The 70,805-nt window shown below is 51.3% G+C and overlaps 3 protein-coding genes across 3 annotated transcripts; all 3 read left to right on the top strand.

Annotated features, from left to right (window-relative positions):
* Positions 1-27,240: 27,240 nt before the first annotated feature.
* Positions 27,241-27,999, top strand: LOC309796997 (olfactory receptor 3A1-like; the record flags this gene model as incomplete). The annotated part of the gene is made up of 1 exon (XM_082610371.1): positions 27,241-27,999. A coding segment is annotated over one exon (759 nt), but the record flags the coding sequence as incomplete, so codon positions are not given.
* Positions 28,000-37,493: 9,494 nt separating this feature from the next.
* On the top strand, positions 37,494-39,222 carry LOC309796863 (sodium- and chloride-dependent creatine transporter 1-like). The gene is made up of 4 exons (XM_082610272.1): positions 37,494-37,675; positions 38,593-38,727; positions 38,819-38,922; positions 39,011-39,222. Exons 1-4 carry the CDS (start codon positions 37,523-37,525, stop codon positions 39,198-39,200), a joined length of 582 nt encoding a protein of 193 aa, XP_082466398.1. The 5' UTR covers positions 37,494-37,522; the 3' UTR covers positions 39,201-39,222.
* Positions 39,223-44,428: 5,206 nt separating this feature from the next.
* On the top strand, positions 44,429-45,916 carry LOC309796996 (sodium- and chloride-dependent GABA transporter 3-like; the record flags this gene model as incomplete). The annotated part of the gene is made up of 2 exons (XM_082610370.1): positions 44,429-44,857; positions 45,773-45,916. 2 exons carry the CDS (start codon positions 44,429-44,431, stop codon positions 45,914-45,916), a joined length of 573 nt encoding a protein of 190 aa, XP_082466496.1.
* Positions 45,917-70,805: the final 24,889 nt, after the last annotated feature.

Genomic DNA, 70,805 nt, shown 5'->3' with positions numbered 1-70,805 from the left:
TTTCTCTGGGTTCTGGCTCTGAGTCAGTTTTTTGACCTTGTCGGTCTGTCTTCCTCACCTGCCTGTCTGCCCTGGGGCACCCAGCAGGGAGCCTGCACACATCCCTCCCTCAGGGGCTCCCTGTCAGGTTGCGGGGACAACTGTGTGAACAGACACAATAAGACAGCGTGCCGACGGTTGCGGGACACGCGGGACACAGCCAGGTCTCTGGAGGGCGGGAGCATTCCAGCAGGGTCCGCAGAGCAGCCGCTTGGCGCTGCTTGGGTGGGAGGCAGAGGCCTTTGCTGTGGTCTTGATCTTGCCTCTGTCTCTGGCTAGCTGAGTTCTAATCCCCGGCACCGAGGACCCCCGCCTCTCTGCAGACGAGGACCTGGAGTCGGCACGGGAGGCGTGGGACCTGCCTGCGGGCTGCGGCCTCGCTCCCTGCCTCTCCCTCCCTCTGCAGCTGACCTGTACTTCTTGCCGTGGGGCTGCTGGTGCCCCAGCCAAACACCCAGCTTCCTTTGGGAGGAGCCGTGGCTCTGATGAGTAGAAGGGGGTGCCGCTGGGTGGCCTCCCTCCTCAGCACTGAGCACACCGGCCAGCTGTGGGGGGGGGGTGCGGACGGGGACCGTGGCCTTCCTGGCAGCCCTGCGCAGGCTGAGGGCGCCTAAGGGGGAGGTGGGTGCCGCAGGACCCCTCTGAGGGGCCCCGCCCCCCAGGTCGTGTATTTCACCGCTACATTCCCCTACGTGGTCCTGGTTGTGCTGCTCGTGCGGGGAGTGCTGCTGCCTGGAGCCCTGGACGGCATCGTCTACTATCTCAAGCCCGACTGGTCGAAGCTGGCGTCCCCTCAGGTGAGGTAGAGGTCGGGTGGGGGGACACGGTGCGGGAGCAGGCCGGCCTAGCAGGGCTCCTCACACCTGCTCTCCCCTCGCTCACCTCCAGGTATGGATAGATGCCGGGACCCAGATTTTCTTTCCTTACGCCATTGGCCTGGGGGCCCTCACGGCCCTGGGCAGCTACAATCGCTTCAACAGCAACTGCTACAAGTAGGCACTACGGCCCTGCCACCCCTGCCCTGCCTGCCCATGGGCAGCAGGCAGTCTCACCAGCCCACATGGTCCCCTCTGCCCCCAGGGATGCCATCATCCTCGCACTTATCAACAGCGGGACCAGCTTCTTTGCTGGCTTCGTGGTCTTCTCCATCCTGGGCTTCATGGCCAACGTGCGGGCTTTCTCTAGTTGTGGCAAGTGGGGGCTACTTTTCGTTGTGGTGTGCAGTCTTCTCATTTCTGTGGCTTCTCTTGTTGCAGAGCGTGGGCTCTAGGTGTGAGAGCTGCAGTAGTTATGGCACGTGGGCTCAGTAGATGGGGCTCGTGGTCTCCAGAGCTCAGACTCAGTAGTTGTGGCGCACGGGCTTAGCTGCTCCGCGGCATGTGGAATCTTCCCGGACCAGGGATCGAACCCGTGTCCCCTGCCTTTGCAGGCGGATCCTTAACCACGGCGCCACCAGGGAAGTCCCTTGCCTTCTACCTTTGGTTGGGCACTACTCTAGGTGTGTTGGCTGCCTCATCTCATTAGCAACTCTGAAGTAACCAGATGGCATTCTGCCCTTTTTACAAATGGGAAAACTACAGCTCAGAGAGATTAAATAAGCGGCAGAGCTGTGAGTTGTCCATGTGACCCCAGGGTCTGTGTTCCTGCCTGTACATGGCCAACATGATCTACCCATTCGTGTTCCAGAGAAATATCGATAAAAAATACAGATGCTTATAAGAGGCCCTCCCCAAGTTAAGTCACATGCTCCCTAAAAGAGGTTTTCTGTGTGATCATCTCTAGCACATTAATACCCATTTCTGTCAAGTACCATTTATCGGGATGGGGTGATGTCTGCAAAAATATGGACAGAGGGATCCTGATGGGGCTTCAAGGCAAGCTCACGCCTTTTATAAGTAATGCACTTGAGGAGAAAGTGGGATGCAATTTCAAATAGGGTGGCCAGCAAAGCCTGGCTGAGCGGGTGACATTTCAGTAACCCCGGTGAACTCTGGATGAAGAGTTCTAGACAAGAAAAGGCCAGTGCAAAGGCCCTGAGGCAGGAATGAATGGGCCTCGTTTTTCCTAAAGGGCAAAGAGCCCTGTGGGGCTGGATTCAAATAGGCAAGGGGAAAGGGGAAGGGGAAGGGGAAGGGATGAAGCCAGAGAGGATACAGGCTGGATCACGTAGGACTTTTCAGGCCACTGTAAGGCTTTGTTTTCAACTCTGACAGGGAGCCCCTTGGAGAGTTTGGAACTGAGTAGAACAAAAACAATCAAAAATATCCACATTGGCTTAAGCCAAAGGGAGAATTTCTGGGTCTGTGTAACTGAAATGTACAGAGGTAGTTCCTGTCTTCAGGCTTGGCTGGATCCAGGACTCGGTCCTCTGAGATCTGTCTTCTTGCTCTAGCTTCCCCTCTGTCCATTGCCAGCCTGCCTCCCCTGCAGCCCCAAAAGTGTCACTGGTTGGATGGGATCACCACGGCCGCAGGAAAGCAGTGCTCCGATTGGCCAGGCCTGAGCCACATGCCCACCCCCGGAATCAGAGGTGACGTCAACTCGATCAGAACCATAATGGCCGAGAGAAAAGGAAAGGGGAGATTTTCTAGGGTGACGTGACGATACCAGTACCAAGAGAAGGGAAACGGATGCTGGGTGACAAAACCCATAGATGTCCTCTACAGTGGTGCAGACTTTTCATCAAATTCAAAATCCATTTCTAATGGTTTTTTTTTTAAAAAAAAAAGCAAGACTAGGAAAGATTCTTCTCGTAATAGAGCATGTGCCCTGCTACTGGCCCTCCCATCAGTTTCCATCCCCTGACTCTGGGGTTCCACATCCACTTCAGGGGGTGTCCTCTTCCTAATCCTCCCACACTGACCTTTGCTGAATTAAAGTTTGTTAAGTCAGTGGTTGTAAAGGGGAAAAATGGAGCAGACTATTATTTTCCAAAGGAAAAACATTTCAAAGCTAATAATTCCTTATGAAAATACTTAAACAACATGGAAATCTAAAATCTAAATAGTGAAAGGTTTCTTCCCCAATGCCCAGGGATGACATTGACAGCAGGGGTGGCTCATTCCAGGTGGTGACTCTGCCTTTCCCCACATGCTCATATGGTCCGAATGTATCGAAAAACAGGAATATGCCGTGCCCAGAATTCTGCAATTTGCTTTAATCTCCTTCCATATTAGTTCCCAGCTATCTACTTTGCTCTGACTGCCATATGGTACTCCACCAGGACGGACTTGCCGTGACTTACTGAACCTTTCCCCTGTCGATGTACATTCTACCTGTTTTTCACAATGACAAACAATGCTGTAATTAACGCTGTGGTCAATTCTGCCTTGTTCACATACACAAGAGTTTTCCTGTGTTAGATTCCCAAAGGTGGGTCAAAGGATAAGTATATCTTAATATTTAAGAGGAAATGCCAATCAAATGTCCAGACAGATTTTACCACCACTCTGATAGTGTATAAGAGTCCTTGTTTCTAACTATAGCTTTCTTGAACACTGAAGATTCCAGTTAATTAAATTAATCCTACACTGAGATTTGCTCTGGTCCCACAAAGCAAATTTTAAAAAGTACGACTCAAGAGGTTCAAACTGTTTCCAAGTAACTTAATAGGATCCCAGAACAAAGCTCAAGAATAAGTTTAGGAATAGAAAAACATCCAGCACCCAAGGGAAATCTTATAATGCCTGGCATCCAATCTAAAATTACCGGGCATGCAAAGAAGCAGGAAAATCCAAACCATTATGAAAGAAATCAGTTAAAATGCATCGATTGGAGAGGAAGAAGTAAATGTGCCTTTATTTACAGACAAAATGATTGTATATGTAGAAAGGCCCATGGGATTTATAAAAAGAGCTATTACTATCAACCAGTGAGTTTAGCAACGTTGCAGAATACAAGCTGTTTTAGAGGGAGCTAATCACCTCACCCCAAACACTTAACCAACTGCCCCAGCACTTTTCTTTGCAGATCTGAAACAAGGTCGGTAAGCCACAAATTCCTACTTAGTATTCTGGCATTATGTGTTAATATAAAAATGTAACTATAAAACTAAGAAAATATTCCAAGATTAACACTGAATGGCAGGACACAATTTTCTTTTTGTCCCATTGTCTTCAATTACGTGTACTACTTGAATAGCTGAATCCCAGACCTCCCCTCCAACCTGAGGACAAATGCAAGAATATTAGGAGGTGCAGAAGCTAAAACTAAACTCAGGCACAGAACAGCAGCTCAGTTGTATTTTCTGCAGTTAACATTTAATCACCAAACAAAATACGTGGACCCTGAGTGCCCAAGGGCCAGTACAGGCAAACGATGAAACGGCAACAACAAAGTGGTGACCACTGAAGAAAGCAGTGCCCTAGGGAAGGACGCCAAGGACAGGACACATAAGTTAGGGTTAGGCCCCTGTGGACTGCTGACGCTGAACTTAAAAGAGGTGCACAGAGTGCTGCAAGATGTGAACCGCACAGGAAATCTTGTTCACACAGAGCATGATGGAAGCTCGGAGTTGGCCAAAGTCTTCACCACTCAATCGGCTAAAAGGGAGGGAAAAATAAAATTCAGGTTCGTGTGGAGGAGCACGTCCCTCCCTGTCCCCCCACGCCGACAATCCCAGAGCAGCACACTTCTTCTTTAGGCTTAACCCTCCCTTGCAGCTCCACCGGGCCTGAGCTTGGCTCTGGCCACTTGCCACCACCCCCTCCCCAGCCCCCTCTAGAACTGACACGACCAGGACGCGGCCCTCCACGTTGAGCTCCTTCTGAATGGACCCTGGGACTTGAAAGTATACAGTCAGCAACTCGTAGGCGATCTCTGCGTCCATGTGCGTTGAGAAAACCACAGTAAGGGTGCTGGTGGAGATATGGTTAAGGCACCATCCACACTACTGACTTCGCCTGTGCGTCAGGCTTCCTCCTCACTGAGACCAGCCTTCACACCCCACCCCCAGGCTTCTCCCCGAGACCACCCCTTAGGCCGTCCACACCTCCCACCCTATACACTGAGGCCACCCTGGACATCACCACCCCTACCCTCTGGTTTCCCTCAGGTTGGTTTTCCCCACCACCATCCCGTCAGCCCAGACCACCCTTGGCCCATACCCTGCAGCTGCCCAGACTTCCCTCCTTCTACACTTCAGGCCCCACCGCCTGCAGCCCCTCCCCCCAAACCACCTCCAGCCCAGCCCCTGTCCGCCCAGAACCCTGGGGCTCCTGAAAACGGATACCACTGTAGCGCCTGCTGACCCGCATCTCCACCCCCGCCTGCTGCGTCTGTACGTGGCCCTGCTGCGAGGGGTGCCCGCTGGACCTGCACAAGGCCACCGGCTGCGCCACCTGCCTCTCCTGCGACGCCAGGATTGTTAGCGTCTCCAGGGTCGCCAGGATTGACTGGGTCACCAGGGTCACCCTGGTCGCCACGTGCTGCTCCCTCTGCAACGGCCGCGGCGCCTTCGCCTTCGTCTGCTGCCCTCATGGCTCCTCCACCATCTGCCTCAGACTCCATGTAGAACCGCTTCCACCCTCCCTACGAGCTGGGGAAGAACAAAACGCTCCCTTACGAAACTCAACCGTCTGGCGCCCCGAGCTACTCGGGATTCCCAGAGCGCCTGCGCAAACAGACCCCTGGTAACGCCTCCTGACTCGTGATTGGTTCCCACCGACAGAGCCTGCAGGCTCTCCAGCCAACGGGCGCCCCTGTATGAAGCTCCACACCTCAGAGCGCTGTGTAACCCCAATGGGCCTGCACAAACAGACACCCACACGGTCTGGTCCCTCTAACCGGTCTACCTCAGGCCCAGACACCCGGGAAGCGGCTTAGCCATGAGGCCTCCAGATGACGCTCCTCCCCTTAGTGTGGCTGGGGCTCCCCAGTGCGCATGTCCAAACAGACCCGTGCCCCTCCTCCTAAGGCCTTTGTGTATGTAACTTTCCCTGCCAAGCCTGCAAACCCCAGGCGAGCCCCGTGCACTTCGAAGTCTGTATCAATGCCAGCCTGGCCAACTTCACATGTGACCAGCCTGCTGAGCGCAGGTCCCTGTCATCGAGTTCTGGAAGGGAGTAGGGCACTTCTGGGCCAGGCCCGGCCAGCCCTCTGGTCTCCCACAGGTAGCTCAAGTCGGCACGTGCACGCGCGCGTGTGTCGGGGCCGGCCCTGGGGGCATGAGGCCAGGGATGCAGAGCGGCGGTGCCTGCCCGCCTGGGGAGGGAAGCGGGGAACTGCTGCTGGGCCCACTGAGGTGGCGTGGGGCCGGGCCGCCAGCGGCTCCAAGGCTCCCGGGACACAGACTGCAGCGACTCCAGGCTGCAGGCTTGGCCCGGGCCGGCCAGGTGCACGGGGGAGACCGGCTGGACTCAAGGGTTGTGGCAGGAGGGGCGGGGGGCGCAACCCCAGGGCCACCCCGAGTCTCCTGGCCCTTTGCTGGCACAGCCCTCATGGCCTTTCCCTCCCCCAGGAACAAAGTCCTGTGGCTCTCCGGGGTGCTGGAGGTTCCAGGGGCCCTCAACTGGGAGGTGACCCTGTGTCTGCTGTCCTGCTGGTTGCTGGTCTACTTCTGTGTCTGGAAGGGATTCAAGTCAACCGGAAAGGTACAGCCTGGGTGACGGCAGGCCTGGGAGCAGCACTGCCTGGGATGGGGGGGGGGTGTGGGTGTCTGCCAGTGACCACTGCTGCCACGGAAGGAGACTGCACCAGGGCCAGAGCCCGAGGAGGGGCAGGGACTTCAGTCCGGGCCACTTGATCCCCACCCCCTGGCTGGAGAGTCCTCTCCACTCTGCGCCTCCAGGCCCGAGTGGAGGGGCAGAGGCGCCGGCAGCGGGTGCCTCTTCCCTGGGTTGAGGGGCATCCCTGGCTTGCCTTCCCTCCCTTCCAGTTTCTCTCCATTGTGGCTCTGAGTCAGTTTTTGAACGTCTCGGTACACCTGGTCTACGCCTGTCTCTCTCACCTGCCTGTCTGCCCTCAGGGACCCAGCGGGGAGCCTGGACACATGGCTCCCTCACGGGCTCCCTGTCAGGTTGGGGAGACATATGTAAGAACAGTTGTGCCGTAGAACAGGGCTCACCGGATGAAGGTTGGAGTAGATGGCGAGGGGCCAAGCCACAGAACTCAGCAAGGTCCACCCTCTGGCTACTGGACTCCGTAGTAATAGCTGGCACTTCCTATGTTCCATACGCTGTTTCAAGTGCTTTCCATGTATTAGCCCATCATGTAGGTTTTCAGACAATATTGCCAACGTCAGTCTCCTGTCTCCCATTTTGCAACTCTCCTCCAAACAGATAAAACACACCCACTCTCTCCCCAACACTAGCGAGTCAAAGTCTTACCCTTCTCCGGGGGTTGTCCCTTCCATCTCTAATTCGAGCAGATACATGCACCCCAGTGTTCATAGCAGCACTATTTACAATAGCCAAGACATGGAAGCAACCCAAACGTCCATCAACAGTTAATGGATAGGGCTTCCCTGGTGGTGCAGTGGTTGAGAGTCCGCCTGCTGATGCAGGGGACGAGGGTTTGTGCCCCGGTCCAGCAGGATCCCACATGCCGTGGAGCGGCTGGGCCCGTGGGCCATGGCTGCTGAGCCTGCACGTCTGGACCTGTGCTGCGCAACGGGAAATGCCACAACGGTGAGAGGCCCGCATACCACAAAAAAAAAAAACCACAACAGTTAATGGATAAAGAAGATATGGTATATATATACAATGGAATATTACTCAGCCATAAAAAAGGATGAAACACTGCCATTTGTAGCAACATGGATGGACCTAGATATTGTCATACTAAGTGTAGTAAGTCAGACACAGAAAGACAAATATCATGATATCACTTATTTGTGGATTCTTAAAAAAATGGTACAAATGAACTCATGTACAAAACAGAAATAGAGTCACAGATGTAGAAAACAAACTTATGGTTACCAGGGGGGCAAGCGGGAGCGGGGGGAAGGGATAAACTTGGAGATTGGGATTGACAGATACACACTACTCTGTATAAAATAGATAACTAGTAAGGACATACTGTATAGCACAGGCAACTCTACTCAATACTCTGTAATGACCTATATGGGAAAAGAATCAAAAATGAGTCGATATATGTATATGTATAACCAATTCTCTTTGCTGTACACCTGAAACTAACACAACATTGTAAATCAACTCCAATAAAAATTTTTTGAAAAAACCATCATCGGACATATCATTTGCAAATATTTTCTTCCATTCAGTAGGTGGCCTTTTTGTTTTGATAGTTTTCTTTGCTGTGGAAAATCTTTTAAGTTTGAGTAGGTCCCATTTGTTTATTTTTGCTTTTATTTCAATTTCCTGAGGTGTCTCAGGGCACCTGTCCTGTTCAGGATGCCTTGTGTTATTGAGTGCCTGGTTGTTTTTGAACTGTGTACTGCTCTCTGTCCTTAAGAAGATTTTTGTGGGGATTCTTTGGAACCTAGGATGGCATTCTCCAGAAAAGAACTGATTGCTTTTGCTTGGCATCTAATGGTACTATTATGGGTTGAATTATGCCATAGACTGAATGTTTGTGTCCCCTCAAAATTCATGTGTTGAAATCCTAACCTGCAAAGTGGGGCCTTTGGGAGATGATCTGGGTCATGAGGGTGGAGCCCTCATGAATGGGATTAGTGCCCTTACCAAAGAGACCCCAAAGAGCTCAGTCGCCCCTTCTGCCATGTGAGGACACAGTGAGAAGATGGCTGTCTACAAAGCACAAGTGGGCCCTCACCAGACACCAAATCTGCCGGTACCTTGATCTTGGACTTCCAACCTGTCTGTTGGCAGCAGACGTTCATCCACGTGGTTCTGAGAAATCAGTCCCCACCTCGCCCCCAGACCCACAATGCTCAGGACCAATGGAACCAGTGGAATTCACAGAACGGTTCCATCCCTGGGTCTCCCTGCTTCCAGACCCGCCAGGACCTACCACACTTGCCCTGCACTCTGCTCCACCGAGGATGTGGTAGCGTCAGCTGCTGCCTGCCCACCCCCGACATGCACACCCCTCTCTGTGGGGGGTTCACCTCTGAATGACTCTAGAGAAAGCAGCCTCTAGGGAAAGGACAGAGTGGGGTCACCTGCATCATGAGACCAAGGCAGACAGTCCCCTGTTCTCTTCCGCCCTGTGGTTAGTGCACGTGGCACCACCTGTCCAGTGGTCATCTGTCAAACAGAGCTTTGGGAAAGGTGTAAATGTTTTGCTGTATCTTCGTTTGCATTTTCATAGGAAGCTGCACAGGGCTCTTGGACAACAATTTTTATAAGGCTTTATTGAGATAAACTCACACACCATACAATCCAGCCGTCTAAAGTGCACAGTCCAGCGGGTTTTAGTATATTCATAGATTTTTGCAACCATCACCACAACCAACTTCACAATCTTCTTATCATCCCTGTACCCACTAGCAGTCACTTCCCAATTCCCCCAGCTCCTGCAGCCTAGCAGCCACCAGGTGACTTTCCTTAAAATTTTAACTTACATTCACAATAGTTATAATCTAAAGGAAAATCCAGTTTTGGGGCATGGCCTGAAATGGAATTGCTTTCACGGTTTTCCCTTCCACCTTTGGTTTTTTTCTTCTTGTTTTGTCTTGCTTGGTTTTTTTGGCTGTGTTGGGTCTTCGTTGCTACACGCGGGCTTTCTCTAGTTGCGGTGGTGAGCGGGGGTTATTCTTCATTGCGGTGCCCGGGCTTCTCATTGTGGTGGCTTCTCTTGTTGCGGAGCACGGTCTCTAGGCGCGAGGGCTTCAGTAGTTGTGGCTCGTGGGCTCAGTAGATGGGGCTTGCGGGCTCTAGAGCACAGGCTCAGTCGTTGTGGCTCACGGGCTTCGTTGCTCTGCATCATGTGGGATCCTTAGAGACCAGGGCTCGAACCCGTGTCCCCTGCCTTGGCAGGCGGATCCTCAACCACTGCGCCACCAGGGAAGTCCCTTGCCTTCTACCTTTGGTTGGGCACTACTCTAGGTGTGTTGGCTGCCTCACCTCATTAGCAACTCTGAAGTAACCAGATGGCATTCTGCCCTTTTTACAAATGGGAAAACTACAGCTCAGAGAGATTAAATAAGGGGCAGAGCTGTGACTTGTCCAGGTGACCCCATGGCTGGATGGTGATGCCATGGGTGTGTGTTGCACACGTTATCACTGTTTGTATTGTATAAAGTATCTTTAAATGCATTTGGGATGTCTTTACTAAAGCTTTCATAAGTGTGATTGACCTTTTCAGGATTTAAAGTCTCTAAGGTATCATGGGCCTGTCAGATCCCTAAAATGATTTCTTCTTGGGGCAGATTTTGGCCGACTGCTTCAATGGTGAATGAAGGCATAGCCTCATGTGCAGGCCAAATGGGCTGTATTGTATTTCAAAGCCAGCTCTCCTTCCGAGGTGCAGGCTGAGCTGCACAGGACTCATCGGGCCGCTGTTGTCCAACGGCAGCTGCTCCTCCCCTGGCCAGCCCGGCCAGAAGTTGGTAACCCGCATCCTGTGACGTTGGTTTTTAGGAGGAGCACGGAGAAGCCAACTTGCTGAGCAGTGGAGCTCTGACGTGGACGAGGAAATTCAGCCTGGACTATTTAGCCCTGGACTTCAACTCAGCGTCACCAGCCCCTGTGCAGCAGGTAGGAAGTACCCTTGAGTCTGAGACTTGCCAGGAGATTCCATTTCGGTTTGGATTTTGTTTGGATGATTCCACCATGGATGTTCTCCTTGCAAAGTCTTAAACCTACAGACACGTACAGTGAAGAATCTTAAAATCAGCCCTAATTCTGCCTCCCAGAAGTCCTGGTGTATTTCCCTCGGGGGTGGGTTCTTTGCACGTCTATGTGTAAATGTATGTAGTATTCGTGCTCTTCAAATCTTGGACCGTAAGGTTTGCTGAGAAATTGCTCTGGCAGAGATGAGGGTGGGGTAGAGTGTAGTCCAGCCATAGGAAGGGCCTGCTGAGGAAAGAAGTAACAGTCCCGCTTGGCTAGACTCTGGGGAGTGGTGACGGAGCTCTCAGCTGGCTTTGAAACAGCTCCGTAAAGGGCCTCAAGTGCCAGGTTGGGCAGTTTTGACTCCTTTGAGCGGCATTCTTGTCTGTGGAGTGCTCAGCAGAAATAACGCCTACGTTGAAGCCTGTCGTGAGGATTAAGTGAGTTAATACATGTCAGGGACCTTAGCCATTGACCGGTGTCACTCACTGCCCAGGGGAAGCCATGGAATGAATGGCTGGTAAGCAGTGGACGACAGCTAAGTAGTTTTTAGCACGGGATGGTCATAGTCTAGACTGCGCTAACAATGTATTGTTTGATGAGAAAAATCACCTGCTGAACAGCATATACAGTATAATTTCACTTTGTGCGTGTGGAGAAAGAAAGAGTCTGGGGGGCTTCCCTTCCCTTTGGCTGAATGACCTCCCACTTCTCCTTTACCTTTCATTTCATTCCAGACACCTAAAATGATACTCCAGCAAAGCTGGTCAGCAGGATAGACAGATAAGCCCAGACGGTGCATTAGTCAGCTCTGGTCAGCTGTGCAGTGAAGACAAGCCCCGAATCTCTGCGGCTTTCGACCGCAAAGGCTTCTCAGTTGTGGCCTGTGGGACAGTCCATCACGGTCCCCACGTGAGGCATGCCGGCGTCGTGGCAGGGGAAAACGGGAGAGTGCAGGATCACAGGACGCCTGTCTTCTCTTTAGGAGGGGCACCCGTCACCCCACGCACATTATATTGGCCAAGGCGAGTCAGCTGGCTAGAGCCAAGTTGAAGGGAGCAGAGGTGAGGAGAGATTTACACACGTTCACACGCAGCATGACGTTTCTGCAAGTGACGACCCAGGGGGGAGGGCCAGCCAATACTTGACACTGTAATCCACCAGAGACTGACTGACGTTGTGCCGAATTTTTAAATTTGATGGAATGAAACCTTTTTCTTCTCCCCCTTCAGAAACTTCTCTTTTCAGAGGAGCAAAGAGTAGACTATGTCCAAGTGGATGAGCAGAAGACGCAGGCTCTCCAGAGCACAAAGCAGGAGTGGACGGACGAGAGGCAATCCAAAGTGTGACGGGGCTGGGCTGCGGGAAGGGGGCTCTGAGGGAGGCCAGCCCTTGTCACCGGCCACACTTGCCCCTGCCGAGCCTCAGGCCGGTGGACTGGGATGTAGAAGACTCCATTCGGGCAGGGTGGGAACAATCAAAGCAAAAGTGGCATTAGAAATCTTCTCCAGTGGAGCCCTTGACGTGCAGATTGGAGCCAACAGGATGACATCTTTTGACTCCAACGCCTGAAGTTTCGATCTCTCTCCTGTGCTTCCACTGGAATCATAAATGACCCTAGGAGAGATGCGCCTGGACACCATCTTGTCCCCACCCCTGAAGACACAGTGCAAGACACCAAGCCTAGTGATGGTGGCAGAAAGACAATGCGAGTGACAGGAGCCTTGAGTCCCGAGGTCCGTGATGGGCCTATCAGATGACACTGGTGGCTCTAAGGACAGCGTGCTTGAGCAGCCACCTGTGGCTGGGCGTCCCACTGCTGTTGGCCTTTTCCTGGCATGCTTTCACACGCATCGTCTCATCTCTTCCCCTCAAAGACCTCGGAAGCTAGGCTTGGCGGAGATCACCGCTCCCACTTTGAGGAAAACAATACCAAGCACCAGAGAGGGGAACGCTTGACCCAAGATGACTCATGGAGTGAGACAGCAAGTCAGGCTCCTTCCGCCGTCTAAGGCTGCGTCCGTCGCTTAGGGTAACTTCGGAGACGCGTGGGAAACACGTGCAGACACGGGATGACTCATCATCTCCTGTCCCTTTCATAGGATCTCGAGCAGGTGCTTGTATACTTGAAAGGTATGCCTGTCGAGCCAGGGTTTCTTTGTATGGTCTTCAAACAGGGCACTCTAACATAATCAGCAGTCACCATTAGAGACACCTCCCGACAGTCAGTGTGAAATCCGTTCTTGGTTCACATGGTCCCCTTGCCGTGTGTGTCCCGTGAGCTGGCTAATGCTGGCAGAAGAATCTTTGCCACCTCGGGGAAAGCTATCCCTGGCCATCCTGTGCTGCACTCAAGCTTCTGAGTGATAGTTATGATCCAAAACAAAGCCAAAAAACAGACCAAACGCCGGTGACTTCAAGTCTCAGGTTTCCTGGCTAATTTTCCCTTCTGCTTTAGTGGTGACGAGCCCGAGACTGCACACGTTCCCCGCAGGCAATGAAGGCATCTTGTCACTCCTTCCTTTATGGGGCGCTGGGGTTCAGGGGACGCAGACAACAGGCTCGACTGGGCTTGGAGTTTTGCTTAATGCCCATTCCCAATCCTTCTGAGCACTTGCAGCCAGAAGACAAACCTCGCCAACTGGGTAGTAAGCAGGTTCTGGCCCACTGTTCTGCCACGGTGGCTTATATACGAGGATGCATCAAATAGGCGGGCAGGTCTGCGGCAGCCAGGGTTAGGCAGGGCACCTGTAGGCTTTGCTGCAGGGTTTCAGGGTTTCAAACTGCTCCGAAGGTAAGTGCCAAAGTCTTGGTTTTCCAGACCATAAAAGAAGTAATTTTGATGTTCAAAGCAGCACGGTCTGGTGACATCATTTTCTTCCCAGAGCAAGATGGGGGCCAATTGCCAAGGGATTTAACTGAGTTAAGAGTCCTTAGTGAGTTTGGATGGAGCCACGAGAGGGCTCCCTGAGCCTACGGCCTGCTCCACGGCCAGAGCCTGTAAAGAGCTGCCTTCTTCCTTCTGTGACTTGCAAGGAGTCACAGAGCCTCAGGCAAGAATCCAGGGCTACAGACGGCCAGTTCCCGTAGATGGTGGCTTCCTTATGTGTGGGCCACCTGTGTTTAGCTCACTGATTGCCTGACAAAGGCCAGTGCAGAAAAATTGTACGTCCAAGTGTCAAGAACCTCACCAGATTGAAGAGAGATTGGAATAGTAAATGCAGCTGAAATTTTGTCGGCAGTGAAATGTCATCCAGTTGACCAAAACACAAAAATCTGTTTCTACAAAACATTTCCAGGGACATACTTACTGCACGAAACAATAGACACTTGAGCAGTGTGACTTGTTTGGAAGTGATTAGGGATTTAAAAAAAAATATGACTTCACCCTCATTTCCAGGGTGGATGGGATGATGTCTTGCTTTGCTAAAAACTGCTAATGGATGGCTACACGAAGGCATAATGATTCAGGGACACAAAATACAGGTAGTTTTGGAGCTGACGGCAGCATATGCTCCTGAGAAAGGCACCGTAAATCACAGCGATGCCGGCCAAATCTTGTTTTCCGGCAGAGATAATCCACGTGTAATAGAGGGCTATGATTCTGATGGGGTCTGAGGGATTTTTGTGGGTTTTTTTTTAACAGAAATGATCCCAGATACCACTCCAACTCAAGTACACATGGCATGTCTGTACACTGGGCAGAGTACACCTTTCTAGAAGATTTGGGAATCAACATAACAGGACAGTGCAGCAATTAATCTCGCAGTATTTTCTGTAGCTCCTTTTTGGCTTCGTTTCCTTCCGTCTCCTTTCATCAGGAAATACTTCCAGATCAGGCGTTTTGCCATGCAGAAAGGGGGACCGAAGGGACTCAAGCCTAAATCCACAGGCCCAGGAACGTTGGGAGTTAAGCTTTCCTTGGGGAGGGAGGAGCCCTGAGGCCCAGCACACAGCCTGGCTACAAGGGCATGGTGTGACCCTGGGGACTGTGTCCAGGCCACTTCACCACGCAGCAAGCAGCAGCTGAATCGTGGCCGTTGGGCCCGGGTCGAGACTGATGGCTCCCCTTAGGCCTGGCTTCCCCCTCTCAAGGCCTCCTCCTCGGTCCCCGTTCAAACCACCTTTGTATCCACAACCGTGCAGATTTTTAACAATTCACTATGTTTTTACTGTTTCGTGTCTGGCATTAATAAAAGTCTTACAAGGAGAGGAATCGTGACCTAAGTGCCCTCTTATTTAAGTGATGACATCTGAAAGACTACGGGACACGTTTTGAAACCTGAATAGGTGGAAATAGACTTCATTGCCATTTTCAAATACAACTGACTTAACCTGACTCACATGGAATGACCTACATCCGTGTCACTTTGCTGCAAACAGTGGAGCAGGTGGCTGTAAGAAGTACTGCTTCTGCTCAGCCAAACCACATCTTGACATCTGGGTCAGCAGCTAGCTTCGATAATTGGCAGTAAACTTACCGGCTCTGCCAGATACCACGTATAACACAACCGTTGTCATTACTGACATTAAAAAGCAACAGCGCCCAGCTTGCTTCTCCCCAGAGGGGGTCTCTTGTGCCACCACCTCCCTTTTCCCTGTGGCTGAGAGTCCCAGTTGCCCTGGCTGCCAGGCCAGCAGCATCTCTAGGCCACGATGTGAGGCAGAGACAACCAGAATAGCAGGGGCTCAGGTCTGGGGAAAACGGGCCCAAAGCAGAAACCCTACAGCCAACGGGAGTCCTGGTGCTGAGAGAGAGGAGGAGAAGCCACGTGAAATTCCTCACCCTGGTCAAGGACGAGGCTGATTACCATGAACGCTTTTTCCTGACACACACTCCAGGCCGAGCCCTTGGCCTAAAGGAGAGCAGGTCGGCCCACAAGGCTAACCTGGAAGCAGGGGCCGGGAAACCTGACCTAAAGGTCTCTGAGCCCCAGGCCCCTCGTGCTCTGGCCCCTTTACTTCACCAGACAGTTCCCTAAGTTTCCAGCTTTCTACTTCTTTATTTTCCTTGATCTTAAATTGCATTTATTGTTATCATTTCCTTATTTTAATTGTCATTTGTTTTTATAAATTTAGTTTTTATTTTCTGCAACTGAGAGAGAGTGGCAGTGGTGCTGGCCGCAGCAGGGGGCCCGATGGGAGACAGCAGAGCTGAGACGCAGGCTCCGCGCCACGGGCACTTCACCGATGGCAGAGGGGGGCTGGAGAGCCTCGGGGACAATCAAGGCTGCCAGGTCACTGGAGCCCCACGAGGATGATGACGAACCTGACCCCACTCTGCCGCCGCCGCCTACAGACATCGGTTCCTGGGGGAGCTCCATGGGGAAGGCAGAACAATCCATGGGACGCGTCCCCTCTGCCTTATCACAGCCATTTGGCTTCCATCCAGCACTGTTGTTTTGGTCTCTGTTTCATGGTCAAAACCTCCATTTCAATGAGTTTTATCTTTTGTTTACCTTTGTATAAACAAATGCATCCTAACTGTTTTATATCCGTCTTGAAATTTTAAATCATTTCCATTTTTTTGTTCTTCAACATGAGACTTTTAATTCACTTTCATACTCTATGGTGGTAGAAGTCAGAATAGTGGTTATCTCTATTGGGAAGAGGCAGGAAATAAAAAGTCAATTTGTAAATTATACTGTGTTGTAGAAGGTGATGAGTCGTATGGAAAAGAACAGCAGGAAGAGGATGGGCTGTTGGTGGCCTCAGGAAGAAGTAGGCCGAGAAGACGAGATCTGGGCAGACTCGAAGGAGATGAGAGCACATTCCAGGCAGGGAGAACAGACTGTGCAAAAGCCCTAAGTCAGTAGAAAACCGGGAACGTTGAGGGCACAGGCAAGAGGCCAGCGTGGCTGGCATGGAGTGAGCAAGAGAGCAGAGGAGGTAAGAGAGGCGATGGGGGATTCACAGGTTAGAATGTGGGGGCTTGCTGGCCATTACAAGGACCTCTGGCTTATATTCTGGGTGAGAATGGAGCCGTGAAGGGAATTAGGCAGGGGAGACGTGATCTGACTTCTATTTTGAAAGGCAGGATCAGCGTAGCCACCAGAGCTGCTGCGTGCTGGCAGGGGAGATGCTCCATCATCACCGTCGTCGCCATGCCCACCGCCACCATCCCCAGCACCAGCATCGCCCTCCCTCCAGCCCACGCTGTCAGAGCTCTCTGGGCTCTGTGCCGGCGGACTCCGTTCACGCACATGCAGGAACAGGGACCGGATCTCCCCCGCACTGGCTTGAAAGAATCCCCTAAACGCAGCCAAAACTTATGAAACACAGGCTGTGAAGAAACTGGGCCTCGGGTGAGGGAGGACCGTCAGTGACCTCTGGGAGCTGAGACCCCGAAGAGGTGAGCCGTGCAGCTGCCCCAGCTTGCTGTCTACACGGACCGTCCGGACCGAGTCCAGCCGCCTCCCCGGGTCTCGGGGGTGGATCGCAGAGCGCACACAGCCGGAGTTGGCGGGTGGAGGACTGGAGAGGACACAGCGGCACAGGGACAGAACCGTGCCCAAGGGCGGAGGGTCCACTAGCGGAAACTCGGAATTCGGGTGACATCATATACAGTACTCAGACGGATCTTGTCTCAATCGTGTGGAAAACTAAAAGCTGCTCTGCCCCCACCCAGAAAGTCTCAAGGCAAGACTCAAAAGGACCAAACTGTTTCCCAGGAAGTTAACAATATTAGATTTTTTGAAGTTCTGGACTATACCTAGGAAGAAAAGTACCCAGCACCTGAGGAAAAGGGTATGCTAAGATTCAGAAAAATCCAACCCATTAGGAGGAGACAGATCAATTGATAAAAGACATCCCAATTGGAAAGGAAGAAGTAAAACTTTATCTGCAGACAACATGATTGTCTATGTAGAAAACCGAATGCAATCTACACGAGTGAGTTTAGCAAGATCACAGGATAAAAGATATCAGAGGAGCTAACTCCGCCTGCCCAAACGCTCAACTAATTGTTCTTGTCCCAGCACTTTTCTGCACTGATCTGAAACAAGTCCAGTCAGCCACAACATTGTTCTTTTACTGTGCCTAGGGTTTTTCTCTTCTTGTGCAAACTAAGTTTTTAATTTTAGTAGGAAACCAAGCCAATTGTGACAAGGATGTTGGGAAACCAGAAATCTGGTAGTAGGTGTATTTTCTGAAGAGAAATTGTGAGTCTTTCTTTCTTGAAAGACAGTCTGTTTCCTCTCTCTCTCTCTCCCGCTCTTTTTTTTTTTTTCCATGCCGCGTGGCTTACAGGATCTTAGTTCCCCAACCAGGGATGGAACCCGTGCCCCTTGCAGTGGAAGCACAGAGTCCTAAGCACTGGACTGTCAGGGAATTCCCTGTGATCAAGAGTCTCAAAAAAGAAATAGAAAAGTAAACATTTAGATCAGTATTTCCAACTTTTGGAATATACTTTCAGGAAATAATCATTCATGGAAAGAATTACATACATGAATTCCACTGAATCGTTAACCATAGTAATGAAAAAATTGAAAACAACTTAAATGTTCAATGATTACATTATGGTGCATCTTATATACCTCCACTCAATAACATATTTTTGAAGAGTTTTTAGAATGTGGAAAAGCTAGTATGTTAAATGAAAAAAAGTCAGGAAAAAATTTAATGCTAACCTTAATGACTTCTACATTGCATACCGTTATACATTTACTGTGCAAGTGCAACTAAAAAAATCGTTCTAGAACGTTGACAGTATTTAGTGCTGGACATCGGGCTTTTCATTTTCCTAAACTGTCTTCAATTACCTTGTACTACTGGAATATCTGAATTCCAGAACCTTCCCTCCAACACGAGGACAAAGATAAAAAATCCAGAAATGCATTAGCTGAGAAGAAACTGTGACACAAAACAGTGGCCTAGTTTTATTTTCTGCAGTAATACACATTGAAGCATCCCACTCCTCGAGCCGCAGGGAAACAAAACAAGTGAACCAAGAGATACCAAGGGCCAGTACTGGCAAAAAATTAAACCCAAATAACAAAGTGGTGATTACTCAAGTTTGAATTCCCTAAGCCTTGCCTAGTAGGGGACACAAGGTTAGGCCTCAGCCCCCTTTCCTTCGCGTAGCCTTTAGGGAGGCGAGGGCCCAAGGTGCTGAATATTCCGAATCACCAGGGAAAGCTGATCGAGGAAGGAGCTGATGGAAATCTGGAAGAGTTCAAGGTCTTCAGCAGTCCACGTACTACAAGTGAGGGGAAAGGAAAATCAGGTTAAAGGGGAGATCGCTCATGTAGGTCCAGGGCACCAGCCCCCAGGCCCCTCCGTATACCAAGCCCGTCAGCGCCCCCATCGCAGCACTCTTAAGACAGAGATCAGATCCCAGCACCTGCCACCGACCCCACCCCACCCCACCCCCGCCCGCGGCAGACTCTTCTAGAACTCACATATCTAGGGCATTGCCATTCACTCTATATTCCTTCTGAATCATGCCTCGGTCACGCTGGGCATTTGGGGTCAGAGCTCTGCGGGCCATGTGTGCCTCCAGCGGGGATCGGAAAGGCACTATGAGCTTGCTGGGGGAGACGTGGTTAAGGCACCATCCGCCACTGAATTTGCTGGTATCTCGGGCTTGCCCACACCTCAGAGGCCCGTTTTTGCCCCAGGATGAGACCGCCCGGAGCTGCCTCCCTAACCCTTCGGTCCTTCCCCACCCTCCAGGCTCCTCAGGCATTGACAATCCCCTTTCCTGCAGGGCTGCCCGCCCCTGCTGCCCCTGACTGCGCCCTGCGCTCCCCTCCGTCCCCTCCACAGGCGGCCGCCATGTACCCTGCCACCGCACCGCTGCCCCAGCCCAGGGAGGCTCCACGGAAAGGATACAACACCAGCCGTCTGCTTCCAGGCCCTACAGCCGCGAACGCTGCATCTCCACCAGCTCTTAGGGCACGTGGTGCCCGCCCACCCTGGGGACCTGCAGCAGCTGCTCCCGTCGCTGCTCCTCCTCTGCCAGGCCCACGGGGGGCTTCCCGGCGCCGAGGACCACCCTCGCCTTCAGGGCTACCCGACCGACTCTGGTAACCAGGAGTTCCGGAGCTCTGCTGGCCAACTCGGCCCCCTGCACCTACCGCGCCGCCATCCCCCGGGGCCTGCATGGCCGCTGTGCGTCCCTCTAAGAGCAGAGGAGAGCCTGAGCGCCTCACGAGGCCACGCCCCTTCTGCCCATGGACGCCCAGGGCGCCTGCGCACACACCCCTGAGGTCGCCTCCCGGCACCGGATTGGCTGCCGCCCTGACCCCCACGGGCCGCCCCGGAGACCCCGTTGGGCTGCACAGACTCGGTTCTGCCGTGAAGCCCCGCTCCTTTCGCGCGCCCCGGATGGGCCTGCGCAGACCGGCCCCCCCGGCCGGGCCTGGGCGGCGTGGAGCGGGTGCCGAGTGCCCACGGAGTCACCACCGAGACAGGAATGACGCCTTTCCACTCCCAAGGCCTTGAACCGTCTCCCAAACCATCTGCCCCAGGCAATAAGGGCCACCCACCCACCCCCATAGCCCCCCGACCCTCCTCCCGGTAAAGCCCAGAGTAAACCACAAACAGCAGGGGAAGCGTAGGACCTCCAAGCAGCGGGGTCTCCGCTGAGTGGGGAGGTCAGGGCTGGTGGGTGTCTCCACTGACCCCATCATGGAGGCGCCACCCGCATGACCTCGTCCAGACCCTATTACCTCCCAAAGGCCCGCCTCCAAAGTCCATCCCATGGGGGGGTTAGGGCTTCCATGGGTGAACCGGGGGAGGGGAGGGGGAGGGGCAGGGACTGGACGCTCCGGCCATAGGCCAGCGCTGCTCAGCTAACCCGGGCTAGGTTCCCGTGAGTATTCTTAGCGGGGCGCCACTGACTTACCTGACCGAACACAGAAACAGCATCTTTCCTGACGGAGAGATGATCCACCTCAGCTGTCCTGAGAGATGCGCCAGCCAAGGCCTCACAGGTCCCCCAGCTGCGGGCCGGGACGCAAACGGGGAAACGAAGATTCTGTGGGTTAATGCCAGTCAACCCCAAGCGCCCTGAGGACGCGCCTGGAATCAAAGGAGCTGTGGCGGTGACACCCGCTGTGGTGATGGATGCTAATTCTACTTTCACTCCACCTCCTCTCGGGTGCCCCTCCCCCTCCTCGTGCTCCCTGCTGTCCTTGCCAGTGGTGTGGACCCTCCTGCCCCTGGGCCGGCCCGGTCCCTCGCGTCCCAGGGCCAGGAGGTGACACGGGCCGGTCTGGCTTCCTCTCGGCTGTTTCCAGGCCACTCCTCCACCTGCTGGGCTGGTTACCATCCTTCCGCAGCCCTGCCCTTGGCCCCAGAGGCTGCCCCGAGGTGGACGCTCACTCAGTAGGCGCCCTCGCCCGGGCGGCCAGTGCTGCACTGGTGAAGCTTTAACAACGGCTCTCCAGATGCAGCAGGGGCGCTGCATCTGCTGATCTCCACGCTGTACCCACTCCCACCACAGCCGACTGACTGCAGGCCGCCAACACGACGTCACTGAGTGCCTGGCCGCAAAGACACGCTCCTGCTCGGCTGTCGCCAGCAGGTCCAAGATGGCCCAGCACACCCCCAGGGCCGCACCGTGCGTCCCAGCACACACGGACACCCTGCTAGTACTCACACGGAAACCGTGTCACTGTGACTCACAGGAAGAGCACCCAGAAGCAGACTTCCATCTCGCTTTGCCCGCCACATCACACGTGAGGGCAACTAGCTGGCCACGCCTGGACCTCGCCCAGGATGCTAGTTCCAAAGGGGCCGGGGAAACGCAGCTCTCATTTCTCCCGCGTGTGTGGTAGAAGAGGCCTCACCGGACCGAGGTTGGAGTACGTGGCAAGGGGCCAAGCCACGGAACCCACCAGAGTCCTCCCTCTGGCTACTCGACATCTACACCTGTGCTTTCTTTTATAAGTATTTTTTCAGTTCGTTTGTTTATTTCTTTATTGGCTGCGTTGGGTCTTCGTTGCTGTGCGTGGGCTCAGTAGTTGTGGCGCACGGGCTTAGTTGCTCCGCGGCATGTGGGACTTAGTTGCGGCGTGCAGACTCCTTAGTTGTGGCATACGAACTCCTCAGTTGCGGCATATGGGATCCAGTTCCCCGACCAGGGATGGAACTGCATTGGGAACTCGCAGTCTTACCCACTGGACCACCAGGGAAGTACCCCCAATGAGTTAGTTTTTCTTGTTGTTTTTTAATGCATTTATTTATTTATTTGGTTGTGCTGGGTCTTAGTTGTGGCTCGCGGGTTCCTTGACTGTGGCAGGCGGGCTCTGTAGTTGTGGCACGTGGGCTCCTTAGTGGTGGCAGGCAGGCTCCTTAGTTGCAGCTCACAGGCTTCTTAGTTGTGGCATGCACATGGGATCTTGTTCCCTGACCAGGGATCGAACCCAGGCCCCCTGCATTGGGAGCATGGAGTCTTAACCACTGCACCATCAGGGAAGTCCCCCAATCAGTTTTATCAGTAATAAAGCTGGTATTTAGGTTGAAAAACACGTCAAGGGAGATGTGTCAAAGGCTGCAGATGGTAAACTAGACCTATTTGAAAGGAGTGGAAAAGGACAGGCGGCAGGTGTGAGTGGATGGTGTCAGTGAACTCCTTGCAGAGGAAATGATTCGCGTGGTCCAATTTGTAAAGCCACATACTTTTTTCAGGAGAAAGCAGAGAGTACAGAAGTGATTACAATTCACACCAGACTAACATATAAACACGAGGAAAGGAGAGCAGGCCAGCTTCTCTGAATAATGGGCAGTAGGGAGCCGGACTAGGGAGGCCGAGCCGTGGTCTTGTACAAAAGCCAGGTGGGAATTAACGCCTCACAGTCACTTACGGAAGACTCAATGAGCTCTCTGTCCCACGTTTCCCTGTGGGAGTTGCAAAGCGGGAGCCGTGAGCAGACATTCTCATAGTTTTTTAGTTTTAGGTTTAGCAAATAGGTTTTAATCATCATCACTGGGGAAAAAAAAAACCATCAGTGCAGAATTGGACTCACGTGGGTAGGTAGTGAGTAGGCGTGGACACTGGCTGGACATGTGCGGGAAAAGCCCAGAGAATGTACCGAGCAAGGGTCTAGCTTGTTGGCTTCTGCTGTCGTCCATATCACAAGAGGAAACTCATGAATTAACCAGCCCCACCTGAGGGTCTGAAACAAGGGCAGAAGGAGGGTCAGTGGGACGTCTAGGGGGCTCTGACTCCCGCCTCCGTGAAAAATACCTGATGGACATCCTCATACATACCCACTAAGGGGACCAGTGGCAAGTTCCCAGGAGCAGAATTGCTGGGCTTTAGGGATGGGCAGACGTCACTGGATTCAGTCATGCCACGCTGCTCTCTGCTATGGCTGTACCCGTCTCCACTCCTACTATATCCTTGCGACCTTTGGGGATTTCCTTTTCTGTAACTAGCCTATTCATATCGTTCGGCCATTTCCAAAAAAATTGGAATTGCTCTTATCTTCTTGATGACCAGCAGGATATGTTAAAAATATATTCTTTTTTTTAATGAATTAATTTATTTTTGGCTGCGTTGGGTCTTCGTTGCTGCGCACGGGCTTTCTCTAGTTGCGGCGAGCGGGGGCTACTCTTCACTGTGGTGTGCGGGCTTCTCACTGTGGTGGTTTCTCCTGTTGCGGAGCACGGGCCCTAGGCACAAGGGCTTCAGTAGTTGTGGCTCGCGGGCTTCAGTAGTTGTGACACGCAGGCTCAGTAGTTGTGGCGCACGGGCTTAGTTGCTCCGCGGCACGTGGGATCTTCCGGACCAGGGCTCGAACCCGTGTCCCCTGCATTGGCTGGCGGATTCTTAACCACTGCGCCACCAGGGAAGCCCCCAAATCTCTTCTTAATACTTGAGTCTTCGCTCCTTTGTGGTATCCTTTTCCTAATATATACTCATAGTTCCTGGGCCTGGGTTTAATATTTCTGATCCTTCATCCTCATATATATCTGAGGATGTCAGATAACACCCAGTAACTGATACTGTGGGGCACCTTGGAAAGATTGAATATGGAATTATTTCTGTCCACTGTGGGAGGAGAAGGAGACAAAGCTGTAGATGCTGTGTTAACAGGATGTCCAGTATCACATGCAATAGATGTATGTTTCTTTTCAAATGTATTGCAAATTGTTTGCCAAAAAGAATTACATCGATTCACACTGTCACCAATATAGTCTACCCATTGACTACAACCTAGTCAGCACTGGCTGTTCATTTTAGTACATCTAATTTACTAGTTATAAAATGGTATTCACTTGCTATTTTAATTATCATTTTATAAGTAAATTGTGGGATTGAATATTTTGCCATATGTACTACTTTTCTTTCCTCTGCTAACAAATTTTCTATTTGTTTGCTTTCCTAATTTTTGTCTATGTGTAATCTTGCTTTGTGATGGAAATCTTCAAACGTTAAATTTTTGTGAGTAAAAGAAAAAAATCCCGGGTCTTCCAATCCATGAACATGATACATTTCTCCATTAATATAGGTTTTAAGTTCTCTTGTTAATAGGTTTTAGTTTTCACTGTAAATGTTTTGCACGTGTTTTATTAAATGCATCACTAAGTATTTCATGTTTTAGGATACTATTATAAATTATAGTGACTTTTAAATTTCACGTTTCTTTCTTTGTAGATTGCTTAGGATTTTCTACAGACACAAACATGTCATCTCTGAATAAAGATAATTCTATTTTTTCCAATCTGTATAACTTTTATTTTTCTTTCTTGTCTAGTGCACTGCCTAGGATTTCCAGGACAATACTTAAAAGTGGTGAACATCCATGCCTTACTCTCGAGTTCAGGGGTGGGGAAGTATATTTTCCTCCATCATCATTTTAGCTGTAGGATTTTTGTAGATTGCCTTTATCAGATTAAGAAAGTTTCTTTCTAGTCCTAGTTTTCTGAGAGTTTTTATCATAGTGGTTGTTGAATGTTGTCAAATGCTTTTTCTGCATCTATTGAAATGATCACATGGTTTTTCTCCTTTATTTTGTTAATATGATGAATAACTCTTGATTGATTTTTCAATGCAAAACCAGTCTTTCATTCTTTGGATAAATCTCACTTGGTCGTAATGTATCGTCCTCTTTATATATTGCTGGATTAAACTTGCTCATATTTAACTAAGTTTTTTGTGTGTAAGTTACTGAAGGATATTGGTCTATGGTTTTCTTTTCGTGCAATGTCTTCATCTGGTTTGGGTATTTTGTAATGCTGGCCTCATAAAATGATTTGAGAAGTGTTTCCCCTCCTCTACTTTCTGAAAGAGTTTGTATAGGATTGGTAATATTTCTTCTCTAAGTATTTCATAGTATTCACTAGTAAAGTCATATGGGCCTGGAGTTTTCTGTTCCATTTCTTTCATAGATTTAGGGATATTCAGGTTTTCCACTTCTTCTTGAGTTAGTTTTGGTGATTTGTGTCATTCAAGGAATTTGTCCATCTCATCTAAATTGGCAAATTTATTCACAAACATTTTCCCTAACATTCCCTGGTTACAGTTTTTTATCAGTTTTATTGGTATTTTCAAAAGCTTTCTGTCTCATGGATTTTTCTCTATCATTTATTTGCTCATTTTACATTTTATTCATATCTGCTCTTATCTTCATTATTTCTTTCCTACTGCTTATTTAGGTGAAATTAATCAAAATTTGCTCTTCTATGTCTGATTTTCTGCAATATCGTTCTGTTACTTAAGATAAGTTTCCTCTTGATTGCTACTTTACTTCTTTCTTTTCTGTGAGTTTTGTTTCATACATTTTGAAGCTTTGTTATTATGACTTCTTCATGAAATAACCCCTTTATCATTAGCAAATGTCCTCCATCCCATCATATTCCTTATCGTAAGGTCTACTCTGCCTGCTATTAATAGAGCTACTCAAACTCTCTTATTATTCGAGTTTGCACGGTATGTCTTCATCCATCTTTTTACTGTTACCAGACCTATATCTTTATGTTTAAAGTGGGTTTCTTATGCTTAGCATATGTTTTGTTTTGCCTTTTTATCCACTTTGACACCCTCTGCTTTTTAACTGAAGCATTTTCTTAACTGAAGACCATTTACCATTAATGTAATTAGTGATATGGCTCAGTTTAAATGTACCATCCTGTACTTTATTTTCTGTTTGTCCCATGTGTTCTATGTTCCTCGTTCTATCTTTTCATGACTTCTTTTAGGTTGAATAATTTTTAGAATTCCATTTTATCCTCACTATACCTTCTTTTAGAGCTAGGGTTTCTGATACGCATTTTACCTTATTATTGACTACCTTCAACTGGTTTAAAATCATTCCACGTATCATGTAAGAACATTACAACAATATACTTCCAATTACCCACTCGTGTCCTTTGTACTATTGTTGTCATACATTTCATGTCTACATTGGTTATAAACCGCACACTATGCTGTTAATATTTTTGCTTAAACAGTTTACTATGATTGAAAGAGATATTAAAATGAGAAAAATTTATATTTACCTACATATTTTCCATTTCTGGAACTCGTCATTCATTCACGTAGATCCAAATTCCCATCTGGTGTCATCCTTCCTTGAGGAGAACTCTCTTTAACATTTCTTGTAGTGCAGGTTTTCTGCTGACAATAATTCAGCTTTTATATGTCTGAAAGAAGTCTTTAATTTGCTTTCTTCTCTATTGTGGCAAAATTGACACACCATAAAATAAACCATTTTAAAGTAAACAATTTAGTGGCATTTAGTACATTCACATGTAAAAGGATTGCCAAGTACTGAGAAGAAGAGCAGCTGGAGAAGTTAGCCTTGGATAGAAGGGCAGAGCCCTCTTCCGCCAAGGCAGGAAATAGGCAAGGATGTTTGCTGCTGTAGGTAGGTCTGAAGATGTGACATGGGACAAGATGCTGACGAACGAAACTCTTGTCTGATGATCAGAGAGGAAAGGAGAGGGCATATCACAGAGGGTCTGCTAGCCCATGAGGAGGACTTTGGCTTTGACTCTGAGTGAGATGGGAGGCACTGAAAGGTTCAGCGCAAGAGAAGGAGAGACCTGATCTTGATCTCATCACTGGTCCTGAGTAGGGGTTCTGTTGGGTTGGTGATGGGACAATTTCAGGTAATTACAAGGCGCAGGGCCACTTACTCAGGTAGAAGTTTCTGAGGGACTGACTTTGATATTCTCATAGGATGTGCGTGCACTCTGACTTCAAGGTCTGTGCACCTCCTCTTGGTGTGAGGGCTGGTGGGGTTTCCATTCTCCTGGCCTCTACTTTACCGCTGGTCTCCTGAGCCTAATTTCATTCTTCCAATTCTGAGTTTTATTCCCTTAAGCCTGAAACCTGCCTTCTTTGTCTCTGTCCCTCACCACCACTCCCTTTTGTAAATTGAAACTCCAAACTTAAAACCCTCATCTGACTCTGAGCTGGACTCTACAGACTCTGCAAGTTTCTGGGCGTGGTTTCATGCAGCTGGGGAATGGGACACAGGAGTTGAGGCATTTGCCCTTCACCGTCTTTCTGCTGGTCTACACAGTGGCCGTGGCTGGGAACTTCTGACTCCACACTCCCATGTATTTCTTCCTGGCCAACCTCTCGCTGCTGGATACTGCCTATATCTCCAATATCTCCACAGTGCCTCAGGTTCTAGTTCATCTGCTGGCACCAGTGCGGGTCATGCCTTGTCATGCTTGTCTTACCCAGATATTCTTTCTCTACTTCCTGGCTCCCTGGGAGTGCTTCCTGCTCACAGCCATGGCCTATGACCACTACACAGCCATCTGCCAGCCACTGCACTACCTAGTCCTCATGGGCCAAAGGACTCGGACAGGACTGGCTTCAATCTCCTGCCTGCTTGCTTTGGCCAATGCACTCACCCACACCATTCTTGCAGCTCTACTCAAGCGCTGTGGACCCCGCCTTATCACCCACTTCTTTTGTGACCTCCCTCCACTGCTCAGACTCTCTTGCTCCACCACGTGGGCCAATGAACTTGCCCTGTTCTTCAGTTTTCTGGTGGCTCTCGCACCTTGTGCCCTGGTTGTGATCTCCTATATACATGTTGTCGCTGCGGTTTTCAGGATTCACTCTGCCGAGGGCCGAAGAAAAGCCTTTTCTGCCCGTGGTGCTCACATCACCATGGTCTGCATTTTCTACATCACTCCAGTCCTCTGCTGCATCCTTCCCAGCTCTGCACACTCTGGCTTGAGAGACCGGGTTCTTTCTGTGCTGTATGTGGTCCTCGCTCCTATGCTCAACCCCATCATCTATGGCATATGCGAAACAAGGCCACACTCCTCCACAGTGCGGCTGGCACATACCTGATGCTTTGGGAGTGAATCCAACTACATAGGATTCTGAAATTTAGTGTAGATGGTCCATTTGGTGAATCTTATTTTGTGTGCCAGGCTTTCCTCCATTCCAGCAAAGATCAAATATTTCTGTTGCATTTTTTTATTCTAAAACATTGTTTTTTTGTATTTATAGAAATAAAACATGGTCATTGGATAAGTTGTGCAGTTACAGAAGCTCATAAAATGACAAAAAAAATACCCTTCACAATCTCACCACCTACAGAGAACCACTGTGAACATTTTCATGGTTTCCTTCAGGTTTCTTTTTGAACTACCAATGTATGTGCGTGTGCATTTAAAGCAGGGAAACAAAACTGGAATCACTGTGTATTTACAGTTCTGGACGCTTAGAGATTTTTTATTTTTTTCAACTACAATATATGCTTATTATAAAATCATTTGGGTAGACATTTCTCCAAAGAAGACATGCAGATGGCCAACAGGCCCATGAAAAGATGCTCAATATCGCTAATTACTAGAGAAATGCAAATCAAAACTACAATGAGGTATCACCTCACACCAGTCAGAATGGCCATCATTAAAAAGTCTACAAATAATAGGGACTTCCCCAGTGGCGCAGTGGTTGAGAATCCACCTGCCAATGCAGGGGACACAGGTTCAATCACTGGTCTGGAAAGATCCCACATGCCACAGAGCAACCAAGCCCGTGAACCACAACTACTGAGCCCGCGTGCCACAACTACTGAAGCCTGTGCGCCTAAAGCCCGTGCTCCACAACAAGAGAAGCCACCGCAATGAGACGCCCGCGCACCGCAACGAAGAGTAGCCCCCAACAGCCGCAACTAGAGAAAGCCCACGCACAGCCATGGAGACCCAACGCAGCAAAAAATAAAAACAAAGTCTACAAATAATAAATGCTGGAGAGGGTGTGGAGAAAAAGGAACCCTCCTACACTGTTGGTGGGAATGTAAATTGGTGCAGCCACTATGGAGAACAGTATGGAGGTTCCTTAAAAAACTAAAAATCGAACTACCATATGATCCAGCAATCCCACTCCTGGGCATATATCCAGGCAAAACTATGATTCAAAAAGATACATGCACCCCTATGTTCAGAGCAGCACTGTTCACAGTAGCCAAGACATGGAAACAACCTAAATATCCATTGACAGATAAACGGATAAAGAAGATGTGGTAATATATACAATGGAATATTACTCAGCCATAAAAAATGAAATAATGTCGTTTGCAGCAACATGGATGGACCTACAGATTAGCATACTAAGTGAAGTAACACAGAGAAAGACAAATATCATATGATATCACTTATATGTGGAGTCTTTTAAAAAATGATATAAATGAACTTATTTACAAAACAGAAATGGACTCACAGCCATAAAAAACAAACTTATGGTTACCAAAGAGGATAGCAGAGGGAGAGGGGGAGAGATAAATTAGGAGTTTGGGATTAACATATACACACTACTATATATAAAATACATAAACAACAAGGACCTACTGTATAGCACAGGGAACTATATTCAATATCTTGTAATAACCTAGAGTGGAAAAGAACCTGAAAAAGAATATATATATATATATATATATGTGTGTGTGTGTGTGTGTGTGTGTGTGTGTGTGTGTAATGGAATCACTTTGCTATACACCTGAAACGAATACAACACTGTAAATGAACTATACTTCAATTTTTTTAATGGTTAAAAAAATCTAATGAAATAAAATCTTTTATGCTTTACATAAAGGTGCATTACTAGAAAGTTAAAATTTCTCATAGGGGGCTTCCCTGGTGGCACAGTGGTTGAGAGTCCGCCTGCCAATGCAGTGGACATGGGTATGAGCCCTGGTCTGGGAAGATCCCACATGCCATGGAGCAACTAAGCCCATGTGCCACAACTGCTGAGCCTGCGCTCTAGAGCCCACAAGCCACAAGTACTGAGCCCGCGCGCCTAGAGCCCATGCTCTGCAACAAGAGAAACCACCGCAATAAGCCCGTGCACCGCAACGAAGAGTGGTTCCTGCTTGTGCAACGCACAGCAACGAAGACCAAACGCAGCCAAAATTAAATAAATTAATTAAAATTTTTTTTCTCATAATGTCTCTGTACTAACCACTATGAGCAGTTTTATGGGTATTCTTCTAGATTTTTTCCTATGATGTGCTAACCTGCATTTACAATTTTTTTTACATAAATAAGATCATATCAAGTACCAATTTGGCTGTTTATAATTCTTATTCCATGAATGCCATGTTCTTGTCATTTGTACAATTCCCTATTGGATTGTTTGTCTTTTATGTATTGATTTCCAGGAGTTTTTTAGGGCTTTTTTTTTTTACATTTTAAAGATATCTTCTTTAGTTTACTATTTGTATCACTGATTTTTTCCTAACTTGTTTGTCTTTTCATCTTATTTATGGTGTTTTGTTCCATAACAGAGTTTAACATTTTCGTATAATTAGATATTGATTTTATTTTTTTGCCTTCTGCACTTTGTATCCTGCCCTTTTTACTATGTGATTTATAAAGAATTATCCCAATTGAGTCCCAATTTGATGCTCTCACGGTGTTTTCTTCCATAAATACGTTTCACACTTCTTTGTGTTCAGACATTGATTCATATTTATTCATGTATGGCTTCTGGGTTTTGTATCATGCATAATTGTCTTCCTCAATGTTTTCTCCTTTTATGGTTTCATATTTTCTACTTAATTGTATGCTTTCATTTTTTCCCATTTCAAGTTTAATTCTTTTGGAAATTAATTTTTCTGTAAAAAGTAAAGTCTAGACCAGCTTTCTTCTGACTTGTGTAATCCAAGTAATTTCACCATTGTTCTTTATGTACCCTTTCAATTTCGGTTTCACTCTGACTTCTGACTCTTAATTTTACATTTTCTCTCCAGTCACATCTCTGGCTTGGTCCCTTAGACACAACTGCTGGCATCCTGGCTGATAAACCCTACCTTCCCGTGAGAATATGGAACTTGTTTTTTATTTTGGACATCAATTTTGCAGACACATATCTTGGCCTTTCTCCACATAGCCTTCACCCTACTACATGGTAGAGTAATGTTCCCTCATTCCCTAACCAGGTAATATGCTGTAATTACAGAGGCCTGGATAAATATGTCATGTGGGAATGCATAGTTCTTGCAAAGTTATGAACTCAACCTGAAAACCCTCTCATCACTAAAACTAGGACTGTGTATATTTACACATGTGTGTATGCAACCCTTTTAAACAAAATATTCACAACAATATTGTTTATAATAGTATAAAATAGAAAAACTCAAATGTTCAAGTATCCCCAACTCAACAGTCCTCTAATCCACTGATGCGTTAATCTCCTCTCTCTCATCCCCTTCTTGTCCTCACGTTTCTCCCTGCATTCTTGGGAAGGCAACTTAAGCTGAACCAATCAAATGTCTGTCTGTCTTCCTCTGTCTCTTTCTTCTCCCTCCCCAAGCCCAACTTTCTGTACTGAATCCTTCAGGTCACTTCTTCAGAGAGGCCATCCCAGATCACTCAACCCAAATTAGCTAGAAGAACAAATTGCAAGAATAAACAAAGATGGGGGTTAAAATTTGGTGACGATGACATTTCAACTCAGTGGAGAAATACGGATTATTCAATAAATAGCGTTCCAACACCTGACTAACCTTTGGGGGCAAAACAAAATTAGATCAATGTCATTTTTTGCACCCAAATAAATTCCTAGTGGATTAAAATTTTAAAGTACTACAAGACGTCATGAGTGACAAACTTTACACTTTTACAGTGGGTAAGGTTTCTATTGGACATAAACTACAGAAATCATAATGAAAAGATCGATCACTTAAATACATTTTAGAAGTTTTTTAAAACCTTCTATATAGAAAAGAACTATGACCAAAGTTAGATTGAAAATGTCCTGCTTGGTGTGCATTATGGGCAGAATTGTATCCCCCTTAATTCGTATGTTGAAATCCTATTCTCTAATGTGACAGTATTTGGCGATAGGGACTTTAAAGAGGTAATTAAGGTTATATTTATCAGGTCATAAGTGTGGGTACCTAATCCAATAGGTCTGGTGTCCTTATAAGAAGAGAAACAAGACACCAAAGACCTCTCTCTCTCTCTCACTACACACACACACACACACACACACAAAGGACACGTGAGGACACAGCGAGAAGGTGTCTGTCTATAAATCAAGGAGGAAGCCTCATCAGAAACCAACCTGCTGGCACCTTGATCTTGGACTTCAAGTCTCCAGAACTATGAGAAAACAAATTTCTGCTTTTTAAGCCACCTAGTCTGTGGTATTTTATTATGGCAGGCGAAGCTGACAAATAGAGGGTGGGACGTAAGAAAATGGACACTTTCATACACAATTCGTTGGAGTTAAATTGATGCAAACTTTTTGGAGGGCAACTTGGTAATACATATTAAACACTTTAAAAAGAGATTACTCTTTGACCCAACAACCCTCCTTCTAAAATCCTATTGTACATAATGTGTTACACAAAAACAAATGTACCAGGGTATTAATTTCGGCATGGTTCATAATACTGGAAAATTGTAAATAGCCTAAAGGCCTATGTACAAGAGACTGGTTAAAATAACTATGGTATACACATTCTGTGGAACATTATACAGCTATTAAAAATAATGTGGAAGGCACAGGCTTCTCCATATCCACTATATGGCCCACTTCTGGGCCAATTTTGGGTGCCCTGTCTGGAAAGGGATGGTCCTTCTCCTTGTCCCTTTCCTCCAGCTGCCCCTTGCAGTCCCTCCCCTCCTTTGACTCATTTGTCTCCTTTTCTACCACAATATGAGTTGATCAGCCAGGAGCTAATCCCTTAACAAGAAAAGAGGTCAATTTCTCCCTTGAAGTAATAAAGGAGGGCCAAGTCCTCAGACCACAGTAGTTAAATAAATAAAAGTATGATTCCCCCAATTCATTAATACTCAAGACTTTGCTATTGCAAGTGAAAAAAAGTAGAACAGAAACAATCAAAAATATCCACATTGGCTTAAGCCACTGCGAGAATTTCTGGGTCTGTGTAACTGAAAGGTACACAGGTAGTTCCTGTCTTCAGGCATGACTGGATCCAGGACTCGGTCCTCTGAGATCTGTCTTCTTGCTCTAGCTTCCCCTCTGTCCATTGCCAGCCTGCCTCCCCTGCAGCCCCAAAAGTGTCACTGGTTGGATGGGATCACCACGGCCGCAGGAAAGCAGTGCTCCGATTGGCCAGGCCTGAGCCACATGCCCACCCCCGGAATCAGAGGTGACGTCAACTCGATCAGAACCATAATGGCCGAGAGAAAAGGAAAGGGGAGATTTTCTAGGGTGACGTGACGATACCAGTACCAAGAGAAGGGAAACGGATGCTGGGTGACAAAACCCATAGATGTCCTCTACAGTGGTGCAGACTTTTCATCAAATTCATAATCCATTTCCAATGTTTTAAAGGAAGCAGACTAGGAAAGATTATTCCTTAATCTAATAGAACAGTATTTTTATTTTCCCAAAATAAAAATACTTATGTCAAAAGTAATACATACGTGCTGACAATGCTTAAACAATACATACGTGTGAAATTTACAAGGTGGAAGTTTCTTTCCCTAACGCTAATGTCTGGAGATGAGCATTCCTGACGGTGGAGGGGGCTCACTCTAGGTAGTTACTATGCATATCCCCGCACTTTCACATGGTGGCAGCACACTGTGAGAAGAGAACATACCATACCACGCAGAGATTCTCAACTTGTTTTCATCTTTCTTAGTACCCAGCTATCTACCTTGCTCTTTCTCTAACTGCCACACGGTTTTCCACTAGGATGGGCTTACTGTAATTCACTGAATCTTTACTCAGTTGACGTTTTTTTACTCAATGCTAGAATTAACATTCTGGTTAACTCTGCCTTGTTGGCATATGCAAGACTTTCTCTCTGATAGATTCCCAGAGGTGGGCCAAAGGGTAAAAACAGCTTCAACTTCAATATAAAATGCCAAATAAATGTCCCGATAGATTTACTAACACTCCAACTGATGAAGTCTAAGAGTCTTTGTTTCTAACAAATATTGGAGGTTGTTAATTAGTTAAATTATTCCTACACTAAAACCTGCCCTGTTCTCACCAAAAGGAAGACTTGAAAGGATCAAATTGTTTCCAAGTAACTTAACAAGAGTCCCAGAAACAAGCTCAAGAATATGTTTGGGAACACAAATATCCAGCATCCAAGGTAAAATTGCACAGTGTCTGGCATCCAATATAAAATCACCAGGCATGAAAGCAGCAGGGAAATCCAATCCCATTAGGAGAGAAATCAATCACAAATAGGCATCCCAACTGGAAAGGAAAAGTAAGACTACCTTATCTTCAGACCACCTGATCATGTATGTAGAAAATATGATGTAATTCACAGAAGAGCTACTAAAACTATAAGCAAATTTAGCGAGGTTGCAGGAAACACTATCCGTTAGAGGGGGCTAACTCCTCCCCCAAAGACTTAATTGTCCCAAAACTTTTCTTCACTCGTCTGAAACAAGGTCAGTAGACCACAAAGGTCCAGTTCCAGTGTTTCTGGGTTGTTTGATCTTCTCCTGCAAACTAAGCTTTTTATTTTGGCAGCAATCAGACCTACTGGTACAAGGTGGTGGGCAAACTAGAATTCTGGTGGGAGGGCACACTTTCTGAGCAGCAACCATGTACCGTACACCAACGGCCTTAAAAAATCAATAGAAAAGTGAACTTTTACCTCAGTACTTCTACCCGTTGAAATCTACCTTGAGGACATAACCAGCCAGGCAAATACTTACACAGAAGAATTCCACTGACTCGTTACTTATAATAGGGATAAACAGAAACGTATTAAATGTTTAACACTTATAGTACTTCTTTTATGCAGCGAAGTACATGGTTTTTGAAGAAATTTTAGGGGAAAAAAAGCTCATATGTTAAGTGAAAATAATTCAGGAAAAAAATTAACCACGAACTTGCAAAAATTACATTATATTATTGTTATATGTAAATGAAAGTATACAACTTAAGAAAATATTCCAAAATACCGGTAGTAGTTAACGCTGAATGACAGGACATAGTGCATTTTAATGTGCTTCCACTTCCTAAACTGTCTTCAGTTACCTTGTACTACTAGAATATCTGAAGCCCAGAACCTTCCCTTGGAACCAAGGACAAAGCAAGAAACCGTGGAGGCGCAGTACCTGAAAGTATACTCAGACACGGAATAGTAGTTCAGTTTTATTTTCTGCCGTAACAAACATTTCAGCACCCTCCTCCTCCAGCAACAGGGAAGCAACAGGGAAACAACAGGGCCAAGATCTTGTGCCCAAGACCAATGCAAGCAAACAATTAGGGCCCCATAATGAAGTGGCAACTAGTATAGGAATCAACGCCCTGGGGAGGGACGCCCTGCCTAGGAAGAGACGCTAGGTGAGTCCTACGCCCCCTCTCCTGGCCCGGGCTTAGTGGAAACACGGGACACAAAGTGCTGCATGGTCCGAACCAACGGGGAAGGCTGGGTGAGACCGGAGGTGATGGAAATCTGGAGTCGGCCAGGGTCCTCAGCACTCATTGGGCTAAAAGGGAGAGAGCAAAAGAAAACCAAGGTAAACATGGTAACTGTGAGCGGAACGCTCTGCCCCTCAGCGGGGGGCAGGCTCGGCGCGCAAGTCCACGTCCTCAGACCTCGCCTCGGGGGTCTCCAACTCACTCTTAGAACGAGCCCGGCCACCGGCCACCGGCCACCGGCCACCGCCCCCCACCGGGGCCCCTCGGAGAACACACACGGCGACGGTGCTGCCGCTCACCGCGAGCTCCTTCCACACCGCCCCTCGGTGGGGCTGCGCATGCGGCGCCGGGGGCTGGCAGGCCCTCTCTGCCTCCACGGGCCACCGGAGGGGCACCGGGAAGGAGCCGGTGGCGGCACAGTCAAGGAACCGTCCGTCGACCTGGCCTGGGCCGCAGGCCTGCGTCCCCTCAGGCCGTTCTCACTTGTCTCGGGCCCCTCCAGGTCTGCTCCCCTCCCTTCTGGTCCCTCAGGCCGTCTCCCCCCACCACCTCTCCCAGCCCCCGCTGACCCCCGGCCCCCCACCAGGCCAGCGCCTCCAACGGTCTTGGTACCCCTTCCCCCACCCCTTCACATCCCCCGACTGACCCCCTTCTCCCCCCCCCTTCCACTGCCTCCCGAAGGCGCATCCCCCGGCCTCTCCTCAAACAGAATACAACTGGAGCAATTGGCCTCCGGATCCGCTGCCCACGGGCCCGACAAACACCCAGCCCTGAGGCGGCGTTTGCACCTGGTCCCCGCGCAGGGTCTCCACCTGGTCCCCGCGCAGGGTCTCCATCTGGTCCCCGTGCAGGGTCTCCACCTGGTCCCCGTGCAGGGTCTCCACCTGGTCCCCGCGCAGGGTCTCCACCTGGTCCCCGCGCAGGGTCTCCACCTGGTCCCCGTGCAGGGTCTCCACCTGGTCCCCGCGCAGGGTCTCCACCAGGTCCCCCCGCAGCGTCTCTACCAGGTCCCCCCGCAGCGTCTCCACCCTGTCTCATTGCGGCGCATCCACCTCGGTTTCCCGGGAGATGGCGACCGGGCCCTGCGACGACGCGTATGCCCGCCCGGCGCAAAGCATGTCCGTTCGGCCCACGAGCAGGCGGCAGCTGTGCGGCCGGTGGACCTCCACCCTCTTCTGGGACACCTCTGGGGCCTTCTCCGCCGCCCTGGACTACACCACCTCGCGCCACGCCGCGGCCAGCGCCTGGGGCTGCCTCCTCCATGCTGCCTCAGGCTTCGCTTCTGTCCTCCACGCCCAGCACGAGCTTCTGAGGAAACGGAGGCCGCCACAGGAAGCTCCGCCCCTAGGCGGTGACGTCACTGGGGGCTACCAGAGGAGCGCCTGCGCAAGCAGGCCCCGCCGCCATTCCCCGGATGTCACGTTTGCGAGGCCTCTGGGCACGTGACTGCTTCCCAGCAAACCGGCAAACCCCAGGCGAGCCCGATGCACCTCCAAGTCTGTGCTGGTGCCAGGCGGGCCACCCTCACGTGTGACCAGCTTGCTGAGTGCAGGTCCCTGTCATCAACTTCTGCAGGGAGTCGGGTGCCTCTGGGACAGGCCCGGCCAGCCCTCTCATCTCCCACACGTAGCTCAAGTCTGCATGTGTGTGTGCATGCACACGCATGCATGTGTGTGCACGTGCACGTGTGTTGGGGCCCGGCCCTGGGGGGCTGAGGCCAGGGATGCAGAGCGGGCGGTGCCTGCCCGCCTGGGGAAGGAAGTGGGGGACTGCTTCTGGGCCTGTTGTGGACGGCGTGGGGCCAGGCCACCAGCGGCTCCAAGGCTCCAGGGACACAGACTGCGGCGACTCCAGGCTGCAGGCTTGGCCCGGGCCGGCCAGGTGCGTGGGGAAAACCGGCTGGACGCAAGGGCTGCGGCAGGGGGGGCGCGGCGGGGGGGCGGGGGGCACCACCCCAGGGCCACCCCGAGTCTCCTGGCCCTTTGCTGGCACAGCCCTCATGGCCTTTCCCTCCCACAGGAACAAAGTCTTGCAGCTCTCCGGAGGGCTGGAGGTTCCGGGGGCCCTCAACTGGGAGGTGACCCTGTGTCTCCTGGCCCGCTGGGTGCTGGTCTACTTCTGTGTCTGGAAGGGGGTCAAGTCAACAGGAAAGGTCCAGCCGGGGTGACGGCAGGCCTGGGGGCAGCACTGCGTGGGGGGGTGTGGGTGTCTGCCAGCGACCACTGCTGCCACGGGAGGAGACTGCACCAGGGCCAGAGCCCGAGGAGGGGCAGGGACTTCAGTCCGGGCCACTTGATCCCCACCCCCTGGCTGGAGAGTCCTCCCCACCCTGCGCCTCCAGGCCCGGCAGCCTTCCCTCCCTTCCAGTTTCTCTGGGTTCTGGCTCTGAGTCAGTTTTTTGACCTTGTCGGTCTGTCTTCCTCACCTGCCTGTCTGCCCTGGGGCACCCAGCAGGGAGCCTGCACACATCCCTCCCTCAGGGGCTCCCTGTCAGGTTGCGGGGACAACTGTGTGAACAGACACAATAAGACAGCGTGCCGACGGTTGCGGGACACGCGGGACACAGCCAGGTCTCTGGAGGGCGGGAGCATTCCAGCAGGGTCCGCAGAGCAGCCGCTTGGCGCTGCTTGGGTGGGAGGCAGAGGCCTTTGCTGTGGTCTTGATCTTGCCTCTGTCTCTGGCTAGCTGAGTTCTAATCCCCGGCACCGAGGACCCCCGCCTCTCTGCAGACGAGGACCTGGAGTCGGCACGGGAGGCGTGGGACCTGCCTGCGGGCTGCGGCCTCGCTCCCTGCCTCTCCCTCCCTCTGCAGCTGACCTGTACTTCTTGCCGTGGGGCTGCTGGTGCCCCAGCCAAACACCCAGCTTCCTTTGGGAGGAGCCGTGGCTCTGATGAGTAGAAGGGGGTGCCGCTGGGTGGCCTCCCTCCTCAGCACTGAGCACACCGGCCAGCTGTGGGGGGGGGGGTGCGGACGGGGACCGTGGCCTTCCTGGCAGCCCTGCGCAGGCTGAGGGCGCCTAAGGGGGAGGTGGGTGCCGCAGGACCCCTCTGAGGGGCCCCGCCCCCCAGGTCGTGTATTTCACCGCTACATTCCCCTACGTGGTCCTGGTTGTGCTGCTCGTGCGGGGAGTGCTGCTGCCTGGAGCCCTGGACGGCATCGTCTACTATCTCAAGCCCGACTGGTCGAAGCTGGCGTCCCCTCAGGTGAGGTAGAGGTCGGGTGGGGGGACACGGTGCGGGAGCAGGCCGGCCTAGCAGGGCTCCTCACACCTGCTCTCCCCTCGCTCACCTCCAGGTATGGATAGATGCCGGGACCCAGATTTTCTTTCCTTACGCCATTGGCCTGGGGGCCCTCACGGCCCTGGGCAGCTACAATCGCTTCAACAACAACTGCTACAAGTAGGCACTACGGCCCTGCCACCCCTGCCCTGCCTGCCCATGGGCAGCAGGCAGTCTCACCAGCCCACATGGTCCCCTCTGCCCCCAGGGATGCCATCATCCTCGCACTTATCAACAGCGGGACCAGCTTCTTTGCTGGCTTCGTGGTCTTCTCCATCCTGGGCTTCATGGCCAACGTGCGGGCTTTCTCTAGTTGTGGCAAGTGGGGGCTACTTTTCGTTGTGGTGTGCAGTCTTCTCATTTCTGTGGCTTCTCTTGTTGCAGAGCGTGGGCTCTAGGCGCGAGAGCTGCAGTAGTTATGGCACGTGGGCTCAGTAGATGGGGCTCGTGGTCTCCAGAGCTCAGACTCAGTAGTTGTGGCGCACGGGCTTAGCTGCTCCGCGGCATGTGGAATCTTCCCGGACCAGGGATCGAACCCGTGTCCCCTGCCTTTGCAGGCGGATCCTTAACCACGGCGCCACCAGGGAAGTCCCTTGCCTTCTACCTTTGGTTGGGCACTACTCTAGGTGTGTTGGCTGCCTCATCTCATTAGCAACTCTGAAGTAACCAGATGGCATTCTGCCCTTTTTACAAATGGGAAAACTACAGCTCAGAGAGATTAAATAAGCGGCAGAGCTGTGAGTTGTCAATGTGACCCCAGGGTCTGTGTTCCTGCCTGTACATGGCCAACATGATCTACCCATTCGTGTTCCAGAGAAATATCGATAAAAAATACAGATGCTTATAAGAGGCCCTCCCCAAGTTAAGTCACATGCTCCCTAAAAGAGGTTTTCTGTGTGATCATCTCTAGCACATTAATACCCATTTCTGTCAAGTACCATTTATCGGGATGGGGTGATGTCTGCAAAAATATGGACAGAGGGATCCTGATGGGGCTTCAAGGCAAGCTCACGCCTTTTATAAGTAATGCACTTGAGGAGAAAGTGGGATGCAATTTCAAATAGGGTGGCCAGCAAAGCCTGGCTGAGCGGGTGACATTTCAGTAACCCCGGTGAACTCTGGATGAAGAGTTCTAGACAAGAAAAGGCCAGTGCAAAGGCCCTGAGGCAGGAATGAATGGGCCTCGTTTTTCCTAAAGGGCAAAGAGCCCTGTGGGGCTGGATTCAAATAGGCAAGGGGAAAGGGGAAGGGGAAGGGGAAGGGATGAAGCCAGAGAGGATACAGGCTGGATCACGTAGGACTTTTCAGGCCACTGTAAGGCTTTGTTTTCAACTCTGACAGGGAGCCCCTTGGAGAGTTTGGAACTGAGTAGAACAAAAACAATCAAAAATATCCACATTGGCTTAAGCCAAAGGGAGAATTTCTGGGTCTGTGTAACTGAAATGTACAGAGGTAGTTCCTGTCTTCAGGCTTGGCTGGATCCAGGACTCGGTCCTCTGAGATCTGTCTTCTTGCTCTAGCTTCCCCTCTGTCCATTGCCAGCCTGCCTCCCCTGCAGCCCCAAAAGTGTCACTGGTTGGATGGGATCACCACGGCCGCAGGAAAGCAGTGCTCCGATTGGCCAGGCCTGAGCCACATGCCCACCCCCGGAATCAGAGGTGACGTCAACTCGATCAGAACCATAATGGCCGAGAGAAAAGGAAAGGGGAGATTTTCTAGGGTGACGTGACGATACCAGTACCAAGAGAAGGGAAACGGATGCTGGGTGACAAAACCCATAGATGTCCTCTACAGTGGTGCAGACTTTTCATCAAATTCATAATCCATTTCCAATGTTTTAAAGGAAGCAGACTAGGAAAGATTATTCCTTAATCTAATAGAACAGTATTTTTATTTTCCCAAAATAAAAATACTTATGTCAAAAGTAATACATACGTGCTGACAATGCTTAAACAATACATACGTGTGAAATTTACAAGGTGGAAGTTTCTTTCCCTAACGCTAATGTCTGGAGATGAGCATTCCTGACGGTGGAGGGGGCTCACTCTAGGTAGTTACTATGCATATCCCCGCACTTTCACATGGTGGCAGCACACTGTGAGAAGAGAACATACCATACCACGCAGAGATTCTCAACTTGTTTTCATCTTTCTTAGTACCCAGCTATCTACCTTGCTCTTTCTCTAACTGCCACACGGTTTTCCACTAGGATGGGCTTACTGTAATTCACTGAATCTTTACTCAGTTGACGTTTTTTTACTCAATGCTAGAATTAACATTCTGGTTAACTCTGCCTTGTTGGCATATGCAAGACTTTCTCTCTGATAGATTCCCAGAGGTGGGCCAAAGGGTAAAAACAGCTTCAACTTCAATATAAAATGCCAAATAAATGTCCCGATAGATTTACTAACACTCCAACTGATGAAGTCTAAGAGTCTTTGTTTCTAACAAATATTGGAGGTTGTTAATTAGTTAAATTATTCCTACACTAAAACCTGCCCTGTTCTCACCAAAAGGAAGACTTGAAAGGATCAAATTGTTTCCAAGTAACTTAACAGAGTCCCAGAAACAAGCTCAAGAATATGTTTGGGAACACAAATATCCAGCATCCAAGGTAAAATTGCACAGTGTCTGGCATCCAATATAAAATCACCAGGCATGAAAGCAGCAGGGAAATCCAATCCCATTAGGAGAGAAATCAATCACAAATAGGCATCCCAACTGGAAAGGAAAAGTAAGACTACCTTATCTTCAGACCACCTGATCATGTATGTAGAAAATATGATGTAATTCACAGAAGAGCTACTAAAACTATAAGCAAATTTAGCGAGGTTGCAGGAAACACTATCCGTTAGAGGGGGCTAACTCCTCCCCCAAAGACTTAATTGTCCCAAAACTTTTCTTCACTCGTCTGAAACAAGGTCAGTAGACCACAAAGGTCCAGTTCCAGTGTTTCTGGGTTGTTTGATCTTCTCCTGCAAACTAAGCTTTTTATTTTGGCAGCAATCAGACCTACTGGTACAAGGTGGTGGGCAAACTAGAATTCTGGTGGGAGGGCACACTTTCTGAGCAGCAACCATGTACCGTACACCAACGGCCTTAAAAAATCAATAGAAAAGTGAACTTTTACCTCAGTACTTCTACCCGTTGAAATCTACCTTGAGGACATAACCAGCCAGGCAAATACTTACACAGAAGAATTCCACTGACTCGTTACTTATAATAGGGATAAACAGAAACGTATTAAATGTTTAACACTTATAGTACTTCTTTTATGCAGCGAAGTACATGGTTTTTGAAGAAATTTTAGGGGAAAAAAAGCTCATATGTTAAGTGAAAATAATTCAGGAAAAAAATTAACCACGAACTTGCAAAAATTACATTATATTATTGTTATATGTAAATGAAAGTATACAACTTAAGAAAATATTCCAAAATACCGGTAGTAGTTAACGCTGAATGACAGGACATAGTGCATTTTAATGTGCTTCCACTTCCTAAACTGTCTTCAGTTACCTTGTACTACTAGAATATCTGAAGCCCAGAACCTTCCCTTGGAACCAAGGACAAAGCAAGAAACCGTGGAGGCGCAGTACCTGAAAGTATACTCAGACACGGAATAGTAGTTCAGTTTTATTTTCTGCCGTAACAAACATTTCAGCACCCTCCTCCTCCAGCAACAGGGAAGCAACAGGGAAACAACAGGGCCAAGATCTTGTGCCCAAGACCAATGCAAGCAAACAATTAGGGCCCCATAATGAAGTGGCAACTAGTATAGGAATCAACGCCCTGGGGAGGGACGCCCTGCCTAGGAAGAGACGCTAGGTGAGTCCTACGCCCCCTCTCCTGGCCCGGGCTTAGTGGAAACACGGGACACAAAGTGCTGCATGGTCCGAACCAACGGGGAAGGCTGGGTGAGACCGGAGGTGATGGAAATCTGGAGTCGGCCAGGGTCCTCAGCACTCATTGGGCTAAAAGGGAGAGAGCAAAAGAAAACCAAGGTAAACATGGTAACTGTGAGCGGAACGCTCTGCCCCTCAGCGGGGGGCAGGCTCGGCGCGCAAGTCCACGTCCTCAGACCTCGCCTCGGGGGTCTCCAACTCACTCTTAGAACGAGCCCGGCCACCGGCCACCGGCCACCGGCCACCGCCCCCCACCGGGGCCCCTCGGAGAACACACACGGCGACGGTGCTGCCGCTCACCGCGAGCTCCTTCCACACCGCCCCTCGGTGGGGCTGCGCATGCGGCGCCGGGGGCTGGCAGGCCCTCTCTGCCTCCACGGGCCACCGGAGGGGCACCGGGAAGGAGCCGGTGGCGGCACAGTCAAGGAACCGTCCGTCGACCTGGCCTGGGCCGCAGGCCTGCGTCCCCTCAGGCCGTTCTCACTTGTCTCGGGCCCCTCCAGGTCTGCTCCCCTCCCTTCTGGTCCCTCAGGCCGTCTCCCCCCACCACCTCTCCCAGCCCCCGCTGACCCCCGGCCCCCCACCAGGCCAGCGCCTCCAACGGTCTTGGTACCCCTTCCCCCACCCCTTCACATCCCCCGACTGACCCCCTTCTCCCCCCCCCTTCCACTGCCTCCCGAAGGCGCATCCCCCGGCCTCTCCTCAAACAGAATACAACTGGAGCAATTGGCCTCCGGATCCGCTGCCCACGGGCCCGACAAACACCCAGCCCTGAGGCGGCGTTTGCACCTGGTCCCCGCGCAGGGTCTCCACCTGGTCCCCGCGCAGGGTCTCCATCTGGTCCCCGTGCAGGGTCTCCACCTGGTCCCCGTGCAGGGTCTCCACCTGGTCCCCGCGCAGGGTCTCCACCTGGTCCCCGCGCAGGGTCTCCACCTGGTCCCCGTGCAGGGTCTCCACCTGGTCCCCGCGCAGGGTCTCCACCAGGTCCCCCCGCAGCGTCTCTACCAGGTCCCCCCGCAGCGTCTCCACCCTGTCTCATTGCGGCGCATCCACCTCGGTTTCCCGGGAGATGGCGACCGGGCCCTGCGACGACGCGTATGCCCGCCCGGCGCAAAGCATGTCCGTTCGGCCCACGAGCAGGCGGCAGCTGTGCGGCCGGTGGACCTCCACCCTCTTCTGGGACACCTCTGGGGCCTTCTCCGCCGCCCTGGACTACACCACCTCGCGCCACGCCGCGGCCAGCGCCTGGGGCTGCCTCCTCCATGCTGCCTCAGGCTTCGCTTCTGTCCTCCACGCCCAGCACGAGCTTCTGAGGAAACGGAGGCCGCCACAGGAAGCTCCGCCCCTAGGCGGTGACGTCACTGGGGGCTACCAGAGGAGCGCCTGCACAAGCAGGCCCCGCCGCCATTCCCCGGATGTCACGTTTGCGAGGCCTCTGGGCACGTGACTGCTTCCCAGCAAACCGGCAAACCCCAGGCGAGCCCGATGCACCTCCAAGTCTGTGCTGGTGCCAGGCGGGCCACCCTCACGTGTGACCAGCTTGCTGAGTGCAGGTCCCTGTCATCAACTTCTGCAGGGAGTCGGGTGCCTCTGGGACAGGCCCGGCCAGCCCTCTCATCTCCCACACGTAGCTCAAGTCTGCATGTGTGTGTGCATGCACACGCATGCATGTGTGTGCACGTGCACGTGTGTTGGGGCCCGGCCCTGGGGGGCTGAGGCCAGGGATGCAGAGCGGGCGGTGCCTGCCCGCCTGGGGAAGGAAGTGGGGGACTGCTTCTGGGCCTGTTGTGGACGGCGTGGGGCCAGGCCACCAGCGGCTCCAAGGCTCCAGGGACACAGACTGCGGCGACTCCAGGCTGCAGGCTTGGCCCGGGCCGGCCAGGTGCGTGGGGAAAACCGGCTGGACGCAAGGGCTGCGGCAGGGGGGGCGCGGCGGGGGGGCGGGGGGCACCACCCCAGGGCCACCCCGAGTCTCCTGGCCCTTTGCTGGCACAGCCCTCATGGCCTTTCCCTCCCACAGGAACAAAGTCTTGCAGCTCTCCGGAGGGCTGGAGGTTCCGGGGGCCCTCAACTGGGAGGTGACCCTGTGTCTCCTGGCCCGCTGGGTGCTGGTCTACTTCTGTGTCTGGAAGGGGGTCAAGTCAACAGGAAAGGTCCAGCCGGGGTGACGGCAGGCCTGGGGGCAGCACTGCGTGGGGGGGTGTGGGTGTCTGCCAGCGACCACTGCTGCCACGGGAGGAGACTGCACCAGGGCCAGAGCCCGAGGAGGGGCAGGGACTTCAGTCCGGGCCACTTGATCCCCACCCCCTGGCTGGAGAGTCCTCCCCACCCTGCGCCTCCAGGCCCGGCAGCCTTCCCTCCCTTCCAGTTTCTCTGGGTTCTGGCTCTGAGTCAGTTTTTTGACCTTGTCGGTCTGTCTTCCTCACCTGCCTGTCTGCCCTGGGGCACCCAGCAGGGAGCCTGCACACATCCCTCCCTCAGGGGCTCCCTGTCAGGTTGCGGGGACAACTGTGTGAACAGACACAATAAGACAGCGTGCCGACGGTTGCGGGACACGCGGGACACAGCCAGGTCTCTGGAGGGCGGGAGCATTCCAGCAGGGTCCGCAGAGCAGCCGCTTGGCGCTGCTTGGGTGGGAGGCAGAGGCCTTTGCTGTGGTCTTGATCTTGCCTCTGTCTCTGGCTAGCTGAGTTCTAATCCCCGGCACCGAGGACCCCCGCCTCTCTGCAGACGAGGACCTGGAGTCGGCACGGGAGGCGTGGGACCTGCCTGCGGGCTGCGGCCTCGCTCCCTGCCTCTCCCTCCCTCTGCAGCTGACCTGTACTTCTTGCCGTGGGGCTGCTGGTGCCCCAGCCAAACACCCAGCTTCCTTTGGGAGGAGCCGTGGCTCTGATGAGTAGAAGGGGGTGCCGCTGGGTGGCCTCCCTCCTCAGCACTGAGCACACCGGCCAGCTGTGGGGGGGGGTGCGGACGGGGACCGTGGCCTTCCTGGCAGCCCTGCGCAGGCTGAGGGCGCCTAAGGGGGAGGTGGGTGCCGCAGGACCCCTCTGAGGGGCCCCGCCCCCCAGGTCGTGTATTTCACCGCTACATTCCCCTACGTGGTCCTGGTTGTGCTGCTCGTGCGGGGAGTGCTGCTGCCTGGAGCCCTGGACGGCATCGTCTACTATCTCAAGCCCGACTGGTCGAAGCTGGCGTCCCTTCAGGTGAGGTAGAGGTCGGGTGGGGGGACACGGTGCGGGAGCAGGCCGGCCTAGCAGGGCTCCTCACACCTGCTCTCCCCTCGCTCACCTCCAGGTATGGATAGATGCCGGGACCCAGATTTTCTTTCCTTACGCCATTGGCCTGGGGGCCCTCACGGCCCTGGGCAGCTACAATCGCTTCAACAACAACTGCTACAAGTAGGCACTACGGCCCTGCCACCCCTGCCCTGCCTGCCCATGGGCAGCAGGCAGTCTCACCAGCCCACATGGTCCCCTCTGCCCCCAGGGATGCCATCATCCTCGCACTTATCAACAGCGGGACCAGCTTCTTTGCTGGCTTCGTGGTCTTCTCCATCCTGGGCTTCATGGCCAACGTGCGGGCTTTCTCTAGTTGTGGCAAGTGGGGGCTACTTTTCGTTGTGGTGTGCAGTCTTCTCATTTCTGTGGCTTCTCTTGTTGCAGAGCGTGGGCTCTAGGCGCGAGAGCTGCAGTAGTTATGGCACGTGGGCTCAGTAGATGGGGCTCGTGGTCTCCAGAGCTCAGACTCAGTAGTTGTGGCGCACGGGCTTAGCTGCTCCGCGGCATGTGGAATCTTCCCGGACCAGGGATCGAACCCGTGTCCCCTGCCTTTGCAGGCGGATCCTTAACCACGGCGCCACCAGGGAAGTCCCTTGCCTTCTACCTTTGGTTGGGCACTACTCTAGGTGTGTTGGCTGCCTCATCTCATTAGCAACTCTGAAGTAACCAGATGGCATTCTGCCCTTTTTACAAATGGGAAAACTACAGCTCAGAGAGATTAAATAAGCGGCAGAGCTGTGAGTTGTCCATGTGACCCCAGGGTCTGTGTTCCTGCCTGTACATGGCCAACATGATCTACCCATTCGTGTTCCAGAGAAATATCGATAAAAAATACAGATGCTTATAAGAGGCCCTCCCCAAGTTAAGTCACATGCTCCCTAAAAGAGGTTTTCTGTGTGATCATCTCTAGCACATTAATACCCATTTCTGTCAAGTACCATTTATCGGGATGGGGTGATGTCTGCAAAAATATGGACAGAGGGATCCTGATGGGGCTTCAAGGCAAGCTCACGCCTTTTATAAGTAATGCACTTGAGGAGAAAGTGGGATGCAATTTCAAATAGGGTGGCCAGCAAAGCCTGGCTGAGCGGGTGACATTTCAGTAACCCCGGTGAACTCTGGATGAAGAGTTCTAGACAAGAAAAGGCCAGTGCAAAGGCCCTGAGGCAGGAATGAATGGGCCTCGTTTTTCCTAAAGGGCAAAGAGCCCTGTGGGGCTGGATTCAAATAGGCAAGGGGAAAGGGGAAGGGGAAGGGGAAGGGATGAAGCCAGAGAGGATACAGGCTGGATCACGTAGGACTTTTCAGGCCACTGTAAGGCTTTGTTTTCAACTCTGACAGGGAGCCCCTTGGAGAGTTTGGAACTGAGTAGAACAAAAACAATCAAAAATATCCACATTGGCTTAAGCCAAAGGGAGAATTTCTGGGTCTGTGTAACTGAAATGTACAGAGGTAGTTCCTGTCTTCAGGCTTGGCTGGATCCAGGACTCGGTCCTCTGAGATCTGTCTTCTTGCTCTAGCTTCCCCTCTGTCCATTGCCAGCCTGCCTCCCCTGCAGCCCCAAAAGTGTCACTGGTTGGATGGGATCACCACGGCCGCAGGAAAGCAGTGCTCCGATTGGCCAGGCCTGAGCCACATGCCCACCCCCGGAATCAGAGGTGACGTCAACTCGATCAGAACCATAATGGCCGAGAGAAAAGGAAAGGGGAGATTTTCTAGGGTGACGTGACGATACCAGTACCAAGAGAAGGGAAACGGATGCTGGGTGACAAAACCCATAGATGTCCTCTACAGTGGTGCAGACTTTTCATCAAATTCATAATCCATTTCCAATGTTTTAAAGGAAGCAGACTAGGAAAGATTATTCCTTAATCTAATAGAACAGTATTTTTATTTTCCCAAAATAAAAATACTTATGTCAAAAGTAATACATACGTGCTGACAATGCTTAAACAATACATACGTGTGAAATTTACAAGGTGGAAGTTTCTTTCCCTAACGCTAATGTCTGGAGATGAGCATTCCTGACGGTGGAGGGGGCTCACTCTAGGTAGTTACTATGCATATCCCCGCACTTTCACATGGTGGCAGCACACTGTGAGAAGAGAACATACCATACCACGCAGAGATTCTCAACTTGTTTTCATCTTTCTTAGTACCCAGCTATCTACCTTGCTCTTTCTCTAACTGCCACACGGTTTTCCACTAGGATGGGCTTACTGTAATTCACTGAATCTTTACTCAGTTGACGTTTTTTTACTCAATGCTAGAATTAACATTCTGGTTAACTCTGCCTTGTTGGCATATGCAAGACTTTCTCTCTGATAGATTCCCAGAGGTGGGCCAAAGGGTAAAAACAGCTTCAACTTCAATATAAAATGCCAAATAAATGTCCCGATAGATTTACTAACACTCCAACTGATGAAGTCTAAGAGTCTTTGTTTCTAACAAATATTGGAGGTTGTTAATTAGTTAAATTATTCCTACACTAAAACCTGCCCTGTTCTCACCAAAAGGAAGACTTGAAAGGATCAAATTGTTTCCAAGTAACTTAACAGAGTCCCAGAAACAAGCTCAAGAATATGTTTGGGAACACAAATATCCAGCATCCAAGGTAAAATTACACAGTGTCTGGCATCCAATATAAAATCACCAGGCATGAAAGCAGCAGGGAAATCCAATCCCATTAGGAGAGAAATCAATCACAAATAGGCATCCCAACTGGAAAGGAAAAGTAAGACTACCTTATCTTCAGACCACCTGATCATGTATGTAGAAAATATGATGTAATTCACAGAAGAGCTACTAAAACTATAAGCAAATTTAGCGAGGTTGCAGGAAACACTATCCGTTAGAGGGGGCTAACTCCTCCCCCAAAGACTTAATTGTCCCAAAACTTTTCTTCACTCGTCTGAAACAAGGTCAGTAGACCACAAAGGTCCAGTTCCAGTGTTTCTGGGTTGTTTGATCTTCTCCTGCAAACTAAGCTTTTTATTTTGGCAGCAATCAGACCTACTGGTACAAGGTGGTGGGCAAACTAGAATTCTGGTGGGAGGGCACACTTTCTGAGCAGCAACCATGTACCGTACACCAACGGCCTTAAAAAATCAATAGAAAAGTGAACTTTTACCTCAGTACTTCTACCCGTTGAAATCTACCTTGAGGACATAACCAGCCAGGCAAATACTTACACAGAAGAATTCCACTGACTCGTTACTTATAATAGGGATAAACAGAAACGTATTAAATGTTTAACACTTATAGTACTTCTTTTATGCAGCGAAGTACATGGTTTTTGAAGAAATTTTAGGGGAAAAAAAGCTCATATGTTAAGTGAAAATAATTCAGGAAAAAAATTAACCACGAACTTGCAAAAATTACATTATATTATTGTTATATGTAAATGAAAGTATACAACTTAAGAAAATATTCCAAAATACCGGTAGTAGTTAACGCTGAATGACAGGACATAGTGCATTTTAATGTGCTTCCACTTCCTAAACTGTCTTCAGTTACCTTGTACTACTAGAATATCTGAAGCCCAGAACCTTCCCTTGGAACCAAGGACAAAGCAAGAAACCGTGGAGGCGCAGTACCTGAAAGTATACTCAGACACGGAATAGTAGTTCAGTTTTATTTTCTGCCGTAACAAACATTTCAGCACCCTCCTCCTCCAGCAACAGGGAAGCAACAGGGAAACAACAGGGCCAAGATCTTGTGCCCAAGACCAATGCAAGCAAACAATTAGGGCCCCATAATGAAGTGGCAACTAGTATAGGAATCAACGCCCTGGGGAGGGACGCCCTGCCTAGGAAGAGACGCTAGGTGAGTCCTACGCCCCCTCTCCTGGCCCGGGCTTAGTGGAAACACGGGACACAAAGTGCTGCATGGTCCGAACCAACGGGGAAGGCTGGGTGAGACCGGAGGTGATGGAAATCTGGAGTCGGCCAGGGTCCTCAGCACTCATTGGGCTAAAAGGGAGAGAGCAAAAGAAAACCAAGGTAAACATGGTAACTGTGAGCGGAACGCTCTGCCCCTCAGCGGGGGGCAGGCTCGGCGCGCAAGTCCATGTCCTCAGACCTCGCCTCGGGGGTCTCCAACTCACTCTTAGAACGAGCCCGGCCACCGGCCACCGGCCACCGGCCACCGCCCCCCACCGGGGCCCCTCGGAGAACACACACGGCGACGGTGCTGCCGCTCACCGCGAGCTCCTTCCACACCGCCCCTCGGTGGGGCTGCGCATGCGGCGCCGGGGGCTGGCAGGCCCTCTCTGCCTCCACGGGCCACCGGAGGGGCACCGGGAAGGAGCCGGTGGCGGCACAGTCAAGGAACCGTCCGTCGACCTGGCCTGGGCCGCAGGCCTGCGTCCCCTCAGGCCGTTCTCACTTGTCTCGGGCCCCTCCAGGTCTGCTCCCCTCCCTTCTGGTCCCTCAGGCCGTCTCCCCCCACCACCTCTCCCAGCCCCCGCTGACCCCCGGCCCCCCACCAGGCCAGCGCCTCCAACGGTCTTGGTACCCCTTCCCCCACCCCTTCACATCCCCCGACTGACCCCCTTCTCCCCCCCCCTTCCACTGCCTCCCGAAGGCGCATCCCCCGGCCTCTCCTCAAACAGAATACAACTGGAGCAATTGGCCTCCGGATCCGCTGCCCACGGGCCCGACAAACACCCAGCCCTGAGGCGGCGTTTGCACCTGGTCCCCGCGCAGGGTCTCCACCTGGTCCCCGCGCAGGGTCTCCATCTGGTCCCCGTGCTGGGTCTCCACCTGGTCCCCGTGCAGGGTCTCCACCTGGTCCCCGCGCAGGGTCTCCACCTGGTCCCCGCGCAGGGTCTCCACCTGGTCCCCGTGCAGGGTCTCCACCTGGTCCCCGCGCAGGGTCTCCACCAGGTCCCCCCGCAGCGTCTCTACCAGGTCCCCCCGCAGCGTCTCCACCCTGTCTCATTGCGGCGCATCCACCTCGGTTTCCCGGGAGATGGCGACCGGGCCCTGCGACGACGCGTATGCCCGCCCGGCGCAAAGCATGTCCGTTCGGCCCACGAGCAGGCGGCAGCTGTGCGGCCGGTGGACCTCCACCCTCTTCTGGGACACCTCTGGGGCCTTCTCCGCCGCCCTGGACTACACCACCTCGCGCCACGCCGCGGCCAGCGCCTGGGGCTGCCTCCTCCATGCTGCCTCAGGCTTCGCTTCTGTCCTCCACGCCCAGCACGAGCTTCTGAGGAAACGGAGGCCGCCACAGGAAGCTCCGCCCCTAGGCGGTGACGTCACTGGGGGCTACCAGAGGAGCGCCTGCGCAAGCAGGCCCCGCCGCCATTCCCCGGATGTCACGTTTGCGAGGCCTCTGGGCACGTGACTGCTTCCCAGCAAACCGGCAAACCCCAGGCGAGCCCGATGCACCTCCAAGTCTGTGCTGGTGCCAGGCGGGCCACCCTCACGTGTGACCAGCTTGCTGAGTGCAGGTCCCTGTCATCAACTTCTGCAGGGAGTCGGGTGCCTCTGGGACAGGCCCGGCCAGCCCTCTCATCTCCCACACGTAGCTCAAGTCTGCATGTGTGTGTGCATGCACACGCATGCATGTGTGTGCACGTGCACGTGTGTTGGGGCCCGGCCCTGGGGGGCTGAGGCCAGGGATGCAGAGCGGGCGGTGCCTGCCCGCCTGGGGAAGGAAGTGGGGGACTGCTTCTGGGCCTGTTGTGGACGGCGTGGGGCCAGGCCACCAGCGGCTCCAAGGCTCCAGGGACACAGACTGCGGCGACTCCAGGCTGCAGGCTTGGCCCGGGCCGGCCAGGTGCGTGGGGAAAACCGGCTGGACGCAAGGGCTGCGGCAGGGGGGGCGCGGCGGGGGGGCGGGGGGCACCACCCCAGGGCCACCCCGAGTCTCCTGGCCCTTTGCTGGCACAGCCCTCATGGCCTTTCCCTCCCACAGGAACAAAGTCTTGCAGCTCTCCGGAGGGCTGGAGGTTCCGGGGGCCCTCAACTGGGAGGTGACCCTGTGTCTCCTGGCCCGCTGGGTGCTGGTCTACTTCTGTGTCTGGAAGGGGGTCAAGTCAACAGGAAAGGTCCAGCCGGGGTGACGGCAGGCCTGGGGGCAGCACTGCGTGGGGGGGTGTGGGTGTCTGCCAGCGACCACTGCTGCCACGGGAGGAGACTGCACCAGGGCCAGAGCCCGAGGAGGGGCAGGGACTTCAGTCCGGGCCACTTGATCCCCACCCCCTGGCTGGAGAGTCCTCCCCACCCTGCGCCTCCAGGCCCGGCAGCCTTCCCTCCCTTCCAGTTTCTCTGGGTTCTGGCTCTGAGTCAGTTTTTTGACCTTGTCGGTCTGTCTTCCTCACCTGCCTGTCTGCCCTGGGGCACCCAGCAGGGAGCCTGCACACATCCCTCCCTCAGGGGCTCCCTGTCAGGTTGCGGGGACAACTGTGTGAACAGACACAATAAGACAGCGTGCCGACGGTTGCGGGACACGCGGGACACAGCCAGGTCTCTGGAGGGCGGGAGCATTCCAGCAGGGTCCGCAGAGCAGCCGCTTGGCGCTGCTTGGGTGGGAGGCAGAGGCCTTTGCTGTGGTCTTGATCTTGCCTCTGTCTCTGGCTAGCTGAGTTCTAATCCCCGGCACCGAGGACCCCCGCCTCTCTGCAGACGAGGACCTGGAGTCGGCACGGGAGGCGTGGGACCTGCCTGCGGGCTGCGGCCTCGCTCCCTGCCTCTCCCTCCCTCTGCAGCTGACCTGTACTTCTTGCCGTGGGGCTGCTGGTGCCCCAGCCAAACACCCAGCTTCCTTTGGGAGGAGCCGTGGCTCTGATGAGTAGAAGGGGGTGCCGCTGGGTGGCCTCCCTCCTCAGCACTGAGCACACCGGCCAGCTGTGGGGGGGGGGTGCGGACGGGGACCGTGGCCTTCCTGGCAGCCCTGCGCAGGCTGAGGGCGCCTAAGGGGGAGGTGGGTGCCGCAGGACCCCTCTGAGGGGCCCCGCCCCCCAGGTCGTGTATTTCACCGCTACATTCCCCTACGTGGTCCTGGTTGTGCTGCTCGTGCGGGGAGTGCTGCTGCCTGGAGCCCTGGACGGCATCGTCTACTATCTCAAGCCCGACTGGTCGAAGCTGGCGTCCCCTCAGGTGAGGTAGAGGTCGGGTGGGGGGACACGGTGCGGGAGCAGGCCGGCCTAGCAGGGCTCCTCACACCTGCTCTCCCCTCGCTCACCTCCAGGTATGGATAGATGCCGGGACCCAGATTTTCTTTCCTTACGCCATTGGCCTGGGGGCCCTCACGGCCCTGGGCAGCTACAATCGCTTCAACAGCAACTGCTACAAGTAGGCACTACGGCCCTGCCACCCCTGCCCTGCCTGCCCATGGGCAGCAGGCAGTCTCACCAGCCCACATGGTCCCCTCTGCCCCCAGGGATGCCATCATCCTCGCACTTATCAACAGCGGGACCAGCTTCTTTGCTGGCTTCGTGGTCTTCTCCATCCTGGGCTTCATGGCCAACGTGCGGGCTTTCTCTAGTTGTGGCAAGTGGGGGCTACTTTTCGTTGTGGTGTGCAGTCTTCTCATTTCTGTGGCTTCTCTTGTTGCAGAGCGTGGGCTCTAGGCACGAGAGCTGCAGTAGTTATGGCACGTGGGCTCAGTAGATGGGGCTCGTGGTCTCCAGAGCTCAGACTCAGTAGTTGTGGCGCACGGGCTTAGCTGCTCCGCGGCACGTGGAATCTTCCCGGACCAGGGATCGAACCCGTGTCCCCTGCCTTTGCAGGCGGATCCTTAACCACGGCGCCACCAGGGAAGTCCCTTGCCTTCTACCTTTGGTTGGGCACTACTCTAGGTGTGTTGGCTGCCTCATCTCATTAGCAACTCTGAAGTAACCAGATGGCATTCTGCCCTTTTTACAAATGGGAAAACTACAGCTCAGAGAGATTAAATAAGCGGCAGAGCTGTGAGTTGTCCATGTGACCCCAGGGTCTGTGTTCCTGCCTGTACATGGCCAACATGATCTACCCATTCGTGTTCCAGAGAAATATCGATAAAAAATACAGATGCTTATAAGAGGCCCTCCCCAAGTTAAGTCACATGCTCCCTAAAAGAGGTTTTCTGTGTGATCATCTCTAGCACATTAATACCCATTTCTGTCAAGTACCATTTATCGGGATGGGGTGATGTCTGCAAAAATATGGACAGAGGGATCCTGATGGGGCTTCAAGGCAAGCTCACGCCTTTTATAAGTAATGCACTTGAGGAGAAAGTGGGATGCAATTTCAAATAGGGTGGCCAGCAAAGCCTGGCTGAGCGGGTGACATTTCAGTAACCCCGGTGAACTCTGGATGAAGAGTTCTAGACAAGAAAAGGCCAGTGCAAAGGCCCTGAGGCAGGAATGAATGGGCCTCGTTTTTCCTAAAGGGCAAAGAGCCCTGTGGGGCTGGATTCAAATAGGCAAGGGGGAAGGGGAAGGGGAAGGGGAAGGGGAAGGGATGAAGCCAGAGAGGTTACAGGCTGGATCACGTAGGACTTTTCAGGCCACTGTAAGGCTTTGTTTTCAACTCTGACAGGGAGCCCCTTGGAGGGTTTGGAACTGAGTAGAACAAAAACAATCAAAAATATCCACATTGGCTTAAGCCAAAGGGAGAATTTCTGGGTCTGTGTAACTGAAATGTACAGAGGTAGTTCCTGTCTTCAGGCTTGGCTGGATCCAGGACTCGGTCCTCTGAGATCTGTCTTCTTGCTCTAGCTTCCCCTCTGTCCATTGCCAGCCTGCCTCCCCTGCAGCCCCAAAAGTGTCACTGGTTGGATGGGATCACCACGGCCGCAGGAAAGCAGTGCTCCGATTGGCCAGGCCTGAGCCACATGCCCACCCCCGGAATCAGAGGTGACGTCAACTCGATCAGAACCATAATGGCCGAGAGAAAAGGAAAGGGGAGATTTTCTAGGGTGACGTGACGATACCAGTACCAAGAGAAGGGAAACGGATGCTGGGTGACAAAACCCATAGATGTCCTCTACAGTGGTGCAGACTTTTCATCAAATTCAAAATCCATTTCTAATGGTTTTTTTTTTAAAAAAAAAAGCAAGACTAGGAAAGATTCTTCTCGTAATAGAGCATGTGCCCTGCTACTGGCCCTCCCATCAGTTTCCATCCCCTGACTCTGGGGTTCCACATCCACTTCAGGGGGTGTCCTCTTCCTAATCCTCCCACACTGACCTTTGCTGAATTAAAGTTTGTTAAGTCAGTGGTTGTAAAGGGGAAAAATGGAGCAGACTATTATTTTCCAAAGGAAAAACATTTCAAAGCTAATAATTCCTTATGAAAATACTTAAACAACATGGAAATCTAAAATCTAAATAGTGAAAGGTTTCTTCCCCAATGCCCAGGGATGACATTGACAGCAGGGGTGGCTCATTCCAGGTGGTGACTCTGCCTTTCCCCACATGCTCATATGGTCCGAATGTATCGAAAAACAGGAATACGCCGTGCCCAGAATTCTGCAATTTGCTTTAATCTCCTTCCATATTAGTTCCCAGCTATCTACTTTGCTCTGACTGCCATATGGTACTCCACCAGGACGGACTTGCCGTGACTTACTGAACCTTTCCCCTGTCGATGTACATTCTACCTGTTTTTCACAATGACAAACAATGCTGTAATTAACGCTGTGGTCAATTCTGCCTTGTTCACATACACAAGAGTTTTCCTGTGATAGATTCCCAAAGGTGGGTCAAAGGATAAGTATATCTTAATATTTAAGAGGAAATGCCAATCAAATGTCCAGACAGGTTTTACCACCACTCTGATAGTGTATAAGAGTCCTTGTTTCTAACTATAGCCTTCTTGAACACTGAAGATTCCAGTTAATTAAATTAATCCTACACTGAGATTTGCTCTGGTCCCACAAAGCAAATTTTAAAAAGTACGACTCAAGAGGTTCAAACTGTTTCCAAGTAACTTAATAGGATCCCAGAACAAAGCTCAAGAATAAGTTTAGGAATAGAAAAACATCCAGCACCCAAGGGAAATCTTATAATGCCTGGCATCCAATCTAAAATTACCGGGCATGCAAAGAAGCAGGAAAATCCAAACCATTATGAAAGAAATCAGTTAAAATGCATCGATTGGAGAGGAAGAAGTAAATGTGCCTTTATTTACAGACAAAATGATTGTATATGTAGAAAGGCCCATGGGATTTATAAAAAGAGCTATTACTATCAACCAGTGAGTTTAGCAACGTTGCAGAATACAAGCTGTTTTAGAGGGAGCTAATCACCTCACCCCAAACACTTAACCAACTGCCCCAGCACTTTTCTTTGCAGATCTGAAACAAGGTCGGTAAGCCACAAATTCCTACTTAGTATTCTGGCATTATGTGTTAATATAAAAATGTAACTATAAAACTAAGAAAATATTCCAAGATTAACACTGAATGGCAGGACACAATTTTCTTTTTGTCCCATTGTCTTCAATTACGTGTACTACTTGAATAGCTGAATCCCAGACCTCCCCTCCAACCTGAGGACAAATGCAAGAATATTAGGAGGTGCAGAAGCTAAAACTAAACTCAGGCACAGAACAGCAGCTCAGTTGTATTTTCTGCAGTTAACATTTAATCACCAAACAAAATACGTGGACCCTGAGTGCCCAAGGGCCAGTACAGGCAAACGATGAAACGGCAACAACAAAGTGGTGACCACTGAAGAAAGCAATGCCCTAGGGAAGGACGCCAAGGACAGGACACATAAGTTAGGGTTAGGCCCCTGTGGACTGCTGACGCTGAACTTAAAAGAGGTGCACAGAGTGCTGCAAGATGTGAACCGCACAGGAAATCTTGTTCACACAGAGCATGATGGAAGCTCGGAGTTGGCCAAAGTCTTCACCACTCAATCGGCTAAAAGGGAGGGAAAAATAAAATTCAGGTTCGTGTGGAGGAGCACGTCCCTCCCTGTCCCCCCACGCCGACAATCCCAGAGCAGCACACTTCTTCTTTAGGCTTAACCCTCCCTTACAGCTCCACCGGGCCTGAGCTTGGCTCTGGCCACTTGCCACCACCCCCTCCCCAGCCCCCTCTAGAACTGACACGACCAGGACGCGGCCCTCCACGTTGAGCTCCTTCTGAATGGACCCTGGGACTTGAAAGTATACAGTCAGCAACTCGTAGGCGATCTCTGCGTCCATGTGCGTTGAGAAAACCACAGTAAGGGTGCTGGTGGAGATATGGTTAAGGCACCATCCACACTACTGACTTCGCCTGTGCGTCAGGCTTCCTCCTCACTGAGACCAGCCTTCACACCCCACCCCCAGGCTTCTCCCCGAGACCACCCCTTAGGCCGTCCACACCTCCCACCCTATACACTGAGGCCACCCTGGACATCACCACCCCTACCCTCTGGTTTCCCTCAGGTTGGTTTTCCCCACCACCATCCCGTCAGCCCAGACCACCCTTGGCCCATACCCTGCAGCTGCCCAGACTTCCCTCCTTCTACACTTCAGGCCCCACCGCCTGCAGCCCCTCCCCCCAAACCACCTCCAGCCCAGCCCCTGTCCGCCCAGAACCCTGGGGCTCCTGAAAACGGATACCACTGTAGCGCCTGCTGACCCGCATCTCCACCCCCGCCTGCTGCGTCTGTACGTGGCCCTGCTGCGAGGGGTGCCCGCTGGACCTGCACAAGGCCACCGGCTGCGCCACCTGCCTCTCCTGCGACGCCAGGATTGTTAGCGTCTCCAGGGTCGCCAGGATTGACTGGGTCACCAGGGTCACCCTGGTCGCCACGTGCTGCTCCCTCTGCAACGGCCGCGGCGCCTTCGCCTTCGTCTGCTGCCCTCATGGCTCCTCCACCATCTGCCTCAGACTCCATGTAGAACCGCTTCCACCCTCCCTACGAGCTGGGGAAGAACAAAACGCTCCCTTACGAAACTCAACCGTCTGGCGCCCCGAGCTACTCGGGATTCCCAGAGCGCCTGCGCAAACAGACCCCTGGTAACGCCTCCTGACTCGTGATTGGTTCCCACCGACAGAGCCTGCAGGCTCTCCAGCCAACGGGCGCCCCTGTATGAAGCTCCACACCTCAGAGCGCTGTGTAACCCCAATGGGCCTGCACAAACAGACACCCACACGGTCTGGTCCCTCTAACCGGTCTACCTCAGGCCCAGACACCCGGGAAGCGGCTTAGCCATGAGGCCTCCAGATGACGCTCCTCCCCTTAGTGTGGCTGGGGCTCCCCAGTGCGCATGTCCAAACAGACCCGTGCCCCTCCTCCTAAGGCCTTTGTGTATGTAACTTTCCCTGCCAAGCCTGCAAACCCCAGGCGAGCCCCGTGCACTTCGAAGTCTGTATCAATGCCAGCCTGGCCAACTTCACATGTGACCAGCCTGCTGAGCGCAGGTCCCTGTCATCGAGTTCTGGAAGGGAGTAGGGCACTTCTGGGCCAGGCCCGGCCAGCCCTCTGGTCTCCCACAGGTAGCTCAAGTCGGCACGTGCACGCGCGCGTGTGTCGGGGCCGGCCCTGGGGGCATGAGGCCAGGGATGCAGAGCGGCGGTGCCTGCCCGCCTGGGGAGGGAAGCGGGGAACTGCTGCTGGGCCCACTGAGGTGGCGTGGGGCCGGGCCGCCAGCGGCTCCAAGGCTCCCGGGACACAGACTGCAGCGACTCCAGGCTGCAGGCTTGGCCCGGGCCGGCCAGGTGCACGGGGGAGACTGGCTGGACTCAAGGGTTGTGGCAGGAGGGGCGGGGGGCGCAACCCCAGGGCCACCCCGAGTCTCCTGGCCCTTTGCTGGCACAGCCCTCATGGCCTTTCCCTCCCCCAGGAACAAAGTCCTGTGGCTCTCCGGGGTGCTGGAGGTTCCAGGGGCCCTCAACTGGGAGGTGACCCTGTGTCTGCTGTCCTGCTGGTTGCTGGTCTACTTCTGTGTCTGGAAGGGATTCAAGTCAACCGGAAAGGTACAGCCTGGGTGACGGCAGGCCTGGGAGCAGCACTGCCTGGGGTGGGGGGGGGTGTGGGTGTCTGCCAGTGACCACTGCTGCCACGGAAGGAGACTGCACCAGGGCCAGAGCCCGAGGAGGGGCAGGGACTTCAGTCCGGGCCACTTGATCCCCACCCCCTGGCTGGAGAGTCCTCTCCACTCTGCGCCTCCAGGCCCGAGTGGAGGGGCAGAGGCGCCGGCAGCGGGTGCCTCTTCCCTGGGTTGAGGGGCATCCCTGGCTTGCCTTCCCTCCCTTCCAGTTTCTCTCCATTGTGGCTCTGAGTCAGTTTTTGAACGTCTCGGTACACCTGGTCTACGCCTGTCTCTCTCACCTGCCTGTCTGCCCTCAGGGACCCAGCGGGGAGCCTGGACACATGGCTCCCTCAGGGGCTCCCTGTCAGGTTGGGGAGACATATGTAAGAACAGTTGTGCCGTAGAACAGGGCTCACCGGATGAAGGTTGGAGTAGATGGCGAGGGGCCAAGCCACAGAACTCAGCAAGGTCCACCCTCTGGCTACTGGACTCCGTAGTAATAGCTGGCACTTCCTATGTTCCATACGCTGTTTCAAGTGCTTTCCATGTATTAGCCCATCATGTAGGTTTTCAGACAATATTGCCAACGTCAGTCTCCTGTCTCCCCTTTTGCAACTCTCCTCCAAACAGATAAAACACACCCACTCTCTCCCCAACACTAGCGAGTCAAAGTCTTACCCTTCTCCGGGGGTTGTCCCTTCCATCTCTAATTCGAGCAGATACATGCACCCCAGTGTTCATAGCAGCACTATTTACAATAGCCAAGACATGGAAGCAACCCAAACGTCCATCAACAGTTAATGGATAGGGCTTCCCTGGTGGTGCAGTGGTTGAGAGTCCGCCTGCTGATGCAGGGGACGAGGGTTTGTGCCCCGGTCCAGCAGGATACCACATGCCGTGGAGCGGCTGGGCCCGTGGGCCATGGCTGCTGAGCCTGCACGTCTGGACCTGTGCTGCGCAACGGGAAATGCCACAACGGTGAGAGGCCCGCATACCACAAAAAAAAAAAACCACAACAGTTAATGGATAAAGAAGATATGGTATATATATACAATGGAATATTACTCAGCCATAAAAAAGGATGAAACACTGCCATTTGTAGCAACATGGATGGACCTAGATATTGTCATACTAAGTGTAGTAAGTCAGACACAGAAAGACAAATATCATGATATCACTTATTTGTGGATTCTTAAAAAAATGGTACAAATGAACTCATGTACAAAACAGAAATAGAGTCACAGATGTAGAAAACAAACTTATGGTTACCAGGGGGGCAAGCGGGAGCGGGGGGAAGGGATAAACTTGGAGATTGGGATTGACAGATACACACTACTCTGTATAAAATAGATAACTAGTAAGGACATACTGTATAGCACAGGCAACTCTACTCAATACTCTGTAATGACCTATATGGGAAAAGAATCAAAAATGAGTCGATATATGTATATGTATAACCAATTCTCTTTGCTGTACACCTGAAACTAACACAACATTGTAAATCAACTCCAATAAAAATTTTTTGAAAAAACCATCATCGGACATATCATTTGCAAATATTTTCTTCCATTCAGTAGGTGGCCTTTTTGTTTTGATAGTTTTCTTTGCTGTGGAAAATCTTTTAAGTTTGAGTAGGTCCCATTTGTTTATTTTTGCTTTTATTTCAATTTCCTGAGGTGTCTCAGGGCACCTGTCCTGTTCAGGATGCCTTGTGTTATTGAGTGCCTGGTTGTTTTTGAACTGTGTACTGCTCTCTGTCCTTAAGAAGATTTTTGTGGGGATTCTTTGGAACCTAGGATGGCATTCTCCAGAAAAGAACTGATTGCTTTTGCTTGGCATCTAATGGTACTATTATGGGTTGAATTATGCCATAGACTGAATGTTTGTGTCCCCTCAAAATTCATGTGTTGAAATCCTAACCTGCAAAGTGGGGCCTTTGGGAGATGATCTGGGTCATGAGGGTGGAGCCCTCATGAATGGGATTAGTGCCCTTACCAAAGAGACCCCAAAGAGCTCAGTCGCCCCTTCTGCCATGTGAGGACACAGTGAGAAGATGGCTGTCTACAAAGCACAAGTGGGCCCTCACCAGACACCAAATCTGCCGGTACCTTGATCTTGGACTTCCAACCTGTCTGTTGGCAGCAGACGTTCATCCACGTGGTTCTGAGAAATCAGTCCCCACCTCGCCCCCAGACCCACAATGCTCAGGACCAATGGAACCAGTGGAATTCACAGAACGGTTCCATCCCTGGGTCTCCCTGCTTCCAGACCCGCCAGGACCTACCACACTTGCCCTGCACTCTGCTCCACCGAGGATGTGGTAGCGTCAGCTGCTGCCTGCCCACCCCCGACATGCACACCCCTCTCTGTGGGGGGTTCACCTCTGAATGACTCTAGAGAAAGCAGCCTCTAGGGAAAGGACAGAGTGGGGTCACCTGCATCATGAGACCAAGGCAGACAGTCCCCTGTTCTCTTCCGCCCTGTGGTTAGTGCACGTGGCACCACCTGTCCAGTGGTCATCTGTCAAACAGAGCTTTGGGAAAGGTGTAAATGTTTTGCTGTATCTTCGTTTGCATTTTCATAGGAAGCTGCACAGGGCTCTTGGACAACAATTTTTATAAGGCTTTATTGAGATAAACTCACACACCATACAATCCAGCCGTCTAAAGTGCACAGTCCAGCGGGTTTTAGTATATTCATAGATTTTTGCAACCATCACCACAACCAACTTCACAATCTTCTTATCATCCCTGTACCCACTAGCAGTCACTTCCCAATTCCCCCAGCTCCTGCAGCCTAGCAGCCACCAGGTGACTTTCCTTAAAATTTTAACTTACATTCACAATAGTTATAATCTAAAGGAAAATCCAGTTTTGGGGCATGGCCTGAAATGGAATTGCTTTCACGGTTTTCCCTTCCACCTTTGGTTTTTTTCTTCTTGTTTTGTCTTGCTTGGTTTTTTTGGCTGTGTTGGGTCTTCGTTGCTACACGCGGGCTTTCTCTAGTTGCGGTGGTGAGCGGGGGTTATTCTTCATTGCGGTGCCCGGGCTTCTCATTGTGGTGGCTTCTCTTGTTGCGGAGCACGGTCTCTAGGCGCGAGGGCTTCAGTAGTTGTGGCTCGTGGGCTCAGTAGATGGGGCTTGCGGGCTCTAGAGCACAGGCTCAGTCGTTGTGGCTCACGGGCTTCGTTGCTCTGCATCATGTGGGATCCTTAGAGACCAGGGCTCGAACCCGTGTCCCCTGCCTTGGCAGGCGGATCCTCAACCACTGCGCCACCAGGGAAGTCCCTTGCCTTCTACCTTTGGTTGGGCACTACTCTAGGTGTGTTGGCTGCCTCACCTCATTAGCAACTCTGAAGTAACCAGATGGCATTCTGCCCTTTTTACAAATGGGAAAACTACAGCTCAGAGAGATTAAATAAGGGGCAGAGCTGTGACTTGTCCAGGTGACCCCATGGCTGGATGGTGATGCCATGGGTGTGTGTTGCACACGTTATCACTGTTTGTATTGTATAAAGTATCTTTAAATGCATTTGGGATGTCTTTACTAAAGCTTTCATAAGTGTGATTGACCTTTTCAGGATTTAAAGTCTCTAAGGTATCATGGGCCTGTCAGATCCCTAAAATGATTTCTTCTTGGGGCAGATTTTGGCCGACTGCTTCAATGGTGAATGAAGGCATAGCCTCATGTGCAGGCCAAATGGGCTGTATTGTATTTCAAAGCCAGCTCTCCTTCCGAGGTGCAGGCTGAGCTGCACAGGACTCATCGGGCCGCTGTTGTCCAACGGCAGCTGCTCCTCCCCTGGCCAGCCCGGCCAGAAGTTGGTAACCCGCATCCTGTGACGTTGGTTTTTAGGAGGAGCACGGAGAAGCCAACTTGCTGAGCAGTGGAGCTCTGACGTGGACGAGGAAATTCAGCCTGGACTATTTAGCCCTGGACTTCAACTCAGCGTCACCAGCCCCTGTGCAGCAGGTAGGAAGTACCCTTGAGTCTGAGACTTGCCAGGAGATTCCATTTCGGTTTGGATTTTGTTTGGATGATTCCACCATGGATGTTCTCCTTGCAAAGTCTTAAACCTACAGACACGTACAGTGAAGAATCTTAAAATCAGCCCTAATTCTGCCTCCCAGAAGTCCTGGTGTATTTCCCTCGGGGGTGGGTTCTTTGCACGTCTATGTGTAAATGTATGTAGTATTCGTGCTCTTCAAATCTTGGACCGTAAGGTTTGCTGAGAAATTGCTCTGGCAGAGATGAGGGTGGGGTAGAGTGTAGTCCAGCCATAGGAAGGGCCTGCTGAGGAAAGAAGTAACAGTCCCGCTTGGCTAGACTCTGGGGAGTGGTGACGGAGCTCTCAGCTGGCTTTGAAACAGCTCCGTAAAGGGCCTCAAGTGCCAGGTTGGGCAGTTTTGACTCCTTTGAGCGGCATTCTTGTCTGTGGAGTGCTCAGCAGAAATAACGCCTACGTTGAAGCCTGTCGTGAGGATTAAGTGAGTTAATACATGTCAGGGACCTTAGCCATTGACCGGTGTCACTCACTGCCCAGGGGAAGCCATGGAATGAATGGCTGGTAAGCAGTGGACGACAGCTAAGTAGTTTTTAGCACGGGATGGTCATAGTCTAGACTGCGCTAACAATGTATTGTTTGATGAGAAAAATCACCTGCTGAACAGCATATACAGTATAATTTCACTTTGTGCGTGTGGAGAAAGAAAGAGTCTGGGGGGCTTCCCTTCCCTTTGGCTGAATGACCTCCCACTTCTCCTTTACCTTTCATTTCATTCCAGACACCTAAAATGATACTCCAGCAAAGCTGGTCAGCAGGATAGACAGATAAGCCCAGACGGTGCATTAGTCAGCTCTGGTCAGCTGTGCAGTGAAGACAAGCCCCGAATCTCTGCGGCTTTCGACCGCAAAGGCTTCTCAGTTGTGGCCTGTGGGACAGTCCATCACGGTCCCCACGTGAGGCATGCCGGCGTCGTGGCAGGGGAAAACGGGAGAGTGCAGGATCACAGGACGCCTGTCTTCTCTTTAGGAGGGGCACCCGTCACCCCACGCACATTATATTGGCCAAGGCGAGTCAGCTGGCTAGAGCCAAGTTGAAGGGAGCAGAGGTGAGGAGAGATTTACACACGTTCACACGCAGCATGACGTTTCTGCAAGTGACGACCCAGGGGGGAGGGCCAGCCAATACTTGACACTGTAATTCACCAGAGACTGACTGACGTTGTGCCGAATTTTTAAATTTGATGGAATGAAACCTTTTTCTTCTCCCCCTTCAGAAACTTCTCTTTTCAGAGGAGCAAAGAGTAGACTATGTCCAAGTGGATGAGCAGAAGACGCAGGCTCTCCAGAGCACAAAGCAGGAGTGGACGGACGAGAGGCAATCCAAAGTGTGACGGGGCTGGGCTGCGGGAAGGGGGCTCTGAGGGAGGCCAGCCCTTGTCACCGGCCACACTTGCCCCTGCCGAGCCTCAGGCCGGTGGACTGGGATGTAGAAGACTCCATTCGGGCAGGGTGGGAACAATCAAAGCAAAAGTGGCATTAGAAATCTTCTCCAGTGGAGCCCTTGACGTGCAGATTGGAGCCAACAGGATGACATCTTTTGACTCCAACGCCTGAAGTTTCGATCTCTCTCCTGTGCTTCCACTGGAATCATAAATGACCCTAGGAGAGATGCGCCTGGACACCATCTTGTCCCCACCCCTGAAGACACAGTGCAAGACACCAAGCCTAGTGATGGTGGCAGAAAGACAATGCGAGTGACAGGAGCCTTGAGTCCCGAGGTCCGTGATGGGCCTATCAGATGACACTGGTGGCTCTAAGGACAGCGTGCTTGAGCAGCCACCTGTGGCTGGGCGTCCCACTGCTGTTGGCCTTTTCCTGGCATGCTTTCACACGCATCGTCTCATCTCTTCCCCTCAAAGACCTCGGAAGCTAGGCTTGGCGGAGATCACCGCTCCCACTTTGAGGAAAACAATACCAAGCACCAGAGAGGGGAACGCTTGACCCAAGATGACTCATGGAGTGAGACAGCAAGTCAGGCTCCTTCCGCCGTCTAAGGCTGCGTCCGTCGCTTAGGGTAACTTCGGAGACGCGTGGGAAACACGTGCAGACACGGGATGACTCATCATCTCCTGTCCCTTTCATAGGATCTCGAGCAGGTGCTTGTATACTTGAAAGGTATGCCTGTCGAGCCAGGGTTTCTTTGTATGGTCTTCAAACAGGGCACTCTAACATAATCAGCAGTCACCATTAGAGACACCTCCCGACAGTCAGTGTGAAATCCGTTCTTGGTTCACATGGTCCCCTTGCCGTGTGTGTCCCGTGAGCTGGCTAATGCTGGCAGAAGAATCTTTGCCACCTCGGGGAAAGCTATCCCTGGCCATCCTGTGCTGCACTCAAGCTTCTGAGTGATAGTTATGATCCAAAACAAAGCCAAAAAACAGACCAAACGCCGGTGACTTCAAGTCTCAGGTTTCCTGGCTAATTTTCCCTTCTGCTTTAGTGGTGACGAGCCCGAGACTGCACACGTTCCCCGCAGGCAATGAAGGCATCTTGTCACTCCTTCCTTTATGGGGCGCTGGGGTTCAGGGGACGCAGACAACAGGCTCGACTGGGCTTGGAGTTTTGCTTAATGCCCATTCCCAATCCTTCTGAGCACTTGCAGCCAGAAGACAAACCTCGCCAACTGGGTAGTAAGCAGGTTCTGGCCCACTGTTCTGCCACGGTGGCTTATATACGAGGATGCATCAAATAGGCGGGCAGGTCTGCGGCAGCCAGGGTTAGGCAGGGCACCTGTAGGCTTTGCTGCAGGGTTTCAGGGTTTCAAACTGCTCCGAAGGTAAGTGCCAAAGTCTTGGTTTTCCAGACCATAAAAGAAGTAATTTTGATGTTCAAAGCAGCACGGTCTGGTGACATCATTTTCTTCCCAGAGCAAGATGGGGGCCAATTGCCAAGGGATTTAACTGAGTTAAGAGTCCTTAGTGAGTTTGGATGGAGCCACGAGAGGGCTCCCTGAGCCTACGGCCTGCTCCACGGCCAGAGCCTGTAAAGAGCTGCCTTCTTCCTTCTGTGACTTGCAAGGAGTCACAGAGCCTCAGGCAAGAATCCAGGGCTACAGACGGCCAGTTCCCGTAGATGGTGGCTTCCTTATGTGTGGGCCACCTGTGTTTAGCTCACTGATTGCCTGACAAAGGCCAGTGCAGAAAAATTGTACGTCCAAGTGTCAAGAACCTCACCAGATTGAAGAGAGATTGGAATAGTAAATGCAGCTGAAATTTTGTCGGCAGTGAAATGTCATCCAGTTGACCAAAACACAAAAATCTGTTTCTACAAAACATTTCCAGGGACATACTTACTGCACGAAACAATAGACACTTGAGCAGTGTGACTTGTTTGGAAGTGATTAGGGATTTAAAAAAAAATATGACTTCACCCTCATTTCCAGGGTGGATGGGATGATGTCTTGCTTTGCTAAAAACTGCTAATGGATGGCTACACGAAGGCATAATGATTCAGGGACACAAAATACAGGTAGTTTTGGAGCTGACGGCAGCATATGCTCCTGAGAAAGGCACCGTAAATCACAGCGATGCCGGCCAAATCTTGTTTTCCGGCAGAGATAATCCACGTGTAATAGAGGGCTATGATTCTGATGGGGTCTGAGGGATTTTTGTGGGTTTTTTTTTAACAGAAATGATCCCAGATACCACTCCAACTCAAGTACACATGGCATGTCTGTACACTGGGCAGAGTACACCTTTCTAGAAGATTTGGGAATCAACATAACAGGACAGTGCAGCAATTAATCTCGCAGTATTTTCTGTAGCTCCTTTTTGGCTTCGTTTCCTTCCATCTCCTTTCATCAGGAAATACTTCCAGATCAGGCGTTTTGCCATGCAGAAAGGGGGACCGAAGGGACTCAAGCCTAAATCCACAGGCCCAGGAACGTTGGGAGTTAAGCTTTCCTTGGGGAGGGAGGAGCCCTGAGGCCCAGCACACAGCCTGGCTACAAGGGCATGGTGTGACCCTGGGGACTGTGTCCAGGCCACTTCACCACGCAGCAAGCAGCAGCTGAATCGTGGCCGTTGGGCCCGGGTCGAGACTGATGGCTCCCCTTAGGCCTGGCTTCCCCCTCTCAAGGCCTCCTCCTCGGTCCCCGTTCAAACCACCTTTGTATCCACAACCGTGCAGATTTTTAACAATTCACTATGTTTTTACTGTTTCATGTCTGGCATTAATAAAAGTCTTACAAGGAGAGGAATCGTGACCTAAGTGCCCTCTTATTTAAGTGATGACATCTGAAAGACTACGGGACACGTTTTGAAACCTGAATAGGTGGAAATAGACTTCATTGCCATTTTCAAATACAACTGACTTAACCTGACTCACATGGAATGACCTACATCCGTGTCACTTTGCTGCAAACAGTGGAGCAGGTGGCTGTAAGAAGTACTGCTTCTGCTCAGCCAAACCACATCTTGACATCTGGGTCAGCAGCTAGCTTCGATAATTGGCAGTAAACTTACCGGCTCTGCCAGATACCACGTATAACACAACCGTTGTCATTACTGACATTAAAAAGCAACAGCGCCCAGCTTGCTTCTCCCCAGAGGGGGTCTCTTGTGCCACCACCTCCCTTTTCCCTGTGGCTGAGAGTCCCAGTTGCCCTGGCTGCCAGGCCAGCAGCATCTCTAGGCCACGATGTGAGGCAGAGACAACCAGAATAGCAGGGGCTCAGGTCTGGGGAAAACGGGCCCAAAGCAGAAACCCTACAGCCAACGGGAGTCCTGGTGCTGAGAGAGAGGAGGAGAAGCCACGTGAAATTCCTCACCCTGGTCAAGGACGAGGCTGATTACCATGAACGCTTTTTCCTGACACACACTCCAGGCCGAGCCCTTGGCCTAAAGGAGAGCAGGTCGGCCCACAAGGCTAACCTGGAAGCAGGGGCCGGGAAACCTGACCTAAAGGTCTCTGAGCCCCAGGCCCCTCGTGCTCTGGCCCCTTTACTTCACCAGACAGTTCCCTAAGTTTCCAGCTTTCTACTTCTTTATTTTCCTTGATCTTAAATTGCATTTATTGTTATCATTTCCTTATTTTAATTGTCATTTGTTTTTATAAATTTAGTTTTTATTTTCTGCAACTGAGAGAGAGTGGCAGTGGTGCTGGCCGCAGCAGGGGGCCCGATGGGAGACAGCAGAGCTGAGACGCAGGCTCCGCGCCACGGGCACTTCACCGATGGCAGAGGGGGGCTGGAGAGCCTCGGGGACAATCAAGGCTGCCAGGTCACTGGAGCCCCACGAGGATGATGACGAACCTGACCCCACTCTGCCGCCGCCGCCTACAGACATCGGTTCCTGGGGGAGCTCCATGGGGAAGGCAGAACAATCCATGGGACGCGTCCCCTCTGCCTTATCACAGCCATTTGGCTTCCATCCAGCACTGTTGTTTTGGTCTCTGTTTCATGGTCAAAACCTCCATTTCAATGAGTTTTATCTTTTGTTTACCTTTGTATAAACAAATGCATCCTGTTTTATATCCGTCTTGAAATTTTAAATCATTTCCATTTTTTTGTTCTTCAACATGAGACTTTTAATTCACTTTCATACTCTATGGTGGTAGAAGTCAGAATAGTGGTTATCTCTATTGGGAAGAGGCAGGAAATAAAAAGTCAACTTGTAAATTATACTGTGTTGTAGAAGGTGATGAGTCGTATGGAAAAGAACAGCAGGAAGAGGATGGGCTGTTGGTGGCCTCAGGAAGAAGTAGGCTGAGAAGACGAGATCTGGGCAGACTCGAAGGAGATGAGAGCACATTCCAGGCAGGGAGAACAGACTGTGCAAAAGCCCTAAGTCAGTAGAAAACCGGGAACGTTGAGGGCACAGGCAAGAGGCCAGCGTGGCTGGCATGGAGTGAGCAAGAGAGCAGAGGAGGTAAGAGAGGCGATGGGGGATTCACAGGTTAGAATGTGGGGACTTGCTGGCCATTACAAGGACCTCTGGCTTATATTCTGGGTGAGAATGGAGCCGTGAAGGGAATTAGGCAGGGGAGACGTGATCTGACTTCTATTTTGAAAGGCAGGATCAGCGTAGCCACCAGAGCTGCTGCGTGCTGGCAGGGGAGATGCTCCATCATCACCGTCGTCGCCATGCCCACCGCCACCATCCCCAGCACCAGCATCGCCCTCCCTCCAGCCCACGCTGTCAGAGCTCTCTGGGCTCTGTGCCGGCGGACTCCGTTCACGCACATGCAGGAACAGGGACCGGATCTCCCCCGCACTGGCTTGAAAGAATCCCCTAAACGCAGCCAAAATTTATGAAACACAGGCTGTGAAGAAACTGGGCCTCGGGTGAGGGAGGACCGTCAGTGACCTCTGGGAGCTGAGACCCCGAAGAGGTGAGCCGTGCAGCTGCCCCAGCTTGCTGTCTACACGGACCGTCCGGACCGAGTCCAGCCGCCTCCCCGGGTCTCGGGGGTGGATCGCAGAGCGCACGCAGCCGGAGTTGGCGGGTGGAGGACTGGAGAGGACACAGCGGCACAGGGACAGAACCGTGCCCAAGGGCGGAGGGTCCACTAGCGGAAACTCGGAATTCGGGTGACATCATATACAGTACTCAGACGGATCTTGTCTCAATCGTGTGGAAAACTAAAAGCTGCTCTGCCCCCACCCAGAAAGTCTCAAGGCAAGACTCAAAAGGACCAAACTGTTTCCCAGGAAGTTAACAATATTAGATTTTTTGAAGTTCTGGACTATACCTAGGAAGAAAAGTACCCAGCACCTGAGGAAAAGGGTATGCTAAGATTCAGAAAAATCCAACCCATTAGGAGGAGACAGATCAATTGATAAAAGACATCCCAATTGGAAAGGAAGAAGTAAAACTTTATCTGCAGACAACATGATTGTCTATGTAGAAAACCGAATGCAATCTACACGAGTGAGTTTAGCAAGATCACAGGATAAAAGATATCAGAGGAGCTAACTCCGCCTGCCCAAACGCTCAACTAATTGTTCTTGTCCCAGCACTTTTCTGCACTGATCTGAAACAAGTCCAGTCAGCCACAACATTGTTCTTTTACTGTGCCTAGGGTTTTTCTCTTCTTGTGCAAACTAAGTTTTTAATTTTAGTAGGAAACCAAGCCAATTGTGACAAGGATGTTGGGAAACCAGAAATCTGGTAGTAGGTGTATTTTCTGAAGAGAAATTGTGAGTCTTTCTTTCTTGAAAGACAGTCTGTTTCCTCTCTCTCTCTCTCCCGCTCTTTTTTTTTTTTTTCCATGCCGCGTGGCTTACAGGATCTTAGTTCCCCAACCAGGGATGGAACCCGTGCCCCTTGCAGTGGAAGCACAGAGTCCTAAGCACTGGACTGTCAGGGAATTCCCTGTGATCAAGAGTCTCAAAAAAGAAATAGAAAAGTAAACATTTAGATCAGTATTTCCAACTTTTGGAATATACTTTCAGGAAATAATCATTCATGGAAAGAATTACATACATGAATTCCACTGAATCGTTAACCATAGTAATGAAAAAATTGAAAACAACTTAAATGTTCAATGATTACATTATGGTGCATCTTATATACCTCCACTCAATAACATATTTTTGAAGAGTTTTTAGAATGTGGAAAAGCTAGTATGTTAAATGAAAAAAAGTCAGGAAAAAATTTAATGCTAACCTTAATGACTTCTACATTGCATACCGTTATACATTTACTGTGCAAGTGCAACTAAAAAAATCGTTCTAGAACGTTGACAGTATTTAGTGCTGGACATCGGGCTTTTCATTTTCCTAAACTGTCTTCAATTACCTTGTACTACTGGAATATCTGAATTCCAGAACCTTCCCTCCAACACGAGGACAAAGAT

Source organism: Mesoplodon mirus (genome assembly GCF_964341445.2).
Source record: "Mesoplodon mirus genome assembly, chromosome: X".
Lineage (NCBI taxonomy): Eukaryota > Metazoa > Chordata > Mammalia > Artiodactyla > Ziphiidae > Mesoplodon > Mesoplodon mirus.
The sequence above is the reverse complement of the archived record's forward strand: the minus strand, read 5'-3'. Positions and strand labels throughout refer to the sequence as shown.

What these genes read in the sequence shown, in the direction of transcription:
- LOC309796863 (XM_082610272.1), top strand. Translation starts at nt 37,523, where the DNA reads ATGGCCTTTCCCTCCCACAGGAACAAAGTCTTGCAGCTCTCCGGAGGG. An exon ending in GGGTCAAGTCAACAGGAAAG is followed by an intron (nt 37,676 to 38,592) that starts GTCCAGCCGGGG and finishes CCCGCCCCCCAG; the next exon opens with GTCGTGTATTTCACCGCTAC. An exon ending in TTCAACAACAACTGCTACAA is followed by an intron (nt 38,923 to 39,010) that starts GTAGGCACTACG and finishes CTCTGCCCCCAG; the next exon opens with GGATGCCATCATCCTCGCAC.